General features: G+C 43.5%; 2 long non-coding RNA genes across 3 annotated transcripts in view; both read left to right on the top strand.

The window, feature by feature from the left end:
* The first annotated feature begins 39,652 nt into the window (after positions 1–39,652).
* Positions 39,653–47,915, top strand: LOC145540927 (uncharacterized). 2 transcript variants are annotated; one of them, XR_014078643.1, is made up of 4 exons: positions 39,689–39,774; positions 45,583–45,784; positions 46,193–46,715; positions 47,161–47,915. It is a non-coding gene; the product is annotated as an uncharacterized LOC145540927 (long non-coding RNA). The 2 variants fall into 2 exon arrangements; XR_014078644.1 differs by lacking the exons at positions 45,583–45,784; positions 46,193–46,715 and having other exon boundaries at positions 39,653–40,004.
* A 21,439-nt stretch (positions 47,916–69,354) lies between these two features.
* Positions 69,355–72,089, top strand: part of LOC145543380 (uncharacterized) — a 4,805-nt gene continuing 2,070 nt past the window's right edge. The window contains exons 1-2 of the long non-coding RNA XR_014080673.1: positions 69,355–69,523; positions 71,984–72,089. The exon at positions 71,984–72,089 is cut by the window's right edge and continues 2,070 nt beyond it. This is a non-coding gene — a long non-coding RNA (uncharacterized LOC145543380). The remainder of the gene's footprint in view (positions 69,524–71,983) is intronic.

Below are 72,089 nucleotides of genomic sequence, written 5' to 3'. Positions count from 1 at the left end.
AGAATATTAGCATTTTCCCCAGATAGAAACTCCTCATTATTTCTGAACCCAAACAGTAATTGCTGTCTCATTTTCAAGCCCAAAGTGGGAGCAAGCAAAAGCAGCCAAGTACTAAGTTGTTCAAGCAAACCTAGAAAAGAATGTCTTGACAGTGAATACCTTTCTCTGCCTCCAGGAAGAGTTTCCTGGTTTGGGTATCTCTACACTGAGATGATCTTCATCCCCTGAAGGTCACCCCTGCCATTCTTAATGGGTGGAACAAGTATCTTTCTCAAGGCTTCCAAGCCCTGGAAATAATCCTTTAAGCATCGGTATCGATTTGCTCTGAGTCTTTGAGCTTGCATGGGCTCTTTTTTCAGCTGCAGAGACCAACAAAGCACCATGATATTTTCAGAATATACTTCTAATCTGCACGGGATGTTTTTAGCAAAATCTGTTTTTAGCTGGGATTCTGCAGGAAATATATTTTTTTTTTCTATTGTGCAAAAGTATTATTTTCCACAAAGCAGCTGAAAGATGGTGGGGATAAGACTCAAGAAGTCATAAGTCAAATTTTGTCTTTGCTGTTATCTGATCCCAGGTAAATCTAAAAAGGAGAGGGAGAAGAGAAAAAGTGTTGGTCATTATTAATGATGATGATGATGAAATCTATTGATGCTTTGCAGCAGCCAAACTGCCAGAAACATACTTATAGTTGAACAAAGTTGAGTTCATAGCCTCATGGCAATGGGGAGGTGGCACCTCACTGGAGCAGTAGGCATCTCCTGAAGAAGGTGGTAGAAAAAGGTGTGAAAGGATCTGGGCTCCTGTTAGGAGATTTAGGAGAGGGTGCCAGAAGGGGAGACTTAGCCCTGGACTGGAATCTTTCAAGAGGGAGGGGTAATTCTATCACTGACTAACTTGATAATTCTCATCCATAATGTGGAAAGCACAAATTGAAGCCAAATAGATATGATTGTTTAACAAGCTGCAATCACCTAGAATAGCCTGCTGAGGGGACATTTTATCATTTTTATGATTTGGACCGCATTATTCTTTTGTCTGTATTTACATATGGTTATGAAGTGATCTTGTTTGTTTCCTGCTCCATCGTGGTCACGGAGTCGGCTTGTCTGATCCTCGTGTCCCGTGGTATTGTTTCTGTTCACGGCCAGTTCCCATTCCCCGGGACTGCTTTTTTCTATTTTTAATTTTATTTCAAGCATTGTTATCATTATGTTTATATTACAATAGGGAAACAGAGGCTTAGATGAGCTCAGAAATTTGCTCAGGTTTACACAGCTAGACCATTCAGGTATGACCTAAATCAAAGCCCTTTTGACTATACAGGGGAAGTGAGAAATAGATTTAAGGGACTAGATCTGATAGACAGTGTGCCTGATGAACTATGGATGGAGGTTTGTGACATTGTACAGGAGACAGGGATCAAGAATAGCCCCAAGAAAAAGAAATGCAAAAAAGCAGAACGACTTTTGCTTTTGAGGAGGCCTTAAGAATAGCTGTGAAAAGACGGGAAGCGAAAAGCAAAGGAGAAAAGGAAAGATATTCCCATCTGAATGCAGAGTTCCAAAGAATAGCAAGGAGAGACAAGAAAGCCTTCCTCAGCGATCAATGCAAAGAAATAGAGGAGAACAATAGAATGGGAAAGACTAGAGATCTCTTCAAGAAAATTAGAGATACCAAGGGAACATTTCATGCAAAGATGGGCTCAACAAAGGACAGAAATGGTAGGGACCTAACAGAAGCAGAAAATATTAAGAAGAGGTGGCAAGAATACACAGAACTGTACAAAAAAGATCTTCACGACCCAGATAATCACAATGGTGTGATCAATCACCTAGAGCCAGACATCCTGGAATGTGAAGTCAAGTGGGCCTTAGGAAGCATCACTATGAACAAAGCTAGTGGAGGTGATGGAATTCCAGTTAAGCTATTTCAAATTCTGAAAGTTGATGCTGTGAAAGTGCTGCACTCAATATGCCAGCAAATATGGAAAACTTAACAGTGGCCACAGGGCTGGAAAAGGTCAGTTTTCATTCCAATCCCAAAGAAAGGCAATGCCAAAGAATACTCGAACTACAGAACAATTGCACTCATCTCACACACTAGTAAATTAATGCTCAAAATTCTCCAAGCCAGGCTTCAGCAATACGTAAACCATGAACTTCCAGATGTTCAAGCTGCTTTTAGATAAGGCAGAGGAACCAGAGATCAAATTGCCAACATCCGCTGGATCATCAAAAAAGCAAGAGAGTTCCAGAAAAACATCTATTTCTGCTTTATTGACTATGCCAAAGCCTTTGACTGGGTGGGTCAAAATAAACTGTGGAAAATTCTGAAAGAGATGGGTATGCCAGACCACCTGACCTGCCTCTTGAGAAACCTGTATGCAGGTCAGGAAGTAACAGTTAGAACTGGACATGGAACAACAGACTGGTTCCAAATAGGAAAAGGAGTACGTCAAGGCTGTATATTGTCACCCTGCTTATTTAAATTATATGCAGTGTACATCATGAGAAATGCTGGGCTGGAAGAAGCACAAGGTGGAATCAAGATTGCTGGGAGAAATATCAATAACCTCAGATATGCAGATGACACCACCCTTATGGCAGAAAGTGAAGAAGAACTAAAGAGCCTCTAGATGAAAGTGAAAGAAGAGAGTGAAAAAGTTGGCTTAAAGCTCAACATTCAGAAAACTAAAATTATGGCATCTGGTCCCATCACCTCAGGGGAAATAGGTGGGGAAACAGTGGAAACAGTGTCAGACTTTATTTTGGGGGGCTACAAAATCACCGCAGATGGTGACTGCAGCCATGAAATTAAAAGACACTTACTTCTTGGAAGGAAGGTTATGACCAACCTAGATAGCATATTTAAAAGCAGAGACATTACTTTGCCAACAAAGGTCCATCTAGTCAAAGCTAGGGTTTTTCCAGTCGTCCTGTATGGATGTGAGAGCTGGACTATAAAGAAAGCTGAATGCGGAAGAATTGATGCTTTTGAACTGTGATGTTGAAGAAGACTCTTGAGAGTCCCCTGGACTGCAAGAAGATCCAACCAGTCCATCCTAAAGGAGATCAGTCCTGGGTGTTCATTGGAAGGACTGATGTTGAAGCTGAAACTCCAATACTTTGGCCCCCTGATGCAAAGAGCTGATTCATTGGAAAAGACCCTCATGCTGGGAAGGATTGAGGGCAGGAGAAGAAGGGGACGACAGAGGATGAGATGATTAGATGGCATCACCGACTTGATGGACATGGGTTTGGGTAGACTCCGGGAGTTGGTGATGGACAGGGAGGCCTGGTGTGCTGCGATTCATGGGGTCGCAAAGAGTCGGACACGACTGAGCGACTGAACTGAACTGAACTGAACACAGCTGGAAAGTGTCAGGAATCGAACAGGGGTCTGACTCCACAGCCCAACACTCACACCAAACACCATAGTCAGGAGATGAGAGCAACTGTGTTTTACTTTATCTTTTGAGTGGGTTAAACACGTAATATGGTGTAAAGATCAAAATGTAGTAAGGGCACTCAGGAGAGAGCAAGTCTTTCTCCCTCCACTCCCTTAGGCATCTTTTTCCTTTCCAAGAGGCCACTAAATTCCATTTTTCCCACAGTCTCTTCTCCAGGATACTGTGTCTTGCAGGGAGTGGATAGAGTGAAACAGTGGGAGAAACAATACAATGTTTGCTCTTGCTGTGATCTTCCAACATCCCTTTTACAGGGCTTCAGTAACTCAGAAAACATTGATTGAACGTGGACAGTTTCCCATACATGGTGCTCAGCACAAGCAAACCATGAACCAGAAGGGCTGCTTACCCTGGAGAGGCTGGCAGTTTAGGGAGAGGACCACCTGAGTGCATCACAGCTAGGGAGCTGGGAGGGATGGTGCAGAAGACTCGGGGATGCAGAGAAAGATTGATGGAGGGGGAAACCCTCCACCTGGATCCTGAAGGATGGCGGGGATTTACCGGGTGCACAAAGTTGAAAAGAGAACTCCAGAAACAGAGATGGAAGGCAGGATGTACAATAACATGGAGGCATGAAAGACCACAAATGGCTGCAGATGGCTGGAACACAGGTGCCTGGGGTGAAAGGCAGGAGAATCGGCTGGAAAAGTAGCCAAGGGGCCTGTCACGAGGATCCCCCTGAAGGATGCTAAGGAGAAAGTCATCACAGTTAAATAAGATGGACGATGTGGAAAGAATTTGAAAAATGTAAAGCATGCCGCAAATGCAATGAATTAAATGGGTCACTTGTTTTTGTTCCTCGGTTGTCACTGATCATCGCTTTTCTCTGAAGATACTGCTTCTAATCATAGTTACCACTTGTGTGGGCACCTATGGAGGACAAAGTTCACAAAGGTCATTGAGAAGAAAGATGGTGACCAACTGGACTTTTGACCCCTCAAGCAGACACTCAGGACACCTGCCCTGTGGCTCCATGAGCAAGAGCCACTTGACATGCTCTCGTGTTCGGGGTTGATGAAAAGTGCATCTGAGATAAGTCATGTTTGAGAAAGAAGACCTGAGGGTCAGGCCATCCCCTGCCACCTCAAAGCATCCTCTGCAGCCTTTGTAACAAGCTAGACTGCCAGAAATTATATTCCTGAACAATGTCAGTGGAGGTACATGGGAATCCACCCCAACCAGCTCTGCTTGCTACGGGGGCTTTATTTGCCTTTTAAAAATACTTCAGTGTTCAGAAGTATTGAAAGAGATTTCAATACTTCAGTGATTCTCATTAACGTTAGCCTGGGATCTGCCCAGGCTATTTTTTTTTTTTAAACAAAAGTGATTCTAAATCTGCAACCAGGGTTGAGCATTCCTCCTTTAAAAATATAATTTGAGGACCATAATGAGGAGACTTGATATCTTTATAAGTGATACCATTTATATGTAGAATCTAAAAAATTCAACAAACGGATGAAGATAACAAAGCAGCAGCAGGCTCACAGATACAGAGGACAAACTAGTGGTACCAGTGGGGAGAGGGAAGGAGGAAGGGGCAGGATAGGGATAAGGGATTAAGAAACACAATTGAAACAGAATAGATATTTGTATATGTATCACTCAATCATTTTGTTGTACACCTGAAACTAACATAACATTATAAATCAACTATACTCCAATATAAAAGTTTTAAAATAAAATAGAAAAATTACTCTTTAAAATGAAAAATTTATCATGTACAAAATAGCTATAAATGGAGTATAACCTCTAAAAATTGTGAATCACTATATTGTACATCTGTAACTTATATAATATTATACATCAACTATACTCCAATAAAACTTTTTTAATTTAAAAAAAAAGGAACCTTTACACAAACTACCATATCTAAACTGACTCCTCCCTACATGATGAAAGCGTCATTGAGGATGTTAGTTATTATCGATACAGCTTTTTATCCTAAAGACAGGTCCTTCTAGGACAGATTCTCACAACAAAACTCTGTAAGTCATTGAATTTTTGGCCAGGATTTCCAGAAAGCTCCAAGTCAAACCTGCCACATAAGAGTATAGGCCTTGGAGTCAGACTGTGCCACTTCCTACCTAGGTGACCTTAGGCCAGGGCTCAACCTCCTCATCTGTAGAATGGAAGTAATAATATAAACTGCCCAGTGTTAGAGTTAAATGGAAACAGAAATGTACAGGATAGCATAGTACTTGTCACATGCAATCAATATATTTCATCAATAAAAGTAGTTGGCTTGGCCTATTGATTTGAAATAGTTATTTGTAAAATAGAAATCATATGTAGTATTTTAAGAACTGAATCAGAACCAAGCCCCAGCACGGAGTAAGTATTTATGGAAGTTCATCATTGCCCAATAAATAATTTCCCCTGTCAAAAACAGACTTTCTCAGGGGTAAGGGGGATAAATTAGGAGTTTGAGATCGACAGAAACAAAACTATATAAAATAAACAAACAGCAAGGACCCAGTGTACAGCACAGGGAACTATAGCCAATATCCTGTAATAACCTATAATGGAAAAGAATCTGGAAAAGAATATATATGTAAAGTGAATCACTTTGCGGTACACCTGAAACCAACACAACATTGTAAATCAACTCTATATTTTTTCTATGAGAGTTTCCCTCGTCGCTCAGTCAGTAAAGGACCTGCCTATAATGCAGGAGACCAGTGTTCAATCCTTGGGTTGGGAAGATCCCCTGGAGGAGGAAATGGCACCCACTCCAGTATTCTTGCCTGGAGAATTCCATGGATGGAGGAGCCTGGCAGGCTACAGTCCATTTGGTTGCAAGAGTCGTACACAACTTAACGACTAAACTACCACATGATTTTTTTTTAAAGTAGGCTTTCTTACCTGAGGGTCTCCTCTAAGTCTCCAAACAAATATCAAATATTGCCATAAAACTTTCAATCCAACAAGTCTTTACTGATCACCTACGATGTGCTAGGACTGTGTAAACTGCTGGAGATGACGCAAAAAAACAGATCTCATCCCTGCCCCAGGAGCTCAGATCCAGAGGGAGAGATGGACATGCAGACACATCAATCCAAGCAAGCAGAACAGCGTCCCACCAACTCTGCTTAGAGCCCCCACCCAAGACAGCATCCTGAGCCAGATGAACTGAGGGCCTGATGAGGATGGGTCTAGTTGGCTGTGGTTAAAGCTCTAACTCTTTAGTAATCTTTTCCTGGTAGGAAAGTTGGTAATAATCTATGAAGCTTCCAGTTGCATAACTAGCTAGGCATCACAGCCATAGTATGCAAGAGTGGCCATGAACTTGGGCATCCCTAAGAACAACTTCTTCAGATGAGAGACTGGGAAAGGAGGAGTGATTTGTGGAAGGTCCTATGGTCATTTGGTCAGTGAGATGGCATTTGAATTTAGGTCTCCTGACTCCTCCAGTTCTGGTACTTCAGCCTAGGAAGGAGAGCACAAACCTAAGAGTGTGGGCAGGGGACAGCTAAGCCCAAGCCTAATCCCTATTGCATGGCCCTTGCCTTATAGGCTCAGTGGTAAAGAACCCACCTGCCAAGCAGCGATCAACCCAGGTTCGATCCCTGGATCAGGAAGATCCCCTGGAGAAGGAAATGGCAATCCATTCCAGTATTCTTGCCTGGAAAATCCCAGAGACAGAAGAGCCTGGTGGGCTACAGTCCACGGGGTCTCAATGAGTCAGACACGACTTGGTGACCAAACAGCAACAACAACCCTATTTCAGTGCTTGGTGTGAGGTCGGGACTCAGTCAAAAGGAGTATTTGGGGATCTGGAGGACGCAAGTCCCCCACAGGGAGATGGCAAGAGGCCACAGTGTGCAGAGATGGATGTGGAATAGGTAGTTGGGCTGCAGGGGAAAGCAGGGGTGGAGGAGGAGTTTCCAAAGAAAACCAGGAAGTCTTGCCAATCACTTGAACATATAGAGATCAGAGTCCTCACTGCCCCTGAGACAGCTTCTTCTGTGTCAGAGTCCTATCCAGGCACCACCAATCATCCACTGAAGGCTGCACACACACATAAAGATCCACAGTGTGTGCAGTTTTAAGAAAAGATGTTATAACGGATAAGGAATATGTGGTATATCTATACAATGAGATATTACTCAACCATAAAAAAAAAATGAAATAATGCCATTTGTAGCAACATGGATGGACCTAGAGAATATTAATGTCATAATGAGTGAGGTAAGTCACTTAGACAAAGGAAAATACCATCTGATATGATTTACATGTGGAATCTTAAAAATGATATAAATGAACTTATTTAGAAGAGAGAAATAGACTCACAGACATAGAAAACAAATTCGTGGTTACCAAAGGGGAAGCAGAGAGCAAGGGCTAAATTAGGAGCTTGGGGTTAACAGATACACACCACTGTATCTAAAATAGATAACCAACAAGGACCAACAAGAACCAGTAGATAATCAATAACCAACAAGCTAGTGTATAGCACAGGGAAATCCACTCAATATCTTATAATGACATATAAGAGAAAAGAATCTGAGAAAGAATATGGAGATATGTAACTGAATTACTTTGCTATATACCAGAAACTAACTCAATCTTGCAAATCAGCTACATTTCTATAAAATAAATTTTATGTTTTATGTTTTATGGTGTCATAAAACAGCACCAACAATAGAACTATTGAATTTTTTAAATTATGTCTCAATTCTACCTGTCAGTGTCCTCCAGGGGGTAGCAAACTTCAGTTCATGGGTCAAGTATGGCCCACAACCTGTTTTTGTAAATAAAGCTTTATTGACAAGTAACCACATCCAATTATGGATGTACTGTCCATGATTCCTTTAGCACAGTAATGGCAGAGCAGAGTAGTTTCAACAGAGACCATAGGGCCCACAGAGCCTAAATTTATACTATCTGCTCTTTAGGAAAGTCCCGGGACAGCACCCAGTGTGGCCCTAGAGCAGTGGGCTTTCTAGTAAGAAAAGGGTCTTAGGTGTTGTCTACAGGGGAATCCTCAAGTTTCCCCAAACCACAAAGCTTTCAGCTTGATGAGGTACTTAGACATTTGGCAGGAGGTATTTAGCTGTGTGCCACAGGCCTGCCTCCCTTTCATCATGCTTCTCAAGCTTCTTTCCCAGCCTCGCCAGTCTGAGAAATGTTCCCCTGACACATCCACGCCCAGCTTCATCATCCTCACTTTCCTGTTGCCTCTCTATCTTCCCTCCCCTACCCCTGCCCCGTCCTACACACTGTCCTACCAGGCCAAATGCATCATTCTTTTAGATACATTCCCAGAGCATACATCACTCTAGGGGTACCATCACACGTTTATGTGTGTATATAATCTATAATCTTTGAAAATAGGACTGTGTTTTATTTATCATCTTCATGCCTTTGGCAGAGGTCCTGGCATAGAAAATTATATAGAAGCTAACTAGAAAGGGAAGAAATCTTAGATATTATCTCATCAAAATCTCTCTTTTTCACATGAGAAAACTGAGGCCCCGTGTCACAAGGCTGACCACCAGCAGAGCAGCTGCAAAGCTACACCCATTCTCTCTCAAAGTCTGCCTCCACAAAGTCTAATCCTCATCCCAGCAGACCACAGAGAAACACACAGAAAGTCAAGAGCGTGTAAACCAGCAGTTGTGTGTGACTGATTATCATTATTTTAAAGGTAGCAGTAGTGGGAATCTTTTCCTTCTGTGACACATCCCTCCTCATTCCAGATACCACATGGCAGTCCTAGTCTCCTGACAGCACTGCCAGGAGACAGTATGATACGGCCACTATGATGCATGCAATGGACCAGTGGGCTGCAAAATTGAACTCCTCTTTTTAGAAACCATTTGCGTTAAGGAAGGGAAGAAATAAGCTAATACCATGGCCAGTTGAAAAAAAACGCACCCAGACAGAGAATTGATTTGACTCTTTTAGGCCAACAGAGAAAATGAGCTTGGGAATTGCAGTCACCAGGGGGTGAGTCACGCCTGGAGGTGGAAGCAGAGACGGAGAATGTTCTAGAAGGTGGTGTCATGAGAGGTGACATGCAATTGCCATCAGTGGGTAGGCGATGAAAGTGTTTCTCTGAGAGAATAAGAGAAAGCATTCTGGATCAGTTATGGGGTCTCAGGGGCACAGACATGGCTGACTGTGCAGACTAGGCTACATCCAGATTGGTTCATAACTAATGACCAAGCACAACCCCTTCCTGTTCTATATCTTCATTTTCCCTTGTTCTCCACACCAGAAGCCAGGCCCTCGTCTCTCCCAGACCTCATAACCTACCCACAGGAAGGGGCTGCACATGCCTTGCCTCTTCCTGAGTAGAAGTATATGAGTGATGTGTCCTCTCTGGTTAAACATTGTTGGAGCTTTCTCTGTGCTCAGCACCCACCTGGGAATTGAATGATGACTAAGACAATTCCTGTCCTTTTTGAAATGTGTCACCTCAACACACTCCTGCCAGTTCTAACAGAAGAGCTTGAGGGTCAGTTGGAGACAGGATATTTTGGTAAACTCCTTCAAACTATTCCCCAAAGGGACAAGCTACAGAGAGTAGAAAAAGAACTTGCCTTCAAAGCCCAAGGGCATGGAAGTAAGCATCAGCTTTCCAGTTCAGAGATCTCAGACAGCTCACTTATGCTGCAATATCTTCATTGATAAACAGGGGGCATAACAGCAACTTTGGAGTTGATGGAGTGGGTGGAGAGAACTGGTGTGTAGTTGAGGACAGTGCCTGCCTGGTCTAGCTGCCAAACCAGCAGGAAATAGCCGCTCTGTTGTTATGTGAAGGATGATGTGGTGGGAGAGAAGATGGTCAAATATCCAGTCCCTTGAGATGTCAGGATGAGGACAGGGATGCAGAGGAAGAGGATAAGGACACAGTCATCCCTGACACGCTAGCACCTGGCAAGGGCCAGGCACACAGCGGCATCTTATCCTCTTTTGTTTGTTCAAAGTAAACTTGAATTTTAGGGAGAAGATAAATTCTCTCCATTCCCCTCTTTGGAAAAATAACAGGCCCACAATTCATCACCTCCCCACCACAGCTGACTTCTCAGCGTGGATGGGATCCATGTGAACTCTTCTCTGTTGGGTAAAATCAAATTAACATGGGAAATCACAGCCTTCAGAATCAGATCATCCTATTGTGAAGTCTCAGTTTTAGCTCTTACTGGTCTCGTCTATATAACTTCTCTGCACCTTGATTTTCTCATTTACAAAATGGAAATAAATACAATGCCACTCCCATGGGTTCCCTGGCAGGATTAAGTAATTCAATACATGTAAAATACTTGGCACAGTGTCAGCACTTGGCAATCCTCAACAAAGGCTGCCCATTGCTGCCACTGCTGCTATTGTTGGCATTCTCTTTTGGGGGTGAAATGAATGTTTCCACTCTGGTTGTGAGAATCCAGCTATATGTAAAGTTGCTTACACAGTGTCCTAGGATGGTACCTAGGATGGGCTGAGTAAATGCTAGATATTCTCCTTCAAACAGGTACTATAGAAGCCCCATATTTTTGTTTGAACTCTGTAGAAAACGTCAGGACCGTCATGGGTACCCAGAGGAGACTGTCAGTCCAGGGACCAGTTCATGTCTAAGGGAAGGATGTTGCAATAAGCTTGGAATGTAATTTAATCCATCCAGGAACCTGTGGCCACATGGTTTTCTGCCTTCACGGGTCCTACAGTAAATAAAGTCCCTTCTCATCACCCACCCTCTGTCCCCAGACACTCCCTCTACCTCTGATTCACTCACCCTGCAATGAACTGAATCTGCATAATCATTTGAAAAATAGGATGGAATTTTTTGCTGTTCATTTGTGGTTTGGTCAGTTGGTTGGTTAGTTGGTTTGGGGTATGAAGCATTACGGGTCAGGCCTTAGATACAAAACTCATCACTTCTCACCTCTGTTCACGTCAGCCTTAGCCATTATGTACCAAAGAGCTTCTTCTCCTAAATAATGAGCATAACGATAGTATCACTTATTTTCTAGCACTCGTTTTGTTCCAATGTACTGTATCCATGATATCACTAAATTCTCACAAGAAGCTAATAAGTAGACACTATAATATTTTCTTAGAGAGATGAAGCTAAAGCACAGAGAGGTTAAGCAACTTCAAAGTTCACACAACTCCCAAGTAAGTGGAAGACCCACAGTTGAGTCCAGAAAGGTGGATTCCAGGAATCTCTCACCCTGCAGACTCTTGGCCTTCTCTATGAAGAAACTAGGGCTTTGTTCTACCTGGGTCCACATCCCAGGTCACACACCTGTACAGTGGTAGTTCTGAGATGCAAACACAGGGCTACCCACTCCAACCCCACACCTTCACAATCAGCTCTAACTTGTCCTTGAGACTCTGTGCCTGATGGTCCAGTCCAGTTAAAAGGCATCCAATGGACAAGCTCATGTGGACATACAAACATGTGGCCCTTCTTCTCTTGGTCCCTAGTCTAGAACATAGCTTTGGGTTTCTCTTCAGGTCAGGAAGGGATGTCCCAAGGGATTATGGCCTGTCTGCTATCACAGCCCTCACTCCATGGGCCTAAGGCCAATGAGGAGATTCTAGTCATTGCTTTTGATGTGTATTCAGATCACGCATTCAGAAATGGCAGATGACCGCAAGGTGAGCCCATGAGTCTGATCTATGGACCACACCCTTCTGGGCTCCACAGGAATTAACAGTCATAAAAAGCCAACATGGACTAATGCACTAGAGATCTGAGCATTTCCCTCATCCAATGACATGAGCACAGTCATCTTAATCAACAGATCCAGGACACTTTGGGGACAGCTTAGAGGAAGATTTACAGGATGAACTTGTGGCAGTACAGCAAAGTCCTTCCTCAAGGGTGCCCCTCCACTTTTAAACAGAGGGGTCTGCACTATTCCCAATAGCCAAGGCATGAAAGCAATCTAAATATCCAGTGACAAATGAATGGAAAAAGAAGATATGGTACATATATACAATGGAATATTATTCAACTGTTAAAAAAGAATGAAATAATGCCATCTGCAGCAACACGGATGCAACTAGAGATCATCATACTAAGTAGAGTAAGTCAGACAAAGACAAATATCATATGATATCACTTACATATGGAATCTAAAATATGACACAAATGAACCTGTGTATGAACCAGAAACAGATTCATAGACATAGAGAACAGACTAATGGCTGTCAGTGGAGAGGAGGTGTGGGGAAGGAGGGAGTGGGAGTTTGGGATTAGCAGATGTAAAAATTATACATAGAATGGATATACAAGGTTCTACTGTATAGTACAGGGAACTATAGTCAATATGCTGTGATAAACCATAATGGAAAGAATATTTTAAAAGAATGTGTATATGTGCATGTGTGTGTGTGTGTGTATACCTCCCTGCTGGCTCAGCAGTAAAGAATCCGCCCACAATGCAGGAGCAGCAGGAGATGCAGGTTCAATCCCCGCATCAGGAAGATCCCCTGGAGGAGGGCATGGCAACCCTCTCCAGTATTCTTGCCTGGAGATAGATGAGCCTGGTGGGCTATAGTCCATAGGGTTGCAAAGAGTAGGACACAACCAAAGTGACTTAGCACACACAAGTCTCTACTGATAAAAATTAGCCAGCTTTTGCAATGACTTTGGAATATAAACTATCTCCTCTCTGGACAGACTTTATGTCCATCCCATGCAGCATGCTGAGATTGGACCATGGTTGCAGGTCTGTGTTAGTTTTCTATAGCTGCCATAACAAGTTGCCACAAACTCAGTGTCTCAAAACAGCACAGGTTTATTACCTTACAGTTCAGTAGGTCAGAAATCTGACACAGGTCTCACTGGGCTAAAATGAAGGTGTCTGTTTGGCTACATTTCTTACTGGAGTCTCTAGAAAGAGAATCACTTCCTTAACAATTCCAGCTTCTAGAGGCTGCTCGCAGTCCTTGGCTCTCAGCTGCATCTTTCTTCCTCACACCCAGCAACATTGATCTCTCTGACCCATCTTCACAATCATATATCTTTCTGACTTTCTTCTGCCTTTTTCTTCCATTATTAAGGACCCCTCTGTTGACATTAGGATCATCCCACCCAGAAAATCTAGGATAATCTCCCCATCTCAAAGTCCTTACCTGAATCACACTTGCAAAGTTTCTTCTGCTGTGTAAATGTACATACTCAAAAATCATGAAGATTAGGATGTGGACATCCTTGGGAACCACCATTCTTCCTGCCACAGTCAGTGGACACTGTTTGGGATGTGAGGGGAACAGGGCTCCCCTAGATGGTAGCTAACACAGGAGAGCTCATTTCAAGTCTTCATACACAGGGAATCCAATCTTGTCAAGACAGCAAGGCGGGGTTCAGGGACCTGCAGGTTCAAGGTTCTCAGCTTTGTCTGGGCTCTCAAGCAAGACTGACCTGCAAATATGACAAATAAGATTTTTTCTTTACATTTTATTGAGACATAGCTGACATACAGCACTATGAGTTTAAGGTGTTAGGGCATGATGATTTGACTTACATATATTGTGGAATGATGACCACAAGATACCAAAAACAAGATTTTTTTTTCTTTTGATGAGACCATACCTTATAGCAGTGATAACTGTAGTCATCAAGCTGTACTTATCTTTTTTTTATTGGGGTATATTGATTTACAGTGTTGGGTTAGTTTTAGGTGTACAACAAAGTGATTCAGTTATACATGTACATACATTCTTCTTCATATTCTTTTCCATTATTGTTTATCATAGGATATTGAATATAGTTCCCTATGCTATACAGGGTCCTTGTTGTTTATCCATTCTTTTTTAAAAATTATTTAGTTTATTTTTAACTGGAGGATAATTGCTTTATAATATTGTGTTGGTTTCTGCCATATTCTAAATGTAATAGTTTTCACCTGCTAACCCCAAGCTCCCAGTCCTTCCCTCCTCTAACCACTCTGGCTTGGCAACCACAAGTCGGTTCTCTGTGCTAGGACTGATTTATCTTACATCTGGCAGTTGTACCTTTTGACCATCTTCATCAAATCCCCCATCTCCCCATCCTCTATTTCTGGTAACCACAAATCTAATCTTTTTTTTTCCTATGAGTTGGGAGGGTTTTGGGTGGTTTTGGTTTTTGGTTTTGTTTAAATTGCACATAGAAGTGAGATCATACAATATTTGTCTTTCTCTATCTAACTTATTTCACTTCACATAATGCCCTCAAGGCCCATTCACGTTGTCATGAATGCCAGGATTTCCTTCTTTTTTAGGGCTGAGTATAAATATATTTGGGTTTCTCTGGTGGCTCAGTGGTAAAGAATCTGCCTGCAATGCAGGAGACACAAGTTTGATCCCTGGATGCATAAGATACCCTGGAGAAGGAAATGGCAACCCACTCCAGTAGGAAATCCAATAGACAGAGGAGCACGGCAGGCCACAGTCCACAGGGTTGCAAAAGAGTCAGACACAACTGAGCAGCTAAATAGCAACAAATAAATATATTTGACTGCGTATATATGATTATGCATAATCTCACAACTTATTTACCCATTCATCCATCTATGGACAATTAAGCTGTTCCTGTGTCTTGGTTGCTGTCAGTAACACTGCAATAAATATGGGGATCAGATATCTCTTGAGCTTGGTAACTTCACCTCCTAAGGCTGTCATCGCTGCTCTCCAGGTTTCTGATCCTGACTTGAGCAGAGTGCAGAGCCCTGAGTCGTCATTCTCTTTCTGTAAGTGCCTCACTGCCCTCAGGAACAGCCACGTCACCCACGGTTGTTGCTTGTGATTGCTGTTACCACCAAGGTGGCCGCCTGCAGCAGCCATGTGATTCAGACACTAGGTTCATGAAATGTCATGAGAATCACTTGACAGTTCAGAGACTCTCCTTGCCACTGCATCCCAGGTCTTTCCAGTATCCAATTGCTGGTGGCTAGGAGCTCAGCACTGCACTTAAGCTGAAAAATACCACCAAACCAATTCCTAAGTCTCCTCACTGAAGATCTGTTTCTTGAAATAAGGAACTCTTGACATCTTACATCATCCTATACGAGTCCAGGTTTAGCCAGAAAAACAGAAATCACACTACATATTTCAACAAAGGGGAGTTCATATAAATAATTGCTTCCATGTCTTGGCTATTGTAAATAGTGCTGCTACCAACATGTATGCTTATATCTTTTTGAATTAATATTTATCTGGATATGTACCCAGGAGTTGAATTGTTGGATCATATGGTAGCTCTATTTTTAGTTTTTTAAAGAACTTTCTTAACTGTTCTCCATATGAAGTAGCTACATCAGTTTACATTCCCGCTAACAGCCAAGACATTGAAGCAACATAAATGTCCTTCAACAGAGGAATGAATAAAGAAGTGCAAGTCACTCATTCGTGTCCAACTGTTTGCAACCCCATGGATTATATCGTCCATGGAATTCTTTAGGGCAGAATACTGGAGTGGGTAACCTTTCCCTTCTCCAGGGGATCTTCCCAACTCAGAGATCGAGCCCAGGTCTCCCACAGTGCAGGTGGATTCTTGATCAGCTGAGCCACAAGCGAAGCCCAAGAATACTGGAGTGGGTAGCCTATCCCTTCTCCAGGGAATCTTCCCAACCCAGAAACTGAACCAGGGTCTCCTGTACTACAGGCAAATTCTTTACCAGCTGAGCTACCAGGGAAGCCCAAACATGTGGTACATATATATACAATGGAATATTACTCTGCCATAGAAAGGAATGACATAATGCCGTTTGACATGATGGACCTAGAGATTATCATACTAAGTGAAGTAAATCAGACAAAGATCAATACCATATGATATGACTTATATGTGGAGTCTTAAAAAATAATACGAATGGACTTATTTACAAAACAAAAATAGACTCACAGACGTAGACATGGTTACCAAAGGGCAGAGGTGGAAGAGAAAAATAGAAGGTTGGGATTAATGTATACACACAACTATATATAAATTGATAAAAAACAAGGACCTGCTGTATAGCACAAGGAACTATATTCAATACTTTGTAATAACCTATAAGGGAACAGAATCTGAAAAAGGATAGATTTGGATAGATATAGATAGGCAGATATATATATGTGAGTATATATAAATATATATATATACATGCATATATAGGCATAACTTAATCACTTTGTTGTACACCTGAAATTAACAGGTGAGTCTTCTTTTTTTTCATATTCTTTCCCATTGTGGATTATTACAGGATATTGAATATAGTTCCCTGTACTATACAATATTATCTTGCTGTGTATACATTCTGTATATATTAGTTTGCATTTGCTAGTCCCAAACACCTAATCCATCTTTCCCCCAACCCCCTCCTGCTAGGCAACCACAAGCCTGTTGTCTGTGAGTCTGTTTCACAGATAAGTTCATTTGTGTCATATTTTAGATTCCACATATGGCATTTGTCTTTCTCTATCTGATTTACTTCACTTAGTATCATAATCTCCAGGTATATCCATGTTGCTTCAAATGGTATTATTTCATTCTTTTTCACGGTTGAGTACTATTCCAGTGTGTGTGTGTGTGTGTGTGTGTGTGTGTGCGCGCGCGTGCGCGCACGCTCAGTCATGTTCAACTCTTTGCAGCCCTTTGGACTGTGGCCCACCGGGTTCCTCTGTTCATGAAATTTTCCAAGCAAGACTTCTGGAGCAGGTTGCCATTTCCTCCTCCAGGGAATCTTCTCAACCCAGGAATGGACCCCACATCTCTGTGTCTCCCGCATTGGTAGGTGGATTCTTTATTACTAGTGCCACCTGGGAATATGTACCATATCTTCTTTTTCCATTCATCTGTCAATGGACATCGAGGTTGCCTCCATGTTTTGGCTATTGTGAATACTGCCACTATGATCACAGGGTAAAGGGGTAGGTCTTCTTATTTGCATTTTTAAATTATGAAATGGAGGGTCAAAGAAGTTAAGTAAATTTTCAAACGTTACCCAGCTGATAAGAAGCAGGACTGAATTCCAAAGCTCTTACCTCTCAAAGGGTAGAGTTCTTACCTTCTCTGCCATGTCACATGGACCTCCACTCCCCTCCCCCGAACTGTCTGATCACCTGCAGGAAGACACATCAGACCTAGAAGGGGAGAAGCAACCCCTAGCCAACTGAATGGCAGTTGGGCCTCCACATGCTGATCAAGCACCTGAATCCTCTGGGACCAAAGGTGAGCCACACAGGCCGACCACCTGTCCACCCCCCTCTCCAACCAGTCTGCTGCTCTCCCAGCCTCCACCAGGCACAAGACTCCAAGTCCCTTCAGTGTCAGCAAGCCACAGCCCAGGCCCTGGTTCCTGGATGGCTTCTCATAGGAGGCATGAGATGACAACTCATCAGAAGAAAATCCCAAACCACTGTGTCCCAAACAAATTCCTCTGATTCTTTGTAAAACGCTTGGGAAGGATTTCCCGTGTTCTCCCATGTCAGAGGATGGGCTCATTGTTCCCAGAAGAGGGGTGAGTGGTGCCCCACCCATGAGGAAGATGCACACACCCTCCTATGGAGTCAGTATAAAACTGGGTCCACCACACAAAGACACGCAAAGGCCAGCGATGCTGTGGAGACAGAATGCCTGGAATACAGCTGCCTGGCTAACAGATGCCCAAAGCATCAGCAGAGATGTTATTCTTACAAGCAGCAACAGGGCTCCCAACAGGCTTAGAAACAACAAAATTAATGGATTGGAAAGCAGGAGTCTAATGTACAAGCTCTCAGAATTCCCCAGACTGGCTGACTCACTGCTCACACCCGGGAATCGCAGCACTGGGGGCTGAGGTTTCCGGGACCCCCTGGGGGAGGGAGGGTGGCAGAGAACAGCGGGAAAGATGGACAGGAGGTCAGCCAGTACCAGCACCTTCCGTGAAACAAAATACCATTTTCACACAAAGCTTCTTTGAATTTCAGTAAAACAAATAGCATTTACACAAACAGCCTCCAAAAAATAAACTCCATAATGAGAGAGTAAAGAAGCCTACGTCTACCCAGTTCACCCGCTTGATGGTTAAATCATTTTTTATTGAATTCAAGTTTCATGGCCCATTAGAGGCCTGGAGGCAGAATTCTCAGGGATGCTTTTGGACTAATGAGTATTTTGCAAATTGTTTTTCTAACAGATTTGTTGTTCTTCTTTTCTGAGGATCGTAAGAACCTTTGGTTTATGTCATTTTGTCCTGCACTTGAAAAAGAGCAGCAAGCATTTTAATTGAACCTATTTTATTTCTATTATTAAGAGATGATGGAGTTTTGTATCTTCCTAATATGTTTTTGACACTGATATGAGTAGGCTGTCATCAATCAAAATAACACACCCTCCTACACTTGTCTTTTCACATTTATCAAATATGCTCTGACAAATGTTCCCTCACTTCCTCCGTAAAGACATAGATCTGCTTTCATGGACTCAACAATCCAAAGCAAACAGAACTTCCAGACTGAACCTCTGTTAGGTGTTAACCTCCTCTCTCCAGATTTCCTGTTTTCTCTCTTTACCACTGCCAAACGAGGTAGAAGTGGGGAGGGAACAGGCAGGGAGGAATAGCCCACCAGCCTCCAGAACCCCTCTTCCCTGCCAGGTGGGGCCCACGCTCCAGAGGTGGACAAGCCTGGCCCTAGTACCTTCCCCTAGAGCTTCCAGAAAAGTCTTTGCTTTTCTGCAGGGATCAGCAAGCTGATAAGACATGTCTGAAAGAAGCCAGCCTGCGTACTCAGGAAAGGAAACTATTGTATCTCTAGAGATACTCAAATTTCATTTCTAGACCACTCAGGCCTAGGAGTTAACGAATTATCTGATTTTCTCATTAGTGTGAGTTGGGCTTGTCACATCCAATGAAGGAGCCCACGATATCTGCAGCTGGGAATCAATTCAGTGGTAAGTATTGGATTTCTTTCCAGGGGTCGAGCACTGTGCTCAGCTCTGAGAAACCAGCAAGGGTTCAAGCAGATGTGCTGGACTCTAACCAAGCTACTTCTCAGATGCTCACCTAGCTGGAAGAAACATTTATAGCAGAGTGAGGGTGGAGGACAGCAGTGGGCAGACACCAGGTCAGAGACAGGGTGGTCTGAAACACACCTAGGGGCACAGGCTGGCAGATTCAGATCCTGGGTGAAGTCCCATCAGAACGGGTTGCTGGGGGACTTTAATGTGGCATGGGGAAAGAGAGCAGGCAAGGAGGGGATTTGAGTTTCCTACTGGGAGCAGGTTGATGGTGGAGGATTTTCCATGAAAAATCATGGCATGAAAAAAGGTCTATACATGGAAAACAAACTTACGGTTACCAAAGGGGAAAGAAGGGAAAAGGGAGGGAAAAGTTAGGAGGTTGGGATTAACATATACAGACTACTATATATAAAAAAGAGAAACAACAAGGATTGACTATTTAGCACAGGGAACTAGACTCAATATTTTATAATAAACTATAATGCAATGGTCCCCAACCTTTTGGGCACCAAGGACCGGGGTAGGGGGCAGATAGTTTCAGGACAATTCAAGCACATTACACTTATTGTACAGTTTATCTCTATTATTATTACATTGTGATATATAATGAAATAATTATACAACTCACCATAACGCAAAGTCAGATCATCAGGCATTAGATTCTCATAACAGTCGTGCAACCTAGATCCCTCGCATGCACAGTTCACAGCAGAGTTCATTCTCCTATGAAAATCTAATGCCACCACTGATCTGACAGGAAGTGGAGCTCAGGTGGTAATGTGGGCAATGGGGGAGCAGTTGTAAACACAGATGAAACTTCTCTTGCTCACCTGATGGTCATCTCCTACTGTGCAGCCTGTTTCCTAATAGATGATGAACTTGTTGGGGACCTCTGCTATAATGCAAAGGAATCAGGAAAAGAGTAGATACATAAATAAATAAATATATATATATATATATATATATATATATATATATATATATATATATATATAACTGAATCACTGTGCTGTACACCTGAAATCAACTATACTGAAAGACAGGAAGAAAAGAAAGAAGGAAGAAAGGTCTACGGTGGCAACACAGATTTGAATTGGATAATATTGAATTTAATGGAATGTTCCAAGAAAAATGTCCATTATGCAGTTGGGCATCCCTGGTGGCTCAGATGGTAAAGAATCTGCCTCCAGTGCAGGAGACCTGGGTTCAATCCCTGAGTCGAGAAGATCCCCTGAAGAAGGAAATGGCTACCGACTCCAGTATTCTTGCCTGGAGAATTCCATGGACAGAGGAGCCTGGCCAGCTACAGTCAATGAGGTTGCAAAGAGTTGGACATGACTGAGTGACTAACAGTATGCAGTTGGATAGCCTTTAATTAATCAGTGAAGAAGGATCCTCAGAAATCTACGTTCTCAGTAATTCCACCCCAGTTCCTACACAACCAATGAAAAGAGAACCCCACCCCAGCCAGAAGTGGCATGAAGACAACCTCATCCTCCCTTTCTTTCTACCCAACACTCACACATGTTGCCCCCATGATCTGCCTGGAACCCCCAGTGCCCATCCCATCACCTCCCTGTGTAGCCTGAGTCTCCTGACAACTTTACAATTCCAGGCTAGTTCCCAGGCTCTAAGCCCATCCAGTTCTTTCTGCTCTCAGCAGAACCCACCCCCTATACTCTATCATCCCCCCCCAAAACTCACAAGTATTCCCCTATATTATGTCTGTGGCCAGTTTTCAGCCAAATCCCCTATATTCTCAAACGTTCTGAATGTGTCCTTTTTGTTCCCACAATGCTTCAGCACCGGCAGGACTTTGAATTCATTGACCTGATGCATCCACTCACTGTTCCTGGACCACCTTGTGCCTTTTTATAATCCCTCTCATGCCACATCCTCAAACTCCTCATCCATGTTCTCCCCTCCTTGCTTCCTGCCCAGCAAAACCTGACCCTCAGTAAATCCTCCATTGACATCTGTGTCCCCATATCCCAGCAGCTGGCTGAATATGGCTGGACAAAAACACACCCACTGGTCTCATTTCAAGTTCATGATGGCTGCTGCCCTGCCCCACCCTTGGTCCATTTACCCTCCACCAATTTAGGGAACCATTCAACAACCCAGCTCTCACCTCCAGCTTGCAGTTCCTCCTTCTCTGTTTACTAGATAACTAGTGAGAACCTCAGAGAAGGCAATGGCAACCCACTCCAGTACTCTTGCCTGGAAAATCCCATGGACGGAGGAACCTGGTAGGCTGCAGTTCATGGGGTCGCGAAGAGTCGGACACGACTGAGCGGCTTCCCTTTCACTTTTCACTTTCACACATTGGAGAAGGAAATGGCAACCCACTCCAGTGTTCTTGCCTGGAGAATCCCAGGGACAGTGGAGCCTGGTGGGCTGCCGTCTATGGGGTCGCACAGAGTCGGACACGACTGAAGCAACTTAGCAGCAGCAGCAGCAGCAGCAGTGAGAACCTACTCTATAGCTCAGAGTATCCTACTCAATGCTCTGTGGTAAACTAAATGGGAAGGAAATCCAAAAAAGAGGGGACATATGTAAACATATAACTGATTCACTTTGCTGCACAGCAGAAACTAACACAACACTGTGAAGCAACTATACTCCAACAAGAATTAATTAAAAAGTCATCTACTTTTGAACTCATTGCTGATTTCAACCACAGAGACTTAAAAAGGTTGCACATAAGTCCTCTCCTGGATCTGTGATCTCTTAGCTTGGTTACCAGAAATGACCATCCTTCTCCCCTGCACACCCTTCCACTGGTGTCCACTGATGAACACTGATTCAGGTGTACTGGGGAGACAGGCTGGGGTGGGGGTGGTCTCACCTCTGTTCCCTCCTCTCCATCCCCACATTCGATTTGTTCTGCCCTGGCTGATGCAGCACCCACTGCTCCTCTCAGAGCCACCCCAGCCCCCGATTTCTCCCTTGAAGATGGTGGGCCTGTGTGAGTCAGCCAGGTGATCCCTCAGGACTGTTCTCACGCTCCCTTGCTTACTAGAACAGCAGAGAAACCCAGAGTCCTTGCTTCCGCCTGTATTTCAGCACACAGCTTGTTCTCTTCTAAGGCTAAGTTGCTCCCGCTATAAAAATGATTAGTTAATTGGGTGTAGGCAGTGCGAAGCGGAAGGGGCCGTGAGCATGGACAGCTGAAAGTAGATTTCCTCAAATTATCCCCATTAACGTGGAGAATAAATTCCCAAGACACTCTGCTTTCAGTGCCTCCAATTGTCTGAGAAATTAGAAGCAGCATTAAGTGTTTGTGCACACTCTTCTGCTGCTCCAGAGCCTCACCACCCACGAGAATTTCCTTCATCCGGAGGCTCGCTCCAGGAGGCTTCGGGGCACAGGCAGCAGGAGCTTAATTAGTCACCTTCAAAGCCTGAGCGGCCACACTTCTTAAGTCTCCATCAGAGCAACGAGGGCAGAGCAGGGACACAATGGGCTGAGGAGGGACTAGCACCAGGTCTCCAGAACACCCCAGGTGGGCACTGTGTTTCTTGTGGGAAGCCAGGCCCTGGCAGATCAACTCCCATTTCAACTCACAGTCACTCAAAAGGCATGCCAGATTAGCCAATGGTGGTGACTGTCTCTTAATTGGCCTTTGTGGCAAGTCAACATGAACTGTTGGTGAGCCCCCTAGGAGAAAATTATACTTATTTTTACTCAAGGCAAAACAGCTCTTTTCATCCTTTTGTGGGAGAAAAAGAAATGAGAAATATTTGAATTAGTCAGTGAGAATGCATAAGGGGTGGAGGTAGGGGGTCCACGTTTTTCATCTGGTTTAAATGTAATCCTTTATTAGATCTCACCTAATTATAAATAATCATTTCAGTTATTATTGAGAAATGGCCAGCAACTGCTAAATTACCATGCTTCAGTCACTCCACTGAGAATTTATTTGCACCAGCAACCCTCAAGCTAATTTTGCCTTTGAGTTTCCCTCGGTGTTGCTGTTAGTGTAGCGGGAAGATCTACACCCAGACTGACGGGATTTCAGTATCACTCCCAGTGCTCAGAAGTTGAGGGGATGCTGGTGAGGACAGTCTTGCTGATAGCGAGAAGAATCTTAACTGTAAATATCAAGCAGAGACCTAACCCCCTTGGTTTTCAAAAGTAAATCATGCCTTTGCATTCTAAGGCCGGGCTGTTTAGACACTGCATTATTCCGTGCATGTTTAGAAGAAAACAAATGGCCTTTGCCATACCCCCACAGTATCTTTTTCCCAGATCTCTACTGGCTTCTGTCTATAAGGCTGGGAAGGAGAGCCCTGCAACCCTGACCAGAATCCTAGAGTGACAAGGAAAGATGCTGTTACTTCCTGGGAGGTTTCTGGTTGAAAACACAGAGGGTCTGAAAGGGCAACAAAATGGAAAGAGGTTTCTACAGGGTCAGGGAAACCTGGGTTCAAGATTGATCTCACCTTCAGAGCTAAGAGACCAGAGCAAGGTACTCAACTTCTTTGAGCCTCAGCATCCTCACAGGTAAAATGGGTGAATAACATCTACTTCACATACCTGTTTTCAGGTTACTATAAGCATAGAGCCTTTTTGTAGATGAAGCAACAGAAGTCCAGAGAGGTAAATAAGCTGCCAGTTCACACACAGCACAATAGTGGTCAAGTCGGGGTCAGAGGCTGCCCTCCATTACACCTGCTTCCTGAGCAACTCAAATTTCATGGTTCAGCCACATTCACCCATGGGAAGGATGTGAATTACTTCATAAATAGTTTCTTATATGAATTACACATGGAAAGGATAACATTTTGGATGTATTTGTTTAAGTAAAACAATATGAATAAATTTCATTTCACCTGTTTGTTTCTCCTTTTTTTAAATCTGACTACTAGAAAATTTTAAATTACTTACATGGTTTGCATTATATTTCTATTGGATGCTGTAGATCTAAGCCATAATTAAATGTTCTTGGTTGTCTCAAAAATGCCTTATCTACAGTTAAGCAGTTTAAGCAGATTTGTATAGTTTAGGAAAACTCTCAAGAGATTTTCATGTACACCTCTGGTTAAGAACTATTGTTCTGAGCTTTTGATTCAAGAAAGATAACACTAGATGGTATTTGTAGATGATGCTGTTTTGCAACCAGCTGGCACCAGGCCCTCTGCCCACTTATCCTGGGTCCCTTACAGGAAAACTGTGATATTGGAGAAGTCCCTAGAGACGTGTACCTGTTTTCTTACCTAAAAACTCCCCACAATCTTTACTAGTAACATTATTAGAAGCACTTTCTTAAAGATATTCTATTCAACAAATATTTATCCACATACACTGGCCACTATTCTAGGCTCTGGGTATTCAAGAATGAACAAGTTAGTGAGATCCCTGCCTTCCTGGAGTTTGCATTCTAGCAGATGGAAACCACTGAAATGTGTTTGGCTGCTGGCAAAAGAAAACCCCTTATTCAAATGGGCTTAAATAGTCACCAAGTGCTTCTCCACAGACCGAGAAGTTCAGAAGTCCCTGGATTCCAGCTGCAGTCACCAGGGGTCCAGCTCTGCTTGTCTGAGGGTCTCTTGATCCTGCCCCACTCCAACCGAAAACATAATTTTTTTTAATTAGTTTTTATTGAAATGTAGTTACTTTACAGTGCTGTGTCAGTTCCTGCTGTACAGCAAAGTGAGCCAGCTATACCTATATGTTTATCCCCTATTTTTCCATTTCCTTTCTATTTAGGCCACCAGAGAGCACTGAGTAGAGTTCCCTGTGCTATGCAGTAGGTTCTCATTAACTATCTATTTTACAAAAGCCTCATTCTGAGGCTGCTTAACAAGACGTCACCTCCACCTCCTCATCACCAGCTCTCAGCTGAGCCTCCTGTGATCTTCTCTGAGCCCTTCAGGATCACAGCTCTTCAGTCCCAAGTTCTAAAAGCTTTTATCATCCTTGAGTCTCACAACCCTGGTTCCCCAGCAGTCGAGAACAGTGTTAGGGTTAAGGTTAAGGTTCCTCATGAGCCCTGCTTCTTTTCTTCCCTTCCTTCTCAGTTCTGCTCTTTCCCTTGCTCTCTGCCCTTCACATGCTCCCTCTGAACAATTCATTTCCTCCCCCAACTTCAGCTGGGATGACACTTCCCACAGCTGGACCACGAGCCGAGCCGCAGCCTCGACCCTATACTGCAGGTCCCCGTTCTCAGCTACCTGCTGGGCATTTTCCTTATTCCAGCACCATCACCTATATCCATCTTGCTGTTCAGAGACCTCAAAGTCCTTTTGTGATCACCATGCTTTGTGAAATGAAGCCTAGAGAAGATGTTGCCTGTGTATTTTGGGGCAGCAGGAATGTTGACAAGAGGGTGAAAATTACATCACACACCATTCAACAGTTGTCAACCTCACTGGTGTTGTAGTTCCAAGTGTTATTTACATGTGCCTCACAAAGCAAGATAAAGTAGATGAACCAATAAGGGCTCAGTCCCTGTTTGTAAGAACACAGACTTTGAGTCAATAAGTCATTGAGAAACAATTCCCCATCCCAGTGTGACAATCAAGGGACATGAAGCAAGCCAGCTCCGAGTCAAAGCAGCAAGGCAAAAGCTTGAGAAGATAGAGGCCACTTAGTACTTATACAAAACCTCAACACCCAAGTGACCCTTTTCTCACTGTTAAGCAAAGCTAGGACCCAGATAGCAGGCAGGCAGGCAGGCACCCTGCAACAAAGCCTTCCCATTGTGCAGTGACACCCATCCCGAGGGAGATTTCAGGCCATGAGAACACTCTAGCTCGTGCCCAGGAGTCATGATCAGGGCACCAAGCAATTCAAGCCTTACCTTCTTCAGCCACTTCACCCAAGTCAACAGGCCTCTGAATCTTGTCTGGTGCTCAGTCTTCACTTTACTTTGGTCACACGCTAAGAAGGATTGAAATATCTTCTTACCTTGACTGAAACGGGCTTCCCTGTAGCTCAGACAGTAAAGAATCTGACTGCATTGCAGGAGACCTGGGTTCGATCCTTGGGTCAGGAAGATCCCCTGGAGAAGGGAATGGCAACCCACTCCAGTATTCTTGCCTGGAGAAGCCCAAGGACAGAGGAGCCTGGCAGACTACAGTCCATGGGGTCACAAAGAGTCGAAGATGACTAAGTGATTAACACTACCTTGATTGAAATACCCCATATCTTGATGGTCCCAAATTACCAAGAGAACACTCTAGGGTTTTTGGATAAAGTTAAACTCCACCTCTTACTCCTAAAGGGCTTCCCAGGTGGCTCAGTGGTAAAGAATCAGCCTGCCAATGCAGAAGACGAAGGAGACTGAGGTTCCATCTCTGGGTCAGGAAGATTCCCTAGAGGAGGAAATGGCAACCTGCTCCAGTATTCTTGCCTGGGAAATCCGATGGACAGAAGAGCCTGGAGGGCTACAGTCCATGGGGTCACAGAGAGTCAGACACGACTTAGTGACTAAGCACATATGCACCTCCCCCTAAAACCAACTCCTCCCTCTTAAAGACCTCATTTCCAATCACCAGTGTTGCTTCTCTTCTAAATTTAACATCTCTTCCTCTCTGTCCATACCAAAGGTCATTTCTAGATTTTCACATCTACATTACTTCATCCTTCCTAGCCACTTCTCGTGTGGTTATTACAATGGCTGGAACCCCAGCTTCAATCACACTATCTCTCTTATTTGTTCCAAACTCTTATGCTTCCCCTGCCTAATAAAGCTAGAGCTCCCCAGTTGTCACAGGAGCCAACAGGAAAAAATGCATCCTCACAGGGGCAATGTTTCATTCAGTGGTTCTGTGTACAGGCCAACCAACAAGTCTGATGAAGACAGACAACCTGGGCAGAGAGGATTTTAGCAGCAATGATGAAGCTAAAGTAAACTGGAACCATCTCTGAGGTCAAGTTCATTGCATTTATTTTCTCATTCATCTCTGCATAAAACCTAGAAATCAATGTTCTTACCTCACCTTAAACAAAAGAAAATGGAGGCTTGGAGAAGAGAAGAGATTTCCCCAAAGTCTCACGGCCTGACTCTAAATTCTAATCCTGCTGTCTGAGCCCAATGCCTTGGCCTCAACAGACCACCAGGTGTGAGTTTATTCACCATCACAACCTCTGCACCTAAAACAGGGCCTGGCACATTAACATTTGTGGGATGAATAAATGTTGGAAAGGACCAGCAATGAGGGCCAGTAATTTCCAAAGGGCAATGGATTTTTATACCTAAGAAAACATGAAATGAAGTTGGGCTCAGACTATATAGGACTTTGAATGTCTCCGTGAGAAATGAGAATTCATTTCTATATACCAAGGAAAGCCACTGCAGCTTTGTAGTTAATGAGCCTTCTTTTCAACAGCTGTGCCATGAATCTGTTACCAAGAGTCTTTTTAAAAACAAGACTAACATGAAAGGGAGTCCCTTGCAGTAACCTTATTCCTTTTTAAAATTCTCTATGAATCCTCCTTCTCAAGCAAGACATGAAATTACCGATTTTGCTCGATCTCCTCTGATTTGAACAGATCTGCCCTTTTGAAAGCCACAAATGTGCAATTGTCATGCTGCCATTAAGTCTTCTAAAATATTGATTCCAAATGCGAATTTCCATCCTCACCCATTACCTTCAAAAGGAGACATATGTCAGGAGAAAAAAATCTTATTTTCCTGCCCTTTGCTCTGAGACCAAAGCCACTTGTAAATTTAATATTAAGGTTAGGAGCAGCTATTTCAACCTAAACTTTAGAAGGAAGGAAACTGAGGCCGCAAATGATGAGTTGTTCAAGCAATTTCGTTCAAGCACTATTGTCCCCTCACTCTATTTCAGGTCTGCAAGTCTGGGAACGCTGTATTTTATGGAAAGGATTCTGCTGATCCAGGTCGAGGTTTCTCCCTGTCCTATCTCTCAGTTCCCTGGAATCTTCCTCCTGCCCTGTCACTCCCTAAACTGCTTTCTTGAAGATCACCTGTGGTCCTTTAAATGTTACAGGTCAAGGTCTTTTCTTGAGCTAATCCCATTTGACCATTTGGATTGACTCACGTTTTTGCCCTCCTCTTCCGGGATGTTTTCCTCGCCTGGGTTGGGTACCTTATTGCTTCTGCCCATCCCCCTTTAATCCGGCCATGCCATGGTCATCAGCTGGTCTTCCTCCTCCAGCTCACCCTCCCATAAAGGGCTGGTCCCCAAGTTGCAGCCTGCTCCTCCAGCTCACCCTCCCACAGGGGCCAGTCCCCACGTTGCAGCCTGAGCCCTATTTTCCCCTCACTCTCTTTCTTTCATTTTTGAATATATATATATATGTATATATATATATATATACACACACACACATTTTATACATATATATATATACTCCACCATTATTTGATTTCTTTATTTTTTATTTATTTTTTGGCAACACCACTCATCATTGAGGACCTTAGTTCCCAGACCAGGAATTGAACTCACACCCCCTGCAGTGGTTCTTAACCACTGGAATCTTAACCACTGGACTGCCAGGGAAGTTCCATTCCCCACCCACCATCACCCACTCTGCTTCTTAGAGACACATTCACAGATTATCCTTGAAAATGCTAGCTTACAGTGGAACTATATGTAACTTTGTTCTATTATTTTCTGAGAGTCCTGTAAATGTGTTATCATACTTTAATAATGCAAAAAAAGAAAGAAACAGAAAATGCTCAGACTTCTAGGTCCAGTGATGACCTCTCTCTTGAGCTCCAGCCCCTGATTTATAAGCACCTGAGCATCTCCACTGGGATGACCCAAGGCAGAGGATATCCAAGGATAAATCGCTATTTCCCAGGCAGTGGTCCATCTTGCTCCCAGTTACTCAGAACAGAAATCCTACACCTTTGCTTCTGTACAACTTCTTGTGATAATCTGTCACCAAGTCACACCAGTCATTCCTCAAAATTCCTCTCTCAGCCATCCCTGCATTTCCACCCATTGGACAGCGCCCACCTTAGCATCCTGGCCACTCCGTACGGAAAGCTGTGCGTGTCTTCTCCAGCCCCAACATCTCTTACACCTCTGCACCCACGTGCTTGCTAAATGTCCTGAATGTTGCATTGCAGTCCTGGAAGAGCCAGTGAGGATATCAAAGGCAATAAGACACAGCTTTGGTCCTCGTGTTACTAAGTAAGGGGGTTTGGGCTGAAACCAAGGTGGACATTTTTGGTATTTGCTAGTCTAGAATCCCTTCTTCCAACCATCATGCCTGGGTTTTTCTCTGAGGAAGCCCACTTCTGAGCCTACAAAGTTCCAGCCAGAGGTGGCCATCTTGATGTTCAGGGTATGAGCTCCGCATCTAGTCAGTCCACCCTGACTCAAGGAAAGACATGTGACTCGGTCCAGACTTTTGCTGAAACTGCTGGAAAAGAAATGCCTTCTCCTGGAAACAGAGCTTGGAGCTGCCAGCATCTGTGTTCACCACCCAGTGAGGGTAGCTTCCTGAGAATAAGACTTAACAGGGGAGGTGGGGGGATTCAGCCGAGCAACAAGCCAAAGGGTCGCCTTCTTGATGACACACCCTTGGATCCAGTGGCACCTGAAGCCAGACACGCTTCTTGACTTTCCTTGTTTCATGAGCCCTGAGAGAACAAACAACCACTATAATCACAGTCACTTTTAAAAAAATTTAAGCTGGTTTGATTAGGTTTCAGATACTTGCAACTAGAGTCCTTTTTTACAGACATAAAGAAATATACAGAGTACTGCCTGCTGTGTGCAGAAAGGGAACTACATGTGAGATATGGATTTAGTACGTGGGGAGATGGGTGGATAACAGGGTGGGTAAGCAGAGCTCCATGGGAAAAAAAATATCTGAGTGTAAAAATGAGTTAGAAAGGAGCCAGGAGGCTGTGTGAACACGGGAGCAGGAGGGCGGAGGCAAGCTCTGAGGGGCAGCAGCGGGAGATGACCACCAGGGGGCGTATCAGCAAGTCAGGAGCACCGACTTCCTCATGGGGCCAAGAGGGCACTGAGGCGTTAATTAAAAAATAATACAAGTGAGTATATGAGAGACAGAAACAGACTCCCAGACACAGTCAACAAACTTACAGATACCCAAAGGAGAGGGAAAGGGAAGGGACAAATTAACAGTTTGGCATTAACAGATACAAACTACTATACATGAAATGAACAACAAGGATGTACTTTACAGCACTGGGAATTATACCTGCTGCTGCTGCTGCTAAGTCGCTTCAGTCATGTCCGACTCTGTGCGACCCAATAGACCTGAGCAACCTACAGCCTACAGACACAGCGGCAGCAGTGAGATTTGGACCTCTTCAGGGAAGACCAAGTATGGGGTCCACAACCACACCACTTCCCCAGCCTCTCTCCCAGGCCCTAATCTACCTGCATGTCCAAGTCTCACCTGGGTGTTGATGCCATGGCTACCAGGGGAGTGTCTCTTCTTTTTGAGGGCTGATTAGGAAGAGAGATGCTGACCTCGTGCCTCCTGGTTCAGTTCGTACCCTGCCCTGACTCCCTGTGTGATCTGCAAGGCTTGTGTTTGACATTCTTGGTGTTGTTTACTAACCTGCCTGCACAGAAGGTTGCACAGGAATCCCAAGCCATGGAGCAAGGCACAGCTTTTGAGCTCATTATGGAAAGTGAAACAGAAAGATGAAAGCAGGTAGAGGATAAGAGACAGGGGTCCCCAGCCAATAGGTGGAGACCCACCTTATGCAGAGCTGCCAGGCCATCCATTCAAATGCAAATATGGAGCTTCAGCTTAAAACCCTCCAGGGACTTCCTGTGGTCCACAGCAGAAGGTCTCAGCTGCTGCCTTGGAACACCCCAATGCGTTGCATCACCCATACAGTGTGCCTACAGAGATTCATTATTAATAGAAATGAAAATTCAGAAATGAAGTTTTTCAGAAATAGGGCCACAGACATGGAAAATAAACATATGGTTACCAAAGCAGAAAGAGGGAAAAATTAGGAATTTAGGATTACCATATACATACTATTGTGTATAAAATAGATAAGCAACAAGGACCTACCATATAGTACAGGGATCTATACTCAATATTTTGTAATAACCTATAAGGGAAAAGAATCTGAATACACACACACACACACACAAAGACACACATGCACACACACACACGAGTGTGTATATATATATATATACAGAATCACTGTGCTATTCACCTGAAAATAACACAACATTGTAAATCAAATATACCTCAATAAAATTTTTTTAAAGCTTTTTAAAAAAGAAATGAAGATTTTGCTTATAAAATAGAGCAATGAATTCTACAAGACTGTACCCTGTTTTACATGGGTTCCGAGTAGGAAATAAAGCAGAGACTAGCCCTAGCATGCAGCACACTGACCCCAGAGTGACCAGGGCGTGCGAGGTATATGTGGTTGCAAATGTGGTCAGATCACTGTCCCAGAGAAGGAAGCTCCCAGTCCTCAGCGTGGGCACAAGACCCCTAGCATTCCAACACCTGTGCCTCTCCCCATCCTCCCCCAACTCTAGAAAAGTCCACACTCTTCTACACCCCTCCATGGCCCTGCCTCCTCCTGCATCGCTCCTGCTGTCCTCAACACTCAGAAGCACTCTCCTGCTTCTTCCCTGGCTCATACTTCAGGGCTCACCTGTGGAGCTTTCCAGAGCCCGGGAATCACCGTTTCAGCTTCTTTGCCTTCTCACATGCCAAGTTCCTCATTCTCACGCAGTCTCACCTGCTGGCTCTTCCTTATCTACCCAAGCTGACCATTTCTGAGTGCCCTGAGATGCACACTTGATAGCCTACTCCACCTCCACTCTGGCGCTGCTCTGGAGCACAAGACTTCCTCTGTCTGTCCCACATCTCTGCTTGGATGTCCAAGAGAAACCTGACACTTAATAGGAAGTGCCAGAGCTCTTGATCCCACCAACGTTTCTTTTCTCACTTAGTTTTCCGCTTCTTGGTACATGGCACCACAATTTCCCCAGCTGTTTTAATTCAAAGCCTAAGAATTCATCCTGGGTTATCTCTTTTCTTCACTCCTTACATCCAACCCATTCTCAAGACCCAGCAATTCTCCCTCTAGATCTGTGTCCTTCTCCCCTAGCCCCAACCAACCCAGCCACCATGCCCCCTCTGCCCTCCCCACTTCCTTCCTCGCCCCTGGATATCCAGCCTGACTCAGCATCTTCCAGTTGTGCTTAAAATCCCAGTCCTCATCACCACCCACAAGGCCCTCCAAGAGCCTTGCAATCTGGCCCCTGCCGCCCTCTTTGGCCTTTGTGTCCCGCTCCCCCTTTGACTCTTGATCATTCATTGGAGGCTGGTGCGTGTTATTTGTTCTACCCCAGGCTTTACCATCATCCTGGTTAATATGGACACTCACATGGATGACCCCACGATGGCCTTTTACTCAGTCTCCTGACCTATTTATTTTGAGGGCTCTTTCCTTCCTCTCCACCTTGAAGTTATCTTGCTTATGTTCATGTCTTGCCAGTTTCCTCCCCTGAGGGCGGAGGTCTGCCATAAACACCACTGCACTCCCAGACCCTCAGAGCAGTTCCTCACCACGGGAAGCACTCATGAATGTTGAATGAATAAATGCATACATTCCTCCTTTGGACTTCCACTGAGAATCTGTGACAGTCCCCATCCTGGCAATTTCCATTCTATACCTCTTTCCCTATCTATCTCCCAAGCCAGACAATGAACTAATGAGGCTAAGGCCCGTTCTTGCATAATTTACTCCCTAGCACCTGCAGAGACAGGCCCACAAGGGATATTTGGTGAATTCATGTTGAATCAAAGTCATCACTGAAAAAAATCTACAAACAAATTCTGGAGACAATGTGGAGAAAAGGGAGCCCTCCTACACTTTTGGTGAGAATGTAGAATGATTCAGCCACTATGGCGACCAGTATAGAAGTTCCTTAAAAAACTTGAAACAGAACTACCATATGACCCAGCAATCTCACTACTGGGCATATACCCTGAAAAAAACATAATTCAAGAAGACACATGCAGCCCAGTGTTCACTGAAGCACTGTTTACAATAGCCAAGGCATGGAAGCAACCTAAATGTCCACTGAAAGATAAATGCATAGAGAAAATATGTTACATATATACATTGGAATGTTACTCAGTCTTAAAAAGGAATAAAACTGAGTCGTTTGTAGATATGTGGATGGACCTAGAGTCTGTCATTAGAGTGAAGTAAGAAAGGGAAAAACAAATATCGTATGTGGAATCTAGAAAAATGGTACAAATGAACCTATTTGCAGGGCAGGAATAGAGACACAGATGAAGAGAACAGATAAGTGGGCACAGGGAGGGGCTGAGATGAGTTGGGAGATTAGGATTAACATATATACACTACCATGTGCAAAATAGCTAGCTAGTGGGAACCTGCCATACAGCACAGGAATCTCACTCGATGCTCTGAGATGACCTAGAGGGGTGGGATGGGGGGTGGGGTGGGAGGGGGGCTCAAGAGGGAGGGCATATATGTATACCTATGGTTGATTCACTTCACTGTACAGCAGAAACTAACATAACATTGTAAAGCAACTATATCCCACTTAAAAAAAAGTGTCTACTAGGAGCTCTTGACTCAATTACACTTCTCAGAGCTAACTAGTTGCTCTAAGATGCACCTTCCAGGCTTGCCAGCATAGGTGGGGTTGTCCCCATTTGGAGGGAGGGTCTGTGAGCTGTTGGCGACCTTCTACCCCACAGAGTCCCCCTTGTGTTTGCAGAGGCAGATAAAGCCAGGCTGCGAGAGATAAGGATGAAGCAAGGGTACTGCCTGCATCCTTCACATCTTTTCACCTCCTGGGTCTGAGGCACTATATTCCTGCCCTTGGAGTCCAGGGAGCAGTCCTGTTTCTTCATTCTAAATTCCTCTTCTTGTTCACCCAGCTCCAACAGACCAGGGCTCTTTGCTCTCATCTTTGCAACCAAGACGCCTTACCAATACAGGTCCCCAGGAGGAAGTCAAGACAGGCTGCCCCTGCTGGCCATGCTATTCAAGGTATCAGATTTGCAAAATGCAGCTTCTCACCCAGGGTGACTTCAAACTTGAAAAATAAACAGTAGCTTCTCTGCAAAAACACCAGGTCCTGGCACTGCCGTGTGGTGGGGGCCTCACCCCTCCTTTGATTAATAATGGCACCGAGGGCGAGGGGCCATCCTTCAGGCCTCAAGCAAATCGATGTGAAAAATTCCTGTATACCTTGGTTTATACAGCAAGAAGCTTCCTACAAACTGTAAGCAAATCACATTTTTTAAAATGGGGTCCCATTTCCCCACTGACTACGGCTGTCTGCTCAGGATGCTTTCTGTTCCTTTCCGATTTATCTCCAACTGGCAGCAACAAACCATCACCCTGGCCTCGCATTTCTCTTCTTCCCAAGTGGCTCATCAATCAGTCAACAAAATTCTCATTCAGAGCCTATTCTGTGTAAGACATTGTTCATGATCTGTGTGGAGAGCAGAGAAGGCACCGAACGCTTCAGGGAGCTGCTCTCTGGGCATCCTCTACAAAACCAGGTGAATGGCCAACCTCTTCTTTATCTCTTCTGTAAATTCAGGTTTTCTTCTATCAGGTTTTCCCAAAGAAGTGCCTGTGTGTACTGAGTAGCCTATCTAGGTTACCACAGAAATAGAGACTCATCAAAGGATATTTAGAAACATAAGCACCTCTGTAAATCTTCAATAACAGCAATCACCCTAGTTTGGAGTCGTAACTTGGGACTATTCAGAGTGCTGCTGCTGCTAAGTCGCTTCAGCCGTGTCCGACTCTGTGCGACCTCATAGACGGCAGCCCACCAGGCTCCCCCGTCCCTGGGATTCTCCAGGCAAGAACACTGGAGTGGGTTGCCATTTCCTTCTCCACTATTCAGAGTAAGTTCCCAGAAATAAGCACAAATAACTTACTGATCTGCGACTCCTGACAAAGCAAGAGCAAACCAGGAAAAAGCTAACATGCTTTCAAAACAAGTCAGGCCAGGCCAAAATAATTTTTCTTAGTGGCAGAAGAGATAATCCTATAACTGAAGACACCCCAGGTCAACGACCCACCTCTATGTGTTCTGGACTTCCACCAGGCCCTGTCTTGTTGTCAGTGACATCCAGGAGACTTTGTGACCAGCTTCACAAGAGAATATCTGAATTCTTTTCAGTTATTCACAATCTCAAATTCACAAAGGAATTCTAAGGCACCTTCCCAAAAATGATGTAACACCAAAATGTAAACACTGATATATGGTGAGGGACCAGAGCAAAAGGCTTACTGGAGAGTGTTTGTTTGAGAGTAACAGAAATGAATTCAAGATAGCTTTGTAAGAAAGGAAAAAAAAAAAAAAGGAATGTTGCAATGTAAAAAAAAAAAAAAAAGCTTAAGATTTAATCTGTGAAACCCAAGAGCAAGAAAGGAACTGGGTCACAGGAAAGAAAGTACCAATAACAAAGCTTCTTTCTGGATCCCAGGAAGTATCAGCTGCCTGTCCTTCAGCTCTATTTATCTCATGCACCTGTTTCTCTCGCTTTCTCAGCAGTTTGGCTTTCCTGTTGCCCATTCACATAGCTATCTGCAGCCTCAGAGTCTATTTCTTAAGGCTCAAGATGCCTGGAAAGATGCTGACTCTCTCTTGGTCCGGTCGCAGATTCCTGGGAAGAACTTATCTTTAGCCCAGTTTGTCACAGATGGCTGCCATTTACCCAGAAGAGTGTGTTAACTTGGGCTGTCATGACAAAAAGTCACAGAGTCGGGGGCTTCAACAATAAGCTTTTTGTTTTCTCATGGTTCTGGAGACTGAAAGTCCAAGATTAAGTTGCCGGCACAGTCAGCATCTCTGAGACCTCTCTCCTTGGGCTTCAGACAGGTGTCTCCTCACCATGTCTGGCATGGCCTTTCCTCCTTGCCTATGAGTAGGGAAACCAAGAGAAGCAAGCTTTCTGCTGTCCTTTCTTGTAAGGGAATTAATCCCATCATGAGCATCTCATGATCTCATCTAAATGGAATTACCTCCCAAAGGTTCCATCTCCAAACACCATCCCACTGGTGTTACGGAATAAACATATGAATTGGGGGTGGCTTGAAGGCACACAACTCATACTCTAAGTCCCCTACAAAGACGTAAATATGCGTTCGCATGTCCAATCATGTAAGTTAGTTCACGTGTCTGACATTGTCACACATGTACATCCCCTGCAAGGGATTGTGCTTTTGTGTACTTTAGAACAGATACAGATTATATTTTTCTGTAGATTTTTGTACAGTTAGAACTGGGCATGGAACAACAGACTGGTTCCAAATAGGAAAAGGAGTACATCAAGGCTGTATATTGTCACCCTGCTTATTTAACTTATATGCAGAGTACATCATGAGAAACGCTGAGCTGGAAGCAGCATAAGCTGGAATCAAAATTGCTGGGAGAAATATCAATAACCTCAGATATACAGATGAAACCACCCTTATGGCAGAAAGTGAAGAAGAACTAAAAGCCTCTTGATGGAAGTGAGAGAGGAGAGTGAAAAAGTTGGCTTAAAGCTCAACATTCAGAAAACTAAGATCATGGCATCTGGTCCCATCATTTCATGGGCAATAGATGGGGAAACAGTGGAAACAGTGTCAGACTTTTTTTGGGGGGCTCCAAAATCACTGCAGATGGTGATTGCAGCCATGAAATTAAAAGATGCTTACTCCTTGGAAGGAAAGTTATGACCAACCTAGATAGCATATTAAAAAGCAGAGACATTACTTTGTCAACAAAGGTCTATCTAGTCAAGGCTATGGTTTTTGCAGTAGTCATGTATGATGTGAGAGTTGGACTATAAAGAAAGCTGAAAGCCAAAGAATTGATGCTTTTGAACTGTGGTGTTGGAGAAGACTCTTGTGAGTCCCTTGGACTTCAAGGAGATCCAACCAGTCCATCCTAAAGGAGATCAGTCCTGGGTGTTCATTGGAAGGACTGATGTTGAAGCTGAAACTCCAATACTTTGGCCACCTCATGCGAAGATTTGACTCATTGGAAAAGACCCTGACACTGGGAAGCATTGGGGGCGGGAGGAGAAGGGGACGACAGAGGATGAGATGGCTGGATGGCATCACTGACTCGATGGACGTAGGTTTGAGTAAACTCCAAGAGTTGGTGATGGACAGGGAGGCCTGGCGTGCTGCAATTCATGGGGTTGCTAAGAGTCAGACATGACCGAATGACTGAACTGAACTGAGTGATATTTTTAAAAACTTAGAGATGAAATTAATTTCATTTTTTTAATTTTTTAATTAAAAAAATAAATTTATATAACCCCTTTGTTAAAAACAACAACAACAACTGTGCAGTAGTACAGTATATTTTTTCAAGCTCAGGATGTCTGGAAGCAAACATAAAAGCAGCAGTGATGTAGCTGGCACCAGCTGTTGTATTGTATTACTGTAATTTTCAAGGTACTGTACTATAAGATTAAAAATGTTCTTTTATTTTTGTGTGCATGTTTTTTATGTATTATTTGTGTGGAAAGTATTATAAACCTATTACAATCCAGTACTAATTGCCGATTGTGTTTGTTGGGAACCTAGGCTAACTCTGTTGGACATATGAACAAATTGGACTTTGGAAAGCACTCTCAGAACAGAACTCATTTGCATATAGGGGACCTACTGTAACAACTTGGAATCTACCACCAGCTGTGAGGAGGAGAAGCTAGTATGAGCTGGGCTGCAATTCCAAACATATCTATTACCAAAATGAACGTAACACAGTCAAAGAAAGAGTGCATGGGAAACAGACCACATGGCTCCATCCACACACTAGAGAGAGGGCACAGATTTAGCTCTGAGTTTCCAAGCAGTCAAGGTACAAAGGACAGGAAGTGTCTCAAGTTTTCTGATGTGACTAACAGAGAACAAATCACTTTCACAAGTGAGTCCCAGTTTATCCAGTTATGTGGTCTGACAGTAATTTCCCCTAAGTCCACACTGAGGAGACCCCATATGGTACACAAGTTAATGTCCTCAGGGGCATCATCCCTGCAATTATAATCTTCCCTGGAGTCATGTCTTATCCTGACCCTCCTCAGGCCAAACCTCAAACCAAAAGAGCTATCAGTTCAGTTCAGTCACTCAGTCGTGTCCGATTCTTTGCAACCACATGGACTTCAGCACACCAGGCTTCCCTGTCCATCACCAACCCCCAGAGGCTATTCAAATTCATGTCCATTGCATCGGTGATGCCATCCCACCATCTCATCCTCTGTCATACCCTTCTGCTCTTGCCTTCAACCTTTCGCAGCATCAGGGTCTTCTCCAATGAGTCAGTTCTTCGCATCAGGTGGCTAAAGTATTGGAGTTTCAGCTTCAGCATCAGTCCTTCAATGAATATTCAGGACTGATTTCCTTTAGGATGGACTGGTTGGATCTCCTTGCAGTCCAAGGGGCTCTCAAGAGTCTTCTCCAACACCACAGTTCAAAAGCATCAATTCTTCAGTGCTCAGTTTTCTTTATAGTCCATCTCTCACATCCATACATGACTACTGAAAAAACCATAGCCTTGACTAGACGAACCTTAGTTGGTAAAGTAATGTCTCTGCTATACAGACTGTTCTATATAGACAGAGCTGTAGAGAAAGTTCTATTATTGTCCCCATTTTACAGATGAGGCTGAAGCAGAGGAGACAATTCACCCTCCTAAGGTCAGACATCTAGTAAGTGTGTGAGTGCTAAGTCACTTCAGTTGTGTCCAACTCTTTGTGATCCTGTGGACTGTAGCCCACCAGGCTCCTCTGTCCATGGGATTCTCCAGGCAAGAATCCTGGAGTGGGTTGCTACGCCCTCCTCCAGCAGATCTTCCTGACCCAGGGATCAAACCCACATCTCTTATGTCTCCTGTATTGGCAAGCAAGTTCTTTACCACCAGCAACACCTGGGAAGGCCATTTAGTAAGTAGGGGCAGTGTAATTGAAATCTGCACATACTGACATGGGACAGCACAGGCCTAGTGAATTCTGCAAGGACAATGCAATCACCTTGTTGGATCTTCAGAAAGTGAGACCTGTGTTGTTCTCATTCTCCTGAGGCCTTTTCTGGTGACATGATCAAAAAGAGGGAACCAGAAGGATCTGAGACCTGGGAAAGAAAACATAGCAGGTGTGGGATAAGTTCTATCTCATTTGTACACAGGTATACATTCAAGACAATGGGCCAGGTCAGAAGGGTTCTAGGATCCAGGACTGGGATGAGGTTAGGCTAGAGCTGCTGCCAGGATGCAAATGTCACAGCCAGGATCAAAACCCAAGACATCACAAAGAGGGAGAAATGATTGGTCAGAGAGGCAGGAAGCCAGGTTCCCAGACCCAGATGAAACATATAAGCCCCAGGCCCCAGCAAGCAGGTTGTGGGTGATGGGAGAAAATGGAGTCTGGAGGGGATCTGATGTATAGGGTAAGATGCTGGAACCTTTGACAGAGCGCCTTTGACCATATGGAGAGAGACAGGCACAGGCCAGTGGCCACCTCAGGGCAGAAGATCTTCAACAGCCAGGAAACAGGGTCAAGGCAGCCAAGCAGCATGGGACAACACATGGCTCGGGAGCAGGTTTTCAAACTTTGGGGGGAGATTACAATAAAAAAAAGTGAAAGGTAGATCCTAGGACCATATAAGCTGGACACCAGGTAAGTTATATGGAAGGACGTGGGCACTGAGGAAAAAAAAGAGAAATTCATCCAGGTATCAGACCATGGGGATAAACTTATGCCAATTACAGGGAGGGTGTAGGAAGTTGAATAGTGAACTTAAAAATGTTCTACTCAAGTGCTAGCCTGTAGACCTATGAATATGACCTTATTTAGAAGTAGAGCTTTTGCAGATAAAATTGAAGATTTCTAGATGATATAGCGATCAATGCAAAGAAATAGAGGAAAACAACAGAATGGGAAAGACTAGAGATCTCTTCAAGAAAATTAGAGATACCAAGGGAACATTTCATGCAAAGATGGGCTCAATAAAGGACAGAAATGGTAGGGACCTAACAGAAGCAGAAAATATTGAGAAGAGGTGGCAAGAATACACAGAAGAAGTGTACAAAAAAGATCTTCATGACCCAGATAATCACGATGGTGTGATCACTCACCTAGAGCCAGACATCCTGGAATGAGAAGTCAAGTGGGCCTTAGAAAGTATCACTATGAACAAAGCTAGTGGAGGTGATGGAATTCCAGTTAAGCTATTTCAAATACTGAAAGGTGATGCTGTGAAAGTGCTGCACTCAATATGCCAGCAAATTTGGAAAACTCATCAGTGGACACAGGACTGGAAAAGGTCAGTTTTCATTCCAATCCCAAAGAAAGGCAATGCCAAAGAATGCTCGAACTACTGTACAACTGCACTCATCTCATATGCTAGTAGAGTAATGCTCAAAATTCTCGAAGCCAGGCTTCAGCAATAAGTGAACCATGAAATTCCAGATGTTCAAGCTGCTTTTAGAAAAGGCAGAGGAACCAGAGATCAAATTGCCAACATCTGCTGGATCATTGAAAAAGCAAGAGAGTTCCAGAAAAACATCTATTTCTGCTTTATTGACTATGCCAAAGCCTTTGACTGTGTGTATCACAATAAACTATGGAAAATTCTTAAAGAGATGGAAATACCAGATCATCTGACCTGTCTCTTGAGAAACCTGTATGCAGTTCAGGAAGCAACAGTTAGAACTGGACATGGAACAACAGACTGGTTCCAAATAGGAAAAGGCTGTGTATGTCAAGGCTGTATATTGTCACCCTGCTTCTTTAACTTATATGCAGAGTACATCATGAGAAACGCTGGGCTGGAAGAAACACAAGCTGGAATCAAGATTGCCGGGAGAAATATCAATAACCTCAGATATGCAGATGACACCACCCTTATGGCAAGAAGCGAAGAAGAACTAAAGATCCTCTTGATGAAAGTGAAAGAGGAGAGTGAAAAAGTTGGCTAAAAGCTCAACGTTCAGAAAACTAAGATCATGACATCTGGTCCCATCACTTCATGGGAAATAGATGGGGAAACAGTGGAAACAGTGTCAGACTTTTTTTGGGGGGCTCCAAAATCACTGCAGATGGTGATTGCAGCCATGAAATTAAAAGCCGCTTACTCCTTGGAAGAAAGGTTATGACCAATCTAGATACCATAGTTAAAAGCAGAGACATTACTTTGTCAACAAAAGTCCGTCTAGTCAAGGCTATGGTTTTCGCAGTAGTCATGTATGGATGTGAGAGTTGGACGGTGAAGAAAGCTGAACGCCAAAGAATTGATGCTTTTGAACTGTGGTGTTGGAGAAGACTCTTGAGAGTCCCTTGGACTGCAAGGAGATCCAACCAGTCCATCCTAAAGGAGATCAGTCCTGGGTGTTCATTGGAAGGACTGATGTTGAAGCTGAAACTCCAATACTTTGGCCACCTCATGCGAGGGGTTGACTCATTGGAAAAGACCCTGATGCTGGGAAGGATTGGGGGCAGGAGGAGAAGGGGACAACAGAGGATGAGATGGCTGGATGGCATCACTGACTCGATGGACACGAGTTTGGGTAGACTCCGGGAGTTGGTGATGGGTATGGAGGCCTGGCTTGCTGCGATTCATGGGGTCACAAAGAGTCAGACACAACTGAGCGACTGAACTGAACTGAACTGAAATAATACAGTCTTGGGTTTAGGGTGAGCGATAGAAGAGAGTGGGCCACACGAAGGCAGAGGCACAGATAGGAGTTATATAGCCATAAACCAAGGAAGGGCTTCCCAAGTGAAGCTAGTGGTAAAGGACCCGCCTGCCAATGCAAGAGACATAAGAAATGAGAGTTCAATCCCTGGGTCAGGAAGATCCCCTGGAGGAGGGCACAGTAGTCCACTCCAGTATTCTTGCCTGGAGAATCCCATGGACAGAGGAGCCTGGCAGGCTATAGTCCATGGGGTTGCAGAGTCCGACATGACTGAAGCAATTTGGCACACATGCAAACCAAGGAAAGCCAAGAATTGCAGAAGTTAGCTGAAGCTGGGACCAAGGCATGGAATGGATTCTCCCTGTCCCCAGAAGGAACCAACCCACTCAATACCTTGATATTGGACTTCTGGACTCTCCAGCTTTCAGTCTAAACAAGTCTCTCTCATGGGACATCTTGTTCACCATCTCTGATAAGAATTCATTCCTCATTCCCTCTGGGCCATGAAGAAAAGTGTTCCTCTGTTTCAGAAATAGCACAATACAGGGCATTGCAGTTTCCTGTCTTTGCATCTGTATCTTCTACTGAAGAGTTTAATCCCTGGGAAATGTGTCTCATTTACCTGTCACCCTAGTTTCTAGCAATGTGCCTGGCAAAGAAAGGATGCTCAACAATGCTAAATGATTGACAGTCGGTAGATGCTGAAGGAATTGTGAATAGATGCTTTCAGGATACTTAAAATGATGTACTGATGCCCTCCAAAGGAAGAGTTAGGGCCATTTAATGAAAGTTTTTCTGAATTACTACCAAAGGGTCTGTCCTCCTCCTGCTTTTAGCTGCTCTTATCTGTCAGTCATTTCTCTTTATCCATTGAAGGTTAGTGCATATTGTTATCTCCACCTGGGCTCTGCCACCATCTGTTGATGTCCACATCCACATGAATGACCCTGAAGATGGCCTCTTAGAATTCAGTCCTTTGACCCACTCATCTCCAAAAGTCTTCCTTCCCCTCCTTCTCACCCCTTCAGCCACCATCTGATGCCCCTTTCATCTTGCTTACTGGACTACACTCACTCACTCATTCTTGAATTCTGGTTCCTCCCCAGGTCATCAGGCCTCTACTTTCTTCATATATTGATTTAACTTGGTCTCCATGGTCTATGATTTTTATGGCATTTTTGCCCATGCCCTAGGCTACCTGGCCCATCTGCTGCCCTTTGTTTTCACCTTCCAGACAAAACCCAAGCCTGGAAAAACCCAACTGGGTGCCATCTCCATGCCTCTGTCTAAGCAGGAAAAGCCAACCAGAGCATCTCAGATCCATTACACCGTCTTGATCCCCAACCTCAAGTGAGCCCACATCCTGCCAAGCAAACGTACTGCATCATCCTTGTCATGTAGGGTATGTCAAACACACCCTACATCATTCCTTGTCACTCTCCATAGTATATGTTTATAAAAGCCATCCACTCTTCTGAAGCTCTGCCTTGGTCACATATCCACATTCTTTTCTCTCATCAGGTGATGTTATCTCTTATTTCACAGAGAAAACAAATGCTATCAGAAAGGAGAGTCTTACAACCAGGCACACAGATCTTCTTCCTGCAAGAGCATCCGCCCCACCATCCTTCACTAGGACAGGAAAGAAACTGACACAATCATGCTTCCATCTGATCTTTGGATCCCACAGCCACCTACCACCTGTGGAATCTTTTGCTATCACATCTTTTTCTTTCCAAATTCTGCAACCTCTCTCTGGTCCTTCTCTGCTTTGATGCCTTTGCCACTGTCAGTACTAGTCCAGGTACAGCTGCTACTCATCCCCCTCCTCTCAAACACTAAAGTGTCTTCACCACTGCCCCTTCTCCACCCCGCCACACACTCCATAGCCCCTCTGATCTGGATCTGAGGCTGACGTTTCACTCAAATAGCTCTGGCTGATATCTCCAGTGAAGTCCATGCAGCCACGTCCAGTGCATATGTTCTAGGTCTCATCTCAACTGGGTTTTCAATAGCCTTTGACTCTGTTAACCCTTCTTCTTTACAAAATACTTTTCCTTGAGTTTTTATGATCTAACAACCTGTTGCTGCTCTTTCTTCCTCTCTAGCCATACCACCTCCATCTCTTTTGTGGGTTATCCTCTTCCTCCAGCCTGTATATAGCGGAATTCTTCAAAACCTAGTCCCGATCAGTCCTTCTCTTCTTAATTAATACTGTCTTCCATGCAAATGGCCAACAGGCAAATGAAAAGATTCTCAATATTTCTAATTATTAGGGAAGTGGAAATCAGAACTGCAGTGAGATACCACCTCACACCAGTCAGAATGGCCATGATTGAACAGTCTGAAATCTACAAATAACAAATGCTGTAGAGGATATGGTGAAAGGGAACCTTCTTACACTGTTGGTGGGAATGTAAATTGGTGCAATCGGTATGGAAAACAGTGGAAATTTCTCAAAAAATTAAAAACAGTGTTGCCATATGATCCAGCAATTCCATATCTGGACAAAACTATAGTTTGAAAAGATACATAATGCCCCAATGTTCATGGTAGCACCATTTACAATAGATAAGACATGGAAATAACATAAATGTCCATTGACAGATGATGGATGAATAACATGTGGTACATATATATACATACCACATAATATATATATATATGTATACACATATATATATGTATTACATATATATATCACATTATATATATATATGGAATATATATATATATAATGGAATACTACTCAGCCATAAAAAGAATGAAATAATATAATTTACAGCAACATGAATGGACCTAGAGATTATCATACTAAGTGAAATAAGTCAGATAAAGTATGATATCACTTATATATGACAGGCTTCCCTGGTGGCTCAGTGGTAAAGAACCCACCTGCCAATGCAGGAAATGTGGTTTCAGTCCCTGGGTCAGGAAGATCCCCTGGAGGAGGAAATGGCAACCCACTCTAGTATTCTTGCCTGGAAAATCCCATGGACAGAGGAGCCTGGCAGGCTACAGTCCATGGGGTTGCAAAGAATCGGACAGATTTAGTGACTGAGCACACACATACGTGAAATCTAAAAAAATTATACAAGTGAACTTAGTTACAAAACAGAAATAGATTCACAGAGACAGGAAGCAAACTTACTGTTACCAAAGTGGAAAGGGGGTGGGAAATTAATTAGGAGCTTGGGATTAAAAGATACACGGTACTATATATAAAGCAGATAGCCAACAAGTTATATATATATACATATACACATAAAAACTGATTCACTTTCCTGTACACCTAAAACTAACACATCATTGTAAATTAACTATACTTCAATTTTTAAAAATAAAAAACTCCATCTTCTATGCCCACAGCTTCAGTTACCACCAAAACCAAAATGACTCACACATTTAGAAAACCAGTCCAGACCTGTCTTTTCAGTTGCAGGTTTTTGCGTAAAACTTCCTAATTAGCCCCTTCCCTTGAATGATCCCAAAGCATCTCACACTCAAAGGACCAGAATTTTGCTCTTCCTCTACAATCCCCCCATTCTGATCTCTTCCAGGAATCAGCATTCAGGAGCATCACTAACCACCCTGTCACTCAAACCAGGAATGTTGATGTGATCCTGACACCTGCCTCACCCTCACTCACCATAGTCATGGGTAACCAAGCCCACCAGTTTTAACCTCTCAACAGTTCTTGAACCATCTACTTTTCTTTGTCTGCACCAACATCCTGATTCATCTCTTCCTTGGACTGCTAAAGTAGCGTTTTATTCCAGAACAGCTCTGACTAGTCCTCCACACTGCAATCAGGGTGATTTTTTTCCCTAAATGCAAATCCCATGCCCATTACCCCTTTGCAACCCCTGGCCCCATGTCAATAGTGAAGCATCCGTATCCCTCCCCTGGGCCCCTCATCACCCTGCACTGCTTCCCAACATAGGACATGTCCCATCTCATTTGTATTTGTTCATTCCACCACAGACGCATGCACGCGCGCATGCGCGCGCGCACACACACACACACACACACACACGTGGAAACCCTTGTTAGTTCCTTGAGCCAGAGACCATGTCATTCTTCTCTGTAGTCTTTGGTGGTACTCAAGAAAGACTCATGGGAATGAACTAAACTAAAGCAAATTAGACTGAAGTCATTCCTTTTTCACAGCAGAAAATTCAATGTCTGGTGTCTCCCTAAACATCAGATGGCCCCCACTTACAACCTGGTCAATACATACAATGACAGTTGACAACATGTTGTCAATGGTTCCTCAGTAGTGGCTAACCCTGCTCAGCAATGACTTTGAGTGATGTGATGAGGCAGAATTCATGCCCAGTAGATATGGCATGAAGAAGAGGATGAAGAAGTGGTAGCCCTGCTGGACATCAGAGAATGAAGCTTGAGAACAAGGATTGTAATTGCACTGACAGTAAATGTTTCCACTTCAATTCTCAGCTTGACCTCCTTTCCCCGAATATTAACTTTTATGAGCTGCTACTCAAAGCGTGCACACTTTTCTTTGGCAGCAGACAGCGACAGTAATAAGCCACAGTGGCGCACTAAACACTGACAGGTGGCAAGGAAATGGGCTCCTCTCCCCATTCAAAAGAAAACTCATCTTGGAGACCAAGCAGATGGATGGAAACCACGCAGAGCCGTGCCTTCCTCAATGAGGCACAAATCTTCCAAAGTAAGCTCACCCGCAGCCCAGGAGGACACAGAGAGGAAATCTTTGTAGACGGGGCCAATGTTTCTGCCACAGAAGCAACTCCATGGAATTGGCCCTGAGGCTTCATCTAATGGTTAGCATCTGGTCTCCAGACTACAGACAATGGGCTCCAAGGAAACCAGTCTCACAGAGGGTCCCCCATCCCTTAGTTGCCCCTCCTCCCTTGGCTCCTATAGCATTCTGAGCTCATCTCTCTCTGTATATGCACACCATTTTCTAAGAACCCTAAAAATATCGGTGGCCCTTATCTCATTAATCCATAAACTTCTCAGGAAGCGACACTATGTCTTATTGAACTCTGCAGTTCCCCAGTGCCCAGCAAAATTCTTGGTATGTAGTAGGAAGCTTGGAGTAATGAAAAGAATAATTTTGATAAGATCTTGGATTTGAACATTTCTATCCACAGGATCACGGGCAAGCCGTCCATTCTCTGAGGACCCAGTTTCCTCATTTATAAAAGTGTGCACCTGCATTCAGAGTCAATACAAGAATCAGACTTTGTTTAGAGAGCACAAGCTCCTAGCACAGAGCTTCACACATACTCGGAGCTAGGATTCATTGAACTGCATCACTGCCAGGGCTAACTCCCTGCTCCACCCCACAGAATATTGGGAGAAAACGAAACTGCTTTAGTTCAGAGACCAATGAAACATCTGATATTTATGGAGGGAAATAATTCACACTCACTGAGAGCCTACCATTGCCAGGCACTCTTCTGGGAGCAGTCTCATCAAAACTCTATCAGTTGGACATGATTACCTGTCCTAACAGAAGGATAAGTCAAGGCTCAGAGAGGTGGTGGTACCTTTCCCAAACTTAAATGTTGGAGCTGGAGTGTGATCCTTGATCTTCATGACTCTAGAGAGTCAGTTCTTCTTACATCACAGAAACCACCCTGTTGCTCAAGCCAGAAATGATCAAGCCTCTTGGTTTTAATCTCTTAATAGTTCTTAAGCTACTTGCTTTTCTCCGTGTCTTCTGACATCCTGATCCATCTCTTCCTTTGCGAGTAAAGAAGCCATCAATTCACAAGACCAATGCTAGAGAGGAAGTGTGGCTGGGAAAGTGATCATGCAGCAACATTGCACTTCTTGATCTTTTGCAGAGTCTTTGTCTGTAGGTTAAATAAGAAAACAGGAATAAATTACCAGTTTTCACCCACTGGGCTTTCTATCTGACTGCACCTATGAACATTGAAGTGTACAGCTTAAAACACTTCAAAGGTTCCCCATAACCACAGTGCAAGTCCTTTAAACATGATGGTTCATTTAATGGTCTCATCTCTCGAAATCCCCTACTTTTCAATGTGTACTTCTGGTGGCTCAGATGGTAAAGAATCTACCTGCAATGCAAGAGACTCAAGTTTGATCCCTGGGTTGGGAAGATCACCTGGAGAAGGGAATAGCTACCCACTCCAGTATTCTTTCCTGGAGAATTCCATGTACAGAGGAACCTGGCAGGCTACAGTTCATGGGGTCACAAAGAGTTGGACTCAACTCGGTGACTAACACTTTCACTTTCATTCACATCAAGCTTGCAGTTCTCCACATACACTGTGTTCTTGCTTGCCATTTCTTCTACTCTCAGTTCTTTATCTTGTTAATCCTACCTAATCTGAACTGAGATTCAATCCAAGCATCTCCTCCAGGAAGTCTTCCCTGATAGGCCAAGTAGGTTTAGCTCCCCATATGAATTACTCTCTCATCCCTACAATTGCCATATTGTTTCTAAATGGCTATTTAGACGTTTATCTCCTGCATCAAAATGTGAGCTCCTTGATGACAGAAAGTATACCTTAATTTACTTTTTTAGTTTCATTGTTATCTATCATGGCTCTCACATAGAACAAGCTTAAAAATAATGTTGAATAGGGACTTCCCTGGTGGTTCAGTGGCTAAGACTCCCCGCTCCCAATGCAGGGGGCCTGGGATTTGATCCCTAGTCAGGGGACTAGATCCCACATGGTGCAACTAAGTGTTCACGTGCCACAACTAAAGATCCTGCATGTTGCAATGAAGTTCAAAGATCTTATGTGCCACAACTAAGACCCAGGGCAGTCAAATGAATAAATACTTTTTTTAATGTTGAATAAAGAATCACCATGGTGTTCTTTTTGAGAACTAAGCACCCCAAGAAAGGTATAAGAACCTAAAAAGGCAACAGGGTAGGTGAGAAGAATAGTGTAGCCCCCAAACAAATGAAGAATAGTTCTATGGTGATTAAATGAATGCACAAACATCACGCAGAAATGCCAAATGAACTTGCAGTGCCTTCTGAGTGAACTGTATCAGGAAAGGCTGCAAGGAGTCACTGAGCATTGCTCTGCAAAGGTGTGTCCACATCTTTTGTTGACCTGAACACCCCTTCTGAAGTGGATCCCTCACTTACCTACTAGTCTGGGCTGTCTTCTATGAGATGGTTTCCAAGGAAATCCTAGACTGAGAAGAAAGGATGTCATTACTGATTAATCAATTGTTCAACTGACAAAAAGTGATAGTCATTGGAATGTGAAGAGTGATATCAACCGTCATGAGAAAGGAAGAAAACCAATCATTGACAATTGAGGTTTCTTAGCCAAGTCTTTTGAAGAAGTGGGCACAGAAGTCTTCAGAACCAAATTCTCAGTCAGTACAATGGGTATAATAATGGCCAGTTAGTGGTGTCATTATGAGCATTAAATGTAATCATGAGTGTAATGAGCCTAGTCCAGTGTCTGGTATATGCAATAAACTGTAGCCATGACTGATGAGTCGGTTACTTTTCCTTCAGTTCTTTTTATTTCTGGAATCTGAAATCATCTAGAAAATATTGGTTGAATTTGGGTGCAAGGAGACAAGTAAAAATTGTTTCTCCAGAGGAGTCTCCACTGGTGTATTTGTTTTCTCTGAAGTGCCTCTTTTATTTAATCCTCAATATTATTTCAGTATCTATTATAGCAAATAGTCTTAAGAAGGAAGGCTTGAATTTTGAAATAAATTGCCCTCACAGATCATGCCTTAGAAAGTGCATTATTAGTGTTTAACTGGCAAAACCAGATAGAGAAGATCAATGATCCCACTGGAAAAGGCCAAATCAGATTTTGAAGAGATTTTGATTCACCCCCCTTTTCTTTTTTCTCCCTGGCAAAAGAAAAGCAAAAATTAAATGATTCTGCATATGGTTTTTCTGCTTTGCACCAACTCAAGAGAGCCTCATTACTCTCGAGTTGGGCAGCTCTGTGGTTCCTTTTGTCTATTACTGGGAGTGGTTCAAGGAGAAAGCATATGGTGAATATAAATCCTCCTATTTGCATCAAGTAATGCAAATATTTGACTGCAGCCTTTCTCTATTCCTAGAGCTGAAAAATAGCTACCCTTTCTTCAGACCAGAATCTTATTATTTATCAATTATTTATCTGTTCCTCACTTCATCCTGTCCACGTCTGGGCTGGGTGAGGTTTCCCGTGTTGAGTCAAATTAAGCCACAGGCTCCACTTCTGGTGGTGCCCTCCCATCAATTCCTTTGAGTTTCAGCTTTGCAACCATACTCCCCCTGGAACCCAAAGACTTTGGTTTCCCAGAAGCTGCTCTTGGGGTCATGGGAATAACTCCGAAGCATTGCCATGGAGCTTCCCTGGTAGCTCAACTGCTAAGGAATACGCCTGCAATGCAGGAGACCCCGGTTTGATTCCTGGGTCAGGAAGATCCACTGGAGAAGGGCTAGGCTACTCACTCCAGTATTCTTGGGTGTCCCTTGTGACTCAGCTGGTAAAGAATCTGCTTGCAATGCGGGAGACCTGGGTGCCATCCCTTGGGTTGGGAAGATCACCTGGAGAATGGAAAGGCTACCCACTCCAGTATTCTGGCCTGGAGAATTCTGTGTACTCTATAGTCCACGGGGTCCCAAAGAGTCAAACATGACTGAGCAGCTTTCACTTCACTTCTTCACTTCACTTTGTCCTGAAATACGGCACTGCCAAACTATTCTGATGATCAAGGGATTCAGATAAAAAGGCTACCAAGAAGGGAGCAACATCCAAAAATAGAAATCAAATCCATCTGTGCTTGCTGCACCCGAAGAAGGAATTATGCTAGAGTGTGTAATTTTTACCTACACTCTGGGCAAAATAAAATGTAAACAAAATACAAGTTCAAGGTCTCCAGCTTCCCTTTTTATTGGTCCCCTCAGAACACTCTTCTCCCCTCCCCCACCTCGAGTTGCCATCACCCTCATGAGCTCTCTCTTGCTCTCCAGGAAGGACAGGTGTTACAGAAAACCAAAAGTTCAGCCAAGGCTCCTGAGTCCCATCATCTAGTTCACAGGCAAGATCAAGATAGAAACTTCAAGAAACTGAGTATTTATTCTGTGGAATCATTAGTTATTAAAGAAAAAGGACACCAAAAAATGTGTTCATACACATAAACACACATGAGCAAATACTTTTGAGGCTTCAAATGTACTTATACTGTTCAACCAAATATGCATATTTTACATCTCCCAAACTAACCACAATTATACACAGTAATACCTCAAACTTCACAGAACTTTAAGTCTCCAGAATTCAGATAGAGTTAAGAGGCAAAAAAAACACCTGGATCTTGAGTAGCCAAGTGAAGAAACGTTAGATATGGTTCCTGATTGCCAGGACATCTAAGGATCGGGCCCACTGAGGAGGAGACCTGTGAGCCTTGGGAGGAGTGGAGAGAGGAGAGCAAAACTCTTACTTTTTCAAAGCTTTGGAGGTACGTGGTATTGGAGAATTTACACGCTGAGAGGCAAACAGTAAGCCAGAAAAGAGGGTGCACACATCACCAAACCCAACGTTTATTTCTCCCAAGAAGACATACAGATGGCCAAAAGGTACATGAAAAGGTGTTCAATATCACTGATCATCAGGGAAATGCAAATCAAAAACCTCAATGACATATCACCTCACATCTCTTAGGATGGCTATTACCAAGAAACATAAGATAACAAGTGTTGGTAAAGATAAGAAGAAATCTGGACTTTTTGTGCTCTTGGTAGGAATGTAAATTAGAACACCCACTATGGAAAACATAGAAGGTGCCTCAGAAAGGTAAAATATAATTACCATACGATCCCCTAATCCCATTTCTGGATATTTATTCGAAAGAGCTGAAATCAGGATCTCGAAGAAATATTTGCACTCTAGTCTCTATTGCGGAGAAGGCAATGGCACCCCACTCCAGTGTTCTTGCCTGGAGAATCTCAGGGATGGGAGAGCCTGGTGGGCTGCCATCTATGGGGTCACACAGAGTCGAACACGACTGAAGCGACTTAGCAGCAGCAGCAGCAGTATCCATTGCAGCATTAGTCACAGTAAGCAAGATATGGAAACAACCTATGTCCACTAATGGATGAATAGATAAAAAATATGACATATGTATGCATATATGCATGTGTACAGACATAATGGAATATTATACAACCTTAAAAATAGAAGGAAATTTTGCTGTATGTGACAACATGGATATACATGATACATTATGCTAAGTAAGATAAGCCATTCACAGAAGGACAAAGGCTACATAATTCCATTTATCAGAGTTACCCAGAAGAGTGAAACACATAGATGCAGAAGATGGAATGCCAGAAGCTAGGGGAGGGGGAAAGGGAGTTTGCTATCCAACAAGTATAAAGTTTCAGTTATGCAAAATGAGTAAGTCCTAGAAGTCTGCTGTACTACATTGCAGCTATAATTAACAATAGTGTATTGAACTTGAAAACTTGGTAAGAGCATAGATCTCATGTTAAGTTATAACATTAATAATAATAATAGTTCAGCCTATGAGGAATTCCAAGATTCAAGAGATGAAGGCAAGGGATAAAAATACCAGGCAGACTCTAATAGGGACTAATTGTTGGAGGTGCCAAGTAGGAGCGAAGGTTAGGTAAACCAAGTGAGTAAAGGGTATTTGCTGCCCAGTGCCTGTGGATGAGAATCCTGGATTTCTTCAAAGGCCCAGTGATGGAGCAGAGTCAGGGGAATAGCCCCAGGCCTCCCTGGCAGTCTGTCTCACACTTTGAAAAGTAGTGGAAGAAGGTAGGGTGTTTCATCTTCCAGCTTAGAACAAACAAAAAGCAGCAAATTGCCAATGAAAATCATGAAGCTGACGATGCTATCCATGACCCCAACAGCTAGGAGTGACAGCTGGCAGTATTACAGAAGCAAAGAAAATTCCCTAAAAAGACTTCTATAAGAACTCTAAGGATACCTATGTATTTAATCCCAACCCAACCACTTCCTTAGGGCCCTTGATCAAGGCATTTAACCTCATAAAACTATAGTTTCATTTTCTGTAAAATGTGAGTAGTACTACATGCCCAGGTGGCTGCTATGAGGATTTAATGAAGCATGAATCTGAAAAACCAGGCAGTACATGGCACAGAGAAGGAACCCCAAAGCACTGCTTCCCTTGCTTGCTCCCATGGGTATTAATCTGATTCTGCTGCATAGCAAAGGATTTGACCCCTTTCTTCTCTACCAGAGAATCCTGGGGGAATGTCCGTGTTTCCTTATATTGAGGAGAGAAAACTCAAGAGCATTTAGACTTTTTAAGAAATCAAGGATGGCCTTCAGAATGGAGACTCAAGTGTAAGATGTCTTGGATACCAAAAACAAACAAGCAATAGAAGGCTGTCGCCATTGTTATTGTGGTGATAATTGTCATCGTTGCTCTTGCTTTGATATTCTGGAAGCGATACTTCACACACTTAATGAAAAGTTCCCTGTTTGGAGTGTGCATGTTCAGGCAGGAATGAGGGAGCACTGAATGGATGATAAATTCAGGGAAAGAAGCAGTAGGAGGCAGCAAAGTCACAGACCTGTGAATCTACTGTACATGGCAATTTGAGTTCCCATTCAACAGGGATGGAGTTTAAAGTGGGCAGTGCAGGACATTGCACTTTGTGGGTTGTGGGTGTGTACGATGACTTTGGGGTTGGGGGTGGAGATGAAAGGGGTCTTATTTGTGTTCGGAATCACCAGTTATATTCCAACACATTTGGAAGAATGTGAAGGAAAGAAGTTTTTGCAGTTCAAAACGCCTTACACAATCACCAGAAAAAAATGACACAGCTTCAGGTGAGCTCCATTTCTTTCCTTATGTCTGCTTCCTCTCTGACTGCCCCACCTCCCTCCCTCTCCTAGCCAGGAATCTGTTCAGCACTGTTACTGCTAAGTGAAACAGCCACAGACTCACTGTCAGCTCCCTCTTCCTCATTTTGTGAATCTCTGCAGTGGATTTACTTTCTGATATTTTAGACCCATAAATGTGCACATACCCATGTTTTGTCTGTATTTTAACCTGGGAGTCTGTGATCCTCCATGGGCTGACCATGATGCGGGGGGGATATCACAAAGTTGAGAGATGTCCATCCATCCACTGACATTGGCAGCCACCTGAGCATGGGCTTCGCTTACAGTTCAGATGTTAAAGAATCTGTCTGCAACACAGGAGACCCAGGTTCAATCACTGGGTCGGGAAGATCCCCTGGAGAAGGGAATGACTACCCATTCCAGTATTCTTGCCTGGAGAATTCCTTGGACAGAGGAGCCTGGTGGTCTACAGTCCATGGGGTCGCAAAGAGTCAGACATGACTGAGCGACTAACACTTTTAAGCCTGCAGCACCAAGACTGACTACCTTTTCCATTTGCACACTTGTGTGTTGAGTCTCTTTTGAAGGAAGAAAGGCCTGAAGACAGTGGAGGGAGGAGAGAGGATGGGAAGTGCACATCAAGCACCGAAGTCACAGAAATCTAAATACGGACCATCTCGCACATGGAATAGTTTTTTAAGTGATCATCACAAACCTTTTATCTTTTGCTTAGGGTGAGTTTGGAGTGAGGTTTATTAAATCAGCTTTGGGTGGGAGAGACTTCATCTAGTTACTTGATCTTTCAGAAAAGTAAGTGGAACATGCTGCCTCTTTTCAATTCTGTCAGTGCTTCCACGTGGAAATAAAATGAAATAAAATTTTAAAAAAACCAAAAACAAGGCAGTGCAGGAGATGAAGTTTGTGTCTTAGTCCATTTGGTCTGCTATAACAAAAACATCACAGACCAAGTGGCTTAAAACATTAGACATTTATTTCTTGCAGTTCTGGAGACTGGGAAATCCAAGATAAGGCACTGGCAGATCTGATGTCTGGTAAGAGCTTCCTGATCCTAGACAACCATCTTCTCAGTGTCTTCACAAGGCAAAAAGGGCAAGGGAGTTCTATGAATTCTCTTTTATAAGGACACTAATCCCATCCATAAGGGCCCCACTCTCATGACATCATCTAAACCTCCCAAAGGTTCCATCCCTAAATATCATCACTGTGGGTCTGAGGCATCAGCCAGTGAATTTTGGAGGCTCACAAGCCTTCACTCCACAACAGCTGAAAGGCAGGAAATGCCAACTCACAGAGGGCCTTGAACATCATGCTATGGAGACGGAATTTTAACATGGGAACCACTGAAACAGGTCAAGTTAGAAACTTAGAAACTTCATCCCCTAAGGCAAGTCTTCTGTGGGCTCCCAGGGAATGACATTTTTCTTCTTTAGAGAAGCACTATCCAAATAATAAATATAATGCCAGCCATGCATTCAATTTTAAATTTTCTAGTAGACATGTTATTTAAAAAGCAAGAAAAAAGGTGAGATTGATTATTAATATATTTTATTTACCTTAATATTTCCAAATATTATCACTTCAATGTCAAAATATTAATAAATAAATAAAACTGTTGCTGAGATATTTTACTTTTTTCACCATTTCAGATACCATACTGAAATCTGGTATATATTTTACACTTACAAAACAGCTCATTTCTGACTAGCCACATTTCAAGTGGGTGGCTCATGGTTAGTTACCATGTTGGACAATGCAGCTTTAAAGCAAGGAAAAATATCCACTGGTGACTATCTCCATTCATTGGATGGCGAAAGCATTGAAAAATCATTGTGGGGAAGCTAGGTAAGAGATATATTGACCAGCTCACTCTATCAATAAACCCCAGCTTATTCTCCTGGAACTTTAAGAATTTTTATATGGGGCTTGGTGGCCCAGTGGTAAAGAATCTGCCTGCCAATACAAAGGACACAGGTTCAATCCCTGATCCAAGAAGATCTCCATGCCATGGAGCAGCTAAGCCCGTGCACCACAACTATTGAGCTTGTGCTCTAGAGCCCAGGAACCACAACTACTGAAATTTACACACCCTACAGCTCGTGGTCACAACAAGAGAAGCCACCGCAATGAGAAGCCCACGCGCCACAACTAGAGAGTAGCCTCCACTCGCTGCAAGTATAGAAAAGCCCACATAACAACAAAGATCCAGCATAGCCAAAAATAAATAAATAAATAAATAATTTTAAAAAGGAATCTTTATATGGCTTGCCATACACCTTACCTTAGGATAGTGGAGCCTGGTAGGCTGCCATCAATGGGGTCTCACAGAGTCAGACATGACTGAAGCGACTTAGCTGCAGCAGCAGCAGCAGCACACCTTACCTTCAGTCAAAACAAAATGACATTCCCTGGTGCTGTGGAGAATGCAAGGATCTGGGAAATAAAACATGGTAGACATGATGCCACAGACACGTCAAGAGAACTCTTTGGGTCTCTGTCCACCACCAGCTGGACACTGAAGTTCAGGTTACTCAGGGATCCTGCTTGGTACTCAGGGCTCCCAGGATAGAACTGATCTTGCCAGAGGAGAACTCAGTGGGTCCCTGGAGCTATTTCTTCAAGGGAACAACAGCCCATCCTCGAGGAACACTTCAGCCGGCCCCTACATCCTCACGAAAACCCCTACATCCTCACAAAAACCTCATGAGGGTACTTGGCACATAGTGGACATACCATGCTTTTTAGGGTCCTTGTTCTTTCCCCTTGAATTATAAGCTTTCAGTAAACATCTGGTTTCCATAACCAAACTTTTATAAGGAGGTCCTCAGAGTCTTTCTAATCTGCTGTTAGAAAACAGACAGACCAAAAACACTTGCCTGGAGCCCAGAGCTTCCTGAAGCATTGAAGCGATGCCTCTCTTCCGGGACAGCAGATATAACACACTATGTGGTTTTAGGTACCTGCCTGGGAGGATAGTGACATTTTCTTCTTTATCCTCCTCCAAAAGCAGATCTATAAAGACAAGCATTCTTGTTGGGAGAACAAAAATACTGTGCACTTTGATTATATCCTGACTGTATATTTTGCCAACACAAGTTAAAAAGGTAAAAGAGGGAGAGAAATGACGAAAGGACAGGAATGAAGAGTTTTACGTAAGAAAAGCTGCTGATAAACATGTGAGTCATATGTAGCTCTTTGAATGTCCTTTCTGGTCTACAGAGATAACAGAGTCATCTTACCCTCTTTGATGGGGAAAGCAGTTTTACCATGTGACCATTTAGCCCCAATTAAGAAGGAATTCTAAGCTAGACATTTCCCTCTTAGGAGGACAAAACAGAAGAAAAGCAATGTCGTACCCAACCCCTGCTGCATGTGTGGGGTTGGGCAATCTCCTCCCCATTGCTGATCCATTTTCATCTTAAACTCATCCAGATCCATGGCTTTAAGTATTGTTTGTGCTTAGTCGCTCAGTCATGTCCGACTCTTTGCAACCCCATGGACTGCAGCCCACCAGGCTCCTTAGTCCATAGGGATTCTCCAGGCAAGAATACTGGAGTGGGTTGCCATGCCCTCCTCCAGGAGATCTTCTCAACCCAGGGATCTAACCGAGGTCTCCCACACTGCAGGAGAATTCTTTACCTTCTGAGCCACACAGTTCATTCCCCTGCTGCCTTCCCCAGCCCCCTGCCCCCGCCCACTGCCCAATGCCCACCCATCTGTTTCTTTCTCATTCTGGGCAACTAGTGACTTGCACTTAAGCTCTTAGATATGCCCTTGATTCATCTCTTTCTCACCCATCCCACATCAAATTCATCAACAAATCCTGGAGGCTCAGAATACATCTGAGGTCTCACCATTCTCATCTCCTCCTTGCTCCCATCCTAACTCAGCTCCACCTCTCACTGCAAGGCTTTCTGACTGGTCTCCTCATTCCCGCTCTTGTCCCCCACAATCCACTATCCACATAGCAGTAAGACTGATCCTTTGGAAACCTAAGTCAGATGAAGTCACTCCTCTACTCAAAAGCCATCAGCCCCCCAGCTCTGTGGAATAATATCCGAGCTCTTGTTAAGCCCTCTGGCAGTTCCCACTCAGCTCCAGCTACTCCTTACTGGCTGCCTAGGAAGGACACCATGTTCCCACCTCAGGGCCTTTGCACTGCAGTTCCTTCTAATGAGTTCCACTCATGCATGATTATCCCTCATTTCATTCAGGTCTCAGACCAAAAATTGCCTCTGCAGAAGACCTTCCTAGACCACCCCATCCAAAACTTCACCTTCTTCAGACCTTGTTCCCTCTGCTTTATTTTTTCCTTATAGCATTACAACTACCTGACCTATTACATTTTTATTTGCTTATCTATTTATCATCTATCTACTCTCACCAGAATGTAAACACTGGCAAGGCAATCCATGTGTGTGCTCAGTCATGTCCTACGCTTTGTGACACCATGGACTGTAACCCTCCAGGCTTCTCTGTCCATGGAATTTTCCAGGTAAGAATACTAGAGTGGGTTGCCATTTCCTACTCTAAGGGATCTTCCCAACCAAGGGATCAAACCTGCATCTCTCGTATCTCCTGCATCAGCAGGCAAATTCTTTACCATTACACCACCTGGGAGGCCAGGAAGGCAAGGACTTGTCTTATCCACTGTTGTATTTCTATATCTAGAAGAGTGCTTAGCCCACTGCTGCTGCTGCAGCCAAGTCGCTTCAGTCGTATCCGACTCTGTGAGACCCCATAGACGGCAGCCCACCAGGCTCCGCCATCCCTGAGATTCTCCAGGCAAGAACACTGGAGTGGGTTGCCATTTCCTTCTCCAGTGCATGAAAGTGAAAAGTGAAAGTGAAGTCACTCAGTCGTGTCCGACTCTTAGCGACTCCATGGACTGTAGCCTACCAGGCTCCTCCGTCCATGGGATTTTCCAGGCAAGAGTACTGAAGTGGGGTGCCATTGCTTAGCCCACAGGGAATCAATAAATATTTTTGTGAAAAATTGAATGAATTCAACAAATTGCATCATAGGCAAATCCTTCAAAATTCTTGGTCCCAGGAAATGGTAAGTTGAAGGCTAGAACTTTCTTTCAAATATTTATCATTTATTTGGAAAAGCAAAGCCTATGCAGTCTTGACTCACTTATAAAATTATTAAGCATTCCTTTACTCAAAAAATTTTCCTTGGGTGTCTATTAGGTCCTTCTCACTGTCACATTCATCCTGAAGGCCCTTATTGAGGATGGAAGGCTAACAGAGAGAAATGAGGCCCAAGAGGTCCCAATAGACAGATCGAGGTCGAGTGATTCCTCCCAACATCGGAAGTGTGTTGGCCAGTGGCATGGACAACATGTGTGTAGGTTGAACCATGGACCAGGGTGAAGGAGGTAACTTGTGGATTGCAAATTCTTTTGCGTAGCTGCACTTGCAACCTCGGGAGGATTCACAGTACATCCAGAAGCCACCTGAACAGGTTAAATGTCTCCATGATTCATGTCCCTGGGGCCTAAATCCTGCCACCAGCATGGCCTGTGTCTGTGAAACCCAAGTGTGACTGTCACAGGAAGGAGAAGGCTCTCCCAACATGGTGTATTAGATGTATTACATCTCACACAGCACACCTTGCGTTTATTCTCAAGGAGAGTTTCCAGTTGAGGCATCAGGGTGGTGGAGGTCTGCAATGCTGTTACTCATCTTTCTTTACCTTTAGTTCTAATCAGAAGGTAATAGACTTTAATAAAGACTTGAAAGGAAAGGATTTGCCTTATTGATGTTGCATGCATCTGTGCTAAGTCACTTCAGTCGTGTCTGACTCTTTGTGATCCTATGGACTAACCTGCTAGACTCCTCTGTCCATGGAATTTCCCAGGCAAGAATACTAGAGTGAGTTGTCATGTCCTCCTCCAGGGGATCTTCTTAACCCAGGGATCGAACCCATATGTCTTATGTCTCCTGCACTGGCAGGCAGGTTCTTTACCATTAGTGCCACCTGGGAAGCCCTTATTAATGCTACCCTTGCCCAGGGCTTCCATGGTGGCTCAGGTGGTAAAGCGTCTGCCTGCAATGCGGGAGACCCAGGTTCAATCCCTGGTTCAGGAAGACCCCCTGGAGATGGAAATGGCAACCCACTCTAGTACTCTTGCCTAAAAAATTCCATGGACAGAGGAGCCTGGTGGGCTACAGTCCACGGGGTCACAAAGAGTTGGACACGACTGAGTGACTTCACACTTGCCCAGTAATTTCCAGAGTTGAGAACTCTCTGGAAAGACTGGGATGGAGGTTCAGCAGAGACTTTAGGTCAAAGCAGGGACCTTTCCTAACTTCTCCAAGCCTGGGGCCACCCCAAGAGTGGCATGGATGTGACCCCCTCCTAACTCAGTCCCTGAAGGATGCCTCACACCTCATCTGGTCCCACAGCCTTCATGACAGCTACATCCCAGTGCTGCTGGCTGCTCCATATTCTAAATATTCCCTCATCCAGACCACAGCCCTGAGCTCCGAGTTCATGTGTCTGTTGCCACACCCACCATCTCCCTGGGGACATGTAACATGCAGGTCCCAAATAGTCCTGCTCCTCCACCACAGCCAGGCTTCAGTGAGTGGATGTCCATTCACCCACCCAGTTGCAGCAGAAAGAATCTCTGTCATTTTTTTCTATATTGGAGTACAGTTGATTTACAACGTTGTATTAGGATTAGGTGTATAGCAAAGTGACTCAGTTATACATACATGCATATCCACTCTTTTTTAGCTTATTTTCCCATATCGGGCATTACAGAGTATTGAGTAGCATTTCCTGTGCTGTAGAGTAGGTCCTTCTTAGTTATCTATTTTATATCTAGTAGTGTGTATATGTCGATCTCAGTCTCCCAGTTTGTACCCCCATCCCACTGAACCATAAATTTGTTTTCTTCATTTGTAACTCTATTTCTATTTTGTAAGTAAGTTCATTTGTACCTTTATTTTAGATCCCACATATAAGCAATATCACATTATGTTTTTCTTTCTCTGTCTGAATCCTCTGTGTCATTCTTGTTCTTTCTCTTTCCCTCACCCCTCACTCTCAGTATAGCAATGACTCCCCTTGGCTCCTCTTTCAAAACACATCTAGAATTCCGCCACCTCTCAGCATCTTACCACCACCTTTTCAGGCTCAACTGCCTCCATTTCTTCCAGACTCTACAGGAGCCTCTTAGGGGCTCTCTCTGCCCCAACCCTTGCCCCTAAAATTGACTTTTCACGGGGAAGCAATATTTAAACAAAAATCAAAACATGCTGCATTTCCTCTTACACCTTCTGATGGCTTCCCAATAAAATCAGGATAAAATTTGAACTCCCTGCTGTGACCAGCAAGGCTTATGAGACCTGGGAATCCCAAGTGGTCTGGGTTCATAACCCACTAATCTCTTCCCTGAAAATTGGGTCTTCTTGCTCTTTCTTGAACATACCAAGCTCATTTTTCCCTCGGGGTCTCTATTCTTGTTACTCCTCTGCCTAGAAAAGTGGTCTCCCTTCAGCCAAGTGTCACCTCATCTGAGAGGCTTCCCCAACCATCCTATCTAAAATAGTCACTTAACCTCAACTTGGTCACTTTAGGCCTTCAACGTGCCCCATCTTCCCCAGGCACTTTGTAGAATCACTACCTGACATAACAGCATAAGTTTTGTGGGTTTATTTATTTGTCTCCCTGGTGGAATGTGGGGGCTTCCAAGGCGTTGCTAGTCATAAAGAACCTGCCTGCCAATGCAGGAGACATAAAAGATATGGCTTCGATCACTGGGTCGAGAAGATCCCCTGGAGAAGGACATGGCAACTCACTCTAGTATTCTTGCCTGGAGAATCTCATGGACAGAGGAGCCTGGTGGGCTACAGTCCATGGGGTTGCAAAGAGTCAGACACGACTGAAGCAACTTAGCACAGAGCAGCACTGGTGGAATGTGAGCCCAGGAGTACAGGTCTTTGTCCTGCCAGGGGATTGATCTGCAAGCAAGAATCTCCAGCATCAGAGACCAGGGGACAGGATGCATGATTACTTCTGCTATAAATGTGCCCACTCTGATCTCAGACCTCTCCACCTTTGCTCACTTTCCTTGCTTTCAGCCACTTTGAGGCAGTGGCTCAAAGTGAAAAGATGAAGCAGAATGACGACATATTTCCTTTTGATAGTTTGTAGGGTTTTTTTTTTTTTTTTGGTTTCTGTTGTTTGTTTCTATAGTGCACTTCGGCATGCAAAATATTAGTTCTTCAACCAGGGATTGAACCCACGCCCCCTGCAGTGGAAGCGCAGAGTCTTAACTACTGGACCACCAGGAAAGTCCCCATTGGAGAGTTCTAAGTAGTAAACTTTTCCAGTGCTATCTAGCAGAAACTGAAAAGCCTTCAACCCTGAACATCAATTCCTAAGATTTTTCTTCCTACCCGACAAAACTATAGGGTCAAAGAAACTGTCATAGCATTGTTGAGTTAGAAGTTACATTTGTATTCCAGTTCAGTTTGTCCCATTTTTGCAGATAAGGAGCCTGAGGCACAAAAGAATGATTAGCTCAACATTTTACAGTGAGTCAAGGCCAGAATTGATGCAATAGTCTTCCTCTTGCCACAGCCACAGCTTACTCCACTGCCAAGTCCTTCACCTGCCTCTGAGCTTGTCCTGGGAAAGCCCTTTGGCTCCAAACACCCAGAACTGAAGGTCATTTTGCCAAAATGTGACATTTTCAGCTCACTCCTTCACTGGGCATGCAATCCCTTGCCCAAAACCCACTATTGCAACTATATCCAATATCTTATGATAAACCACAGTAGTAAGAATACAAAAAAGAATTTATACATGTATACACACACACACACACACACACAGATGTATAGCTGAATCACTTTGCTATACATCAGGAATTAACATAACATTGTAAATCAACTAGGTGTGTGTGTGTGCTCAGTCATGTCCGACTCTTTGCAACCCCATGGACTGTATGTAGCCCACCAGGCTCCTCTGCCCATGGAATTTTCCAGAAAGAAAACTGGAGTGGATTGCCATTTTCTACTCCAGGGGATCTTCCTGACCCAGGGATCAAACCCTCATCTCTTGTGTGTCTTGCATTTGCAGGCAGATTCTGTACCAGTGTTCCACCTGGGAAGTCCATTAGTGAATCAAGTATATCTCAATAAAATAAATTTTACAAAAATAAATAAAGTTTTCTAGCAGTCACATTAATGGGAATAAAAAGAAGCAGATTTTTTAAAAATATGTGCTTCCACAGCAGATGAACCTGTTTCAAATCCTGCTCCTCCAATTGCTAGTTGTTTGAACTGATGTAATTTTTTTAGCTTCCCCACAAGATACAGAACACTCTAGAAGATATGACCCTTTTACATAGATTTTAAAATATAAAAATAAATACACCCTGTTTCATTGACTCTATGATGAACAAGCTAACGCTTTCTTTAAAAAAAAAAAACAAAAACACTCTTCTTATAGTCTAGAATCTCTCTCAACCACTGCCAGAGAGGCGGCAGCCGTAAGGTTTCTGTGAAGAACATCCATTGACAGTTTCTGGCAAGACCAAAAGAAAAAAAAATGACTGGTACAAAGCATCTTAGATTCTATTAAATATTCTACATTTCCTACTAAATATATATAAATTCATTCTAAAAAGAATCAAAGACATATTTAGAAGAGTTACCTCCAGGGAGAGGAACAGAAAATGAGCAAGGAGCTTTCACTTTCCATTTCCTTCCACTCTGCACGGTTTGACTTTTTCAACCTATGAAATGTATTCAGTCATAATTGAGCCATTTGGGGGCTTATTTTCTCCTGCATACTTCTGCGACATTAAAAAGGCTTAATTAATCTTAATTTTTTAAAATAGAAGAATAAGTGAAGTAAATAATGAAGTGAATTATCTTAATGTTCTATCTTTCTCGCTCTCAACTTCTTAGCATTTGAGAAATTGGGGAACGTTTCTAAAGACCCAAAGAAACAAACAGTTGTGGCAGTGCAGGACGAGGAGCACTGGGCCAGAGATAAGAGACAGAAACGAACAGCGCCCCAAATCAACAAAGCTGCAGAGAAACGGTTATCTTCATGGTCTGCTGGTGGCTGCCAATTCTTTTTAAACATTAATTAAGCATTAATTCTGTGCAACAAGGTATTTTATATATTATCTCATTTAATCTTTCTTTCTTTTGCAGTATAGCTGCTTTACAATGTCGTGTTAGTTAGTGTTGTACAGCAAAAACTCCCAAATTTTGAACTACCTTTGGGAAAACCATGTGTTAAAATATAACAAATATCATGTCTCTGACCCATAGACTTCACTACAAGGTTTTATTGTGAAGAAAATTTCTACAATACTTTAAAAAATCTCCAGGCATAAAAATATCCCCATAATTTCTTTTAATAGCAAAAATAATTGGCAATATCTCAAATTTACATCAATAGATTAATAGTTAAGTAAAATATGATACATCCAGTGAATAGAAATGAATCCATAATAAAGTTATTAAAGTTTTATTAAAAATGTGATAACCAGATTAAATTTTACAAAGCAAGATATAAAACTACATTTATAGTACAGTTTGGTCAAAGAAGCAACACTTTTTTAAAGCAGAAAATTTAATGTTGAAGAAACAGCCAAATAAATTTAAATGGGGAAAATATATGGAATAAAAAAGGCAAACATCCTAAATCTAGCATTCATCTATTATTCATTCATTTATTCAACCACTGTGGATTATGCACTTTCTTTGTGCTTTATACTGTATTTTGAACTGAAGTACAATGGTGAAGAAAACACACGTGATCGTTGCCCTGAAGAAGCTTGTGACCTAGTAACACACAGATCATCCATCTCCCTAAGGAGGTTAGCAGAACAAAGGGATTAAAGTAAAATCAAGAGATAATGGAGTAAAAATAAACTAGCTATTCTTCAAAAAGCTAGAATAGTGACAAAATAAAACCAAAAGAAAAGAGGAGAGAATTGTTAAATATAAAAGCTGGAAATAATTTATTTCAACTCCCCAAAGCAGCATCAATAAAAGAATCTGCTTTGTGAAAAAGAACCATAATATAGACAAATATCTCACCATGCAATCAACAAACAATAAAAACCCAGAAATGTCAAACATTAACAGTGAAGGATTTCCTGCATATCAGGAGCTCGGGAGTTGCTGCTCCTGTCCTCACAATGAGAAAAGAGCTGAACAAACTCAAACGCAGCAGCTCTTCTCAGGTTCATCAAGAACAGAGATCACAGGCAAACTACTGCTCCAAGACAGATGGATTCAGGGAGTCTCAACTTAGTAGAGCAGGGACCTCCATGGGAGCTAGTACTGGGTGGGAAAACCAACTGCAATTGACAAATGCAAGTGGGTTCTCTGCTCGGTGTGGACAAGTTTGAGAGTTAAAAACTCCAGGGGGGCTAGTTTGAAGAGGGTCCCAGACTTCTGTGAGCTTTACCTCCAGGAGCTCTCCCAGCAAACCTTGGGAAAAGCTTATCTCTCAAGCTTTCACAACAAACTTTGGATAAGAATTTCCATACAACAGAGGGAGAGGGAAGTAAGCATTCTGAAATCTTCCCAGAGCATTCTCTTCTTCACATAATATTAAGAGTGAGAAAAGACTTAATGGTCATAGGAATGAAATGGCTATTGGTTTAGTAAAACAGAAAATTATGTATACTTGTATAATAGTAAGTTTTAAAATCTCAGAGCAGTGGTAGATTTTCAAAAACACATATTGGCCAAAACTGATGAAATAAGAGGAAAATTGGAATGGAATAAGAAAAGGTGTAGAGTAATGGGCTTTCCTCTATGCTTCTGTAAGAAGTAACCTGATATTCTGTAGTGCAATTTGGAGGACCACGTCAAAGATTTATAAGACATGTGAACACAATGACCTATAAGTTGCGTGCATGCATACTCAGTCACTTCAGTCATGTCCAACTCTTTACAACCCTATGGACTATAGCCAGCCAAGTTCCTCCATCCATGAGATTCTCCAGGCAAGAACGCTGGAGTGGGTTGCCATACTCTCCTCCAGGGATCTTCCTGACCCAGGGATCAAATCCGTGTCTCCTATATGGCAAATGGATTCTTTACCACTGAGCCACTAGGGAAGCCATGACCTATAAGTTACCCTTATGCAAATTTATCCTAATAAAATAATAAATAAGAGTACAAAAGTGTATTCTTCCATTGTCAAAGATATTTATCAAAGTATTATGTATAATAGCAAAAACTAGGAATAGATGGCTGCTGCTGCTTAGTTGCTCAGCCATGTCCAACTCTTTGCAAATTCATGGACTGTAGCCCATCTGGCTTCTCTGTCCATTGGATTCTCCAGGCAAGAATACCAGAGTGGGTTGCCATTCCTTTCTCCAGGAGATCTTCCTGACCCAGGAATCAAACCAGGGTCTCCCATATTGCAGGCAGATTCTTTACCATCTGAGCCACCAGGGAAGCCCAAGGAATAGATTGGATGTCTAATAATAACAATTTTGATTTTTAAAATTGTGGTATATCCATACAATGGACTGTTAACCAATCCTTAAAATTGAGACTGTGGGTACTTCTTGGTTGCAAAAGATGTTCATGATGTATTGCTAAGGGACAAAAAGCCAGAGGCCAAACAAGATGAATAACATAAGCTCTTTTCTTTTATTATTTATTAGAGAAAAAAACATTTCCAAAGACAACATTTCAAATTGCTAACAGTACTTAACTCTGGGGACTGATACATGAGTGATTTTTCATTTTGTCTATATACTGCATATTTTTCTTTTAGATTTACATATTTATTAAAGAAAGTGAAAAACTGACCAGTAAAAACACTAAAATATTATCATTGCCTCAGGTGCTAAAAATGTGGACTAATTTTTTTATTCTTATCTTCATAATTCAGTGGTTCAGAAGTCTTCCATGACAATTTTATTGATGATTGAAAACTAAATAAACTTATAAATGATGGTAGTAATGCCACCTCTGCTGCCAACAGTGTGAATCCAGCAGTGACTCCTCTCCTCCTAGTGAAAGGGCTGGAAGACACCTTCTCCAAGGCCCAGCTCTGATGCCCACTTTGACACTGACTCTTTCAAGCCACTACCTCAATCGTGCAGGGAGTATCTATAGCCGTTGCCAGCTTGATACACAGTCCATTTAGAAACAGATTATAAGGAAGATGAAAAAAATAGTGTTCATTGTTTCATTACAACAGTTTAACAGGAACAACCATACAAAAAATGGAAAACGTCAAGTGGGCTATTAAATGCTGCCGGCAGGAACAGGTGCATCTAGGCACAAATACTAAATGGGAGCAATTGTCAGAAATGAATACAGAGAGGCCTGCTCACCACAGCAGCTCAAACACCATTTCTGTTTTCAGAGACCATCAAGCAGGAGGCTAGAGATTCATAGCAGCATGTGGGGCTTCTGAGGGTTCAACTGCATCAAGAGGAGCCCTGGCTGGTCTTGCTCCAACCACGGATGACATGCCCTTACTGTTGGTTTAATGTAGCTCAGTATTGGAGTAGTGAGAGTCATTCTTGGCCCAGTGCTGTGCTATGACTGGGGATTCAGAAGGGAATGAGGCATGGACTCTGTTGTCACAGATCTCACCCGTCCATAAAGAGAAAGAAATGCAAAGAATCGTTTCAGTATTGTAGAAGAATACATTACAGAGGTGTGACACTTTATCACTACTTTCTGTTAGTGTGGGGCGGGGGGAATTCATTTTTTGCAAAGCCATATGGGCCAGCACCTTGTCAGTGACCACTTGTCTAATGGCCAGGATGCACAGTTCTCACTTCCACCATCTGACTTCCATCTTTGACCAGGAACTGAAATCCTACTTCAAGCCACTGCAGGCTGAGGCCACCCGAGATCAGAGTCTTTCACTAGGCAGTTACAGGCTCGGATTGGATTCCAACCTTGGGAAAAAGCCCCTCCCTCAGCTGAATATCCAGGGACAAAGAAAACATATCCTGGGACCTGCCCTTAATTATTCCCCACACCACGCCATGCCCCATATAACCCACCCTCAAGTGGCCTGTTAATGAGAATAAGGGTGTTTCTACGAGTCAGCTTTGAAACTAGCGATTGCTGGAACAAAACCACCGAAAAGGGGAGAGAGGAGAAGGGCACCTGGGCTAACACACCCTGGCTTTGCCCTTGGTCTACTGGAGAAACACAAACCAGCAGAGAGTTTGCTTTTCATGTTTCCAATTCTCCACACTAAGTTCTCATTTGCAACTTGTTTCAAGGTCTCTGATTCCATTTAAATTAAGTCTGCAAAAAACAATTCTCTGGTCATTTTCCAGTGGAGGAAAAAAACCCAGAACAAACCATGTTCACATCTTGGTGCCACTTGCTGATCTTCACAATCCAGGACTGGGGTCCATGCCTGCCCAGGTGCTGGCGGGGCACTGCTCACAGTCAAGGACAGAGAGGCAGGGCTGACTCAGTGAGGGCTACCGCTCAGCGAGGGCTAAACCCGAATTGGAATATTCTTCCCTGGCTTTGGGTAGCCCCCGAAGGAGACTCAGGAAGGAGAAAAAGGTGGGGACAGACAGTGGATGGGAGGAGCAGGAGGTCTCTGAGTTGACTCTGGCAGGATGGTTGGGGAAAGAAGACTTTGCAATCTTGAATCACAACTAAATGCTCTATCTTATTCCTGAATATGGTTAGCATCATTCATTCCCATCAAGAAGAGGGAGGCCTAATCTCATCACACAAAAGAAACCAAGAGACCACTCCCCAATGTGGACTTCCCTCCAGCCATCAGCTTGCCTTGATACTTGATTTCACTAGAAGACAGACGCCTCCTGATGGGATGAGTCACCTGCAAAGATAAAGTAAGTTGTTTTGGCTTCAGAACAGGAAAGAAGAGGAAGCTGGAGGCTCTCAGGAAGAGTCATGTTGACTGTGTTTAGAAAGTGGCTCAGTGTGATAGGCCTCAGTGTTCTCTTTCGTAAATGACGGAGAGTAGCAATACTCTCCTTTTATGGAAAAAAAAAAAAAAAAAAAGACTGACAGATACACCTGGTGCTGACCCTCTCCCTATATCCTATCTTCACAGAGGTGACAGCTGGAGTTGCAGCAGCCCTCCTGTGGCCATGAAGGAAAGGCCAAATAAGTATATGTATGTCTTACCTGACATATCTGAGCCACTAAGTCAAGGCCAGCAGGCAACTGCCTCTAGATTTTTGGTTATATATATAAAAAAAAAATACACCTTATTGCTCTAAAGCACAATGAGTTGGATTTTCTGTTACTTCAGTCAAATTCAATGCTAACTGAAGGAACTTTGCTAGGATAATTCAGTAAGATAATGTATGGACATTGCATAGCACAAAACCTAGAAAACAGCAGGAGCTCGATAATGTTAATCTTTCTTCTTATCAGTCTTTTCTTTGAAAATAAAATTTCCGCTGGAATTGAAATACTATCAAAGAGAGTCAAAAGTACATCGTGTTTGTGGTGTAGACTTAAATGCCTCAGATCGGGCGGGGCTGAGATGGCGGAGGAATAGGACGGGGAGACCACTCTCTCCTCCACAATTTTATCTAAAGAACATCTGAACGCTGACCAAACTTCACAAAACTACTTCTGAAGGCTGGCAGAGGACGTCAGGCTTCCACAAAGACAGCGCATTATCTTCAAAAGAGGTAGGAGAAATTATAAAAGATAAAAAGAGAGACAAAAGAGTTAGGGACGGAGACCCGTCCCAGGGAGGGAGTCGTAAAAGAGGAGAAATTTCCAAGCACCAGGAAACCCTCTCACCGGCGGGTGTGGGGGAAGATTTCTTATCTCGGAGGGCAATGTAACTGGGAGGAAAAAATAAATAAAACCCACAGATTACGTGCCTAAAGCAACTCCCAGCAAAGAACCCCAGACGCTCGCATCATCCACCACCAGCAAGTGGGGGCTGAACAGAGAGGAGCGGGCGGCACTGCCTAGGGTAAGGACCAGGCCCGAGTGCCCCGAGGGCAATCTGAGGGAGCTAACGTGAGATAGTAACCTAAACTGTGGGACAGCCAGAGAGAGAACTATCCCGCGAAAAGCCCAAGTCTAAGGCACTGCCGGCCCGCTCACAGAACAAAGGACTGAGCGATACCAGAGGAGAGCTAGCCGGCTGCGGACCGCCCCATCCCCCCGCCGGACACAGCAGGCAGGCGGAGCCAGCCAGAGCCGGAAAGGGGCAAACTTGGCCCCAGAGAGGGCACCCTCTACCAAACTGCAAACAGGCTCCCAGTTTCTAAGCAAAGACTGCCTGAGATCCCGGAGGGTCGACAGCCGCCAGGAGGGTCGCAGCCAGAGACCAACTCCCCAGAACCGACACAAAGCACACCGGAGCCGGGCGTGCCCGTAAACCGAGGCGGAGACCAGGGAGGTGATAAGCCGCACCGCCCCAACAGGGGAGAGTGCGTTCGCCAAACTCCTGGCCGCCTGAGCAGCTCCGACCGGGAACGGCACAAGCCGTGGGCGAAACCGAGTCTGCGCCTTTGTGGAGTAACCGGGAGCCTGAACCTGAGTGGCTTAGACCTGGGAAGTGCACGCATCTCAGGGCCCACTCCCCGGCGGAGTAACCTGAAGCCTGAGCAGGGTAGACGGGGAAAGCACACACGCCGTGAGCGGGAGCGAACCCAGTGCGGCCGAGACACTGCGAGCTCACCACACACACGCCAGGTTTGCAGTGTTCCTTCCTCCCCACAGCGAACAAGCGAACCTAAAGAGACCACCTCCACCCCTTTGTGGCAGGGCGGAAATTAGATACTGAAGAGATCTCCAAACAGAAGCCAAATAAACAGAGGGAAGCGCTTTGGAAGGGACAGGCCAACAGATTAAAATCCTTTTAGTTAATACCGACTGCATTGAAAAGGACCTATAGATCTTGAAAAGTATAAGCAGGAATAAGGATCTATCTGAAACTGAGCAGACCCCACACTGCTCACAACAGCTCCAGAGAAAGTCCGGGATATATATTTTTTTACTATTATTATTTTTTTTTTAATTAAAAAAAAATTTTTTTTCTCTTCTTTCCTTTTTCTTCAAGTCCTCTATTACACCTTTAACTTTCATTTTCATAACCCACTATTAACTTGCAAAAAAAAAAAACCTATTTTTGAAGCAAACTACATACATATATCTTATACCTTTTGTGTTTTCTTTTTTTACTGTTTTTTTCCTGTTTTACTTTTTTTTTGCTGTTTCTTTTTTTACTGTTTTACTGTTTTTTTTTCTTTTTACACTGTTTCCTTTTTTCTTTTTTTTTTATATATTGTAAGTTTTATAAGAGTCTAACCTCTACTCTAGATTTTTAATCTTTGTTTTACATATTTGATATCAATTTTGTACATTTAAGAACCCAATCTTTAAGACCCATTTTTACTCAGGAGTGTGATCACTGGCCTGATTACTCTCTCCCCCTATTGATGCTCTTTCTTCTCCCCCAGGGAACCTCTATCTCCCACCCTCCTCCTTCTCTTCTCAACCCAATTCTGTGAATCTCTGAGGGTGATCTGGGTACCGGAGAACACTTCAGGAACAGGATACTGCCCAGATCTCTCTCTCCCCTCTTGATTCCTCCCTTTCTACTCATGCTCACCTCTATTACCTTCCTCCCCCCTCTCTATGTATCTCTGTGAACCACTCTGAGGGTTCCAAACTGTGGAAAGCACAGAGGGAAGTGCTTACTGGCGAGATTGCTCTCTCCACATTTGAATTCCCCTCTTCCCCTCCTGGTCACCTCAACCCCCCCCACCTCATCTCTCCATGTAACTCAGTGAACCTTTCTGGGTATCCCTCACTGTGGAGAATCTTTTCACCATTAACCTAGAAGTTTTATTATTGATGCTGTATGGAAGGAGAAGTCTTGAGGCTACTGCAAGAATAAGACTGAAAGCCAGGGAAAACATTAATTAATAAGAGACCATCCAATAGCCTCCACATATACACTGAAACCAAGCTCCACCCAAGAGACAATAAGTTCCAGAGCAAGACATACCACGCAAATTCTCCAGCAATGCAGGAACATAGCCCTGAACATCAATATACAGGCTGCCCAGAGGCACACCAAATCCATAGACATCTCAAAAATTAATACTGGTCACTCCATTGCATTCTAGAGAGCAGAAATCCAGCTCCACCCACCAGAACACCGACACAAGCTCCCCCAACCAGGAAGCCTTGACAACCCACCTGTCCAACCCCAACCACAGTGAGGAACCTCCA

Source organism: Giraffa tippelskirchi, chromosome 3, assembly GCF_054371585.1.
Source record: "Giraffa tippelskirchi isolate mGirTip1 chromosome 3, T2T-mGirTip1v1.2.pri, whole genome shotgun sequence".
NCBI lineage: Eukaryota > Metazoa > Chordata > Mammalia > Artiodactyla > Giraffidae > Giraffa > Giraffa tippelskirchi.
The sequence above is the reverse complement of the archived record's forward strand: the minus strand, read 5'-3'. Positions and strand labels throughout refer to the sequence as shown.